This window comes from Dromaius novaehollandiae, chromosome 1 (assembly GCF_036370855.1).
Source record: "Dromaius novaehollandiae isolate bDroNov1 chromosome 1, bDroNov1.hap1, whole genome shotgun sequence".
Classification (NCBI taxonomy): domain Eukaryota; kingdom Metazoa; phylum Chordata; class Aves; order Casuariiformes; family Dromaiidae; genus Dromaius; species Dromaius novaehollandiae.
The window spans coordinates 1,724,655-1,795,156 of record NC_088098.1 but is presented as its reverse complement, the minus strand read 5'-3'; the positions used below and the strand labels follow the sequence as shown (position 1 = coordinate 1,795,156).

General features: G+C 48.3%; 2 protein-coding genes and 1 long non-coding RNA gene across 6 annotated transcripts; 2 read left to right on the top strand and 1 right to left on the bottom strand.

The window, feature by feature from the left end:
• Positions 1–39,044: 39,044 nt before the first annotated feature.
• GATA3 (GATA binding protein 3) lies at positions 39,045–67,109 on the bottom strand. 4 transcript variants are annotated; one of them, XM_064501148.1, is made up of 6 exons: positions 66,959–67,109; positions 58,620–59,247; positions 55,356–55,892; positions 52,433–52,578; positions 46,569–46,694; positions 39,045–40,454 (listed from the first exon to the last, which is right to left on the bottom strand). In XM_064501148.1, the coding sequence occupies exons 2-6, from the start codon at positions 58,858–58,860 to the stop codon at positions 40,170–40,172; spliced, it is 1,335 nt and encodes a 444-aa protein (XP_064357218.1). In that variant the 5' UTR covers positions 58,861–59,247; positions 66,959–67,109; the 3' UTR covers positions 39,045–40,169. The 4 variants fall into 4 exon arrangements, with proteins under 4 accessions (XP_064357218.1, XP_064357155.1, XP_064357345.1 ...); XM_064501085.1 differs by lacking the exon at positions 66,959–67,109 and adding an exon at positions 59,849–59,995; XM_064501275.1 differs by lacking the exon at positions 66,959–67,109 and adding an exon at positions 59,849–59,995 and having other exon boundaries at positions 52,433–52,575.
• Positions 59,466–60,486, top strand: LOC135324651 (uncharacterized). The gene is made up of 2 exons (XR_010385952.1): positions 59,466–59,602; positions 59,983–60,486. It is a non-coding gene; the product is annotated as an uncharacterized LOC135324651 (long non-coding RNA).
• On the top strand, positions 63,536–69,256 carry LOC135327226 (uncharacterized). Its single transcript, XM_064505372.1, has 4 exons — positions 63,536–63,578; positions 64,096–64,623; positions 66,577–66,721; positions 67,558–69,256. The coding sequence occupies exons 1-4, from the start codon at positions 63,536–63,538 to the stop codon at positions 68,021–68,023; spliced, it is 1,182 nt and encodes a 393-aa protein (XP_064361442.1). The 3' UTR covers positions 68,024–69,256.
• Positions 69,257–70,502: the final 1,246 nt, after the last annotated feature.

The window sequence follows — 70,502 nt, the reverse complement described above, 5'->3', positions numbered from 1 at the left end:
ATGTTCCCCAAAAGAACTTGGTGGAAGAGTGAATCAGACCCAGAAACATCTTGGTCACATGCTGTGAGCCATCTAAGACTCAGTCTTGAAAAGGCTCCCAGCCCATTGAATGCAAAGGACAAAGGAAATGGGAAAGTGGCCTTTTCCTTATACCCCAAGTGAGATGTTCTGGTCCATCTCTGATGAGCTGTGTGCAATCTCAAGGCAAGCGTGTGTCATGGGACAGGAGGCTGTTTATGCCTGAGGACCATAAGTGCTGAGCTCAACCAAGGGGAGACTTCCCCACAACAGAGGGAGCTTTTTTGCAGAAACAACAAAACAAAAGGGAGTGCTGGGACAGGCTGCCCCCTTGATTGGAGGAGAGGAGGGTGTTGTTTCAAGCAATCCACCTGCATGTTCATATCTGCCTCATTTGCATGTGTTTGTTTAAGCTTTTTAATTAGAAAGGGCCAGATACTGATTGCATACACACGCAGGCACAGCTTGATTGATCCCAACGCTGGCCCATCTTGCTGACCTTACTAATCATCTACCAACACCTCTCATTCAGCGGAGAGACAGAAGACACATATCAGGCACATCAGAGAGTGCAGGGAGGGAGAGCACCCGGAGTGGTTGGTGGAGGAGATAACAACAGCTCTCCTCTGTCTCTGTGCACCTCTGTGGGATGGAATGGGATGGGGCTGGGCATGACCTGGCAAGCCCTGCTGATTTGCTTCATCCCACAGATTACCCAGCAGCCCTGCATCGGTGCAGTCCCACTGGTGATCATATGATATCACCCCAGCATAAATGCACTTAAATTGCTCAAGAGCCCTGTGCAGCCCAGGAACCCCCATGGGGATAAACTATCTTGCTTTCCCATGCAGGGAAATCAGCATCAGGCTCTGTATTGGGTTAGGGAGCGGCAATAGTTGTTCCATAATTAACTCTGAAACCGGGTTCTCATTAGACCTTGCTTTTCATAAACACTCTTCCCTCCACACATGCCTAATTTCCTACTACTCATCAGGGAGGTTAATAGGGACTGAAGTGAGTAGTAAAGCTCTCATGGGCTCCACTAAGGCAGATTTACACCCACATAAGAAAGGGCAGTGAACTGGGTGCATCTCTTTATCTTTTTTTTTTCCTAGATAGATGCACAACACCTCACGAAATGAAGATCAAGTTGGGCTGCTGCTGCCAATGAATGTTAAATACCTGTCACCGTGACACTCTGAAAGGGCAGGATATTATATCACCTTCCTTATTGTGTGAAGTATTTTCTCAGTGTCAGCTCTATTCAAAACCATTGTCACACCTCTTTTAGGTTTTTTTTATTGTCGTTCGCTGTTGTTGTTCCCCAGGAATATGCATAAGTCATCGTTTATTCACAGTGCCCCACTTCTGCAATGCAATAAATGTGGCTAGGTTTCTTGCCTTGTGCAGAGCAGACCCATTTTCGCATGCCCAGATCGGTCCCAGCTCATCTTGCTCCAGCTGTGGGAGTTTTGCCAGAGAGCAGGGACAAGGAAGGGCAGATGCAGCTACAGTGGAGGTGGGAAGATGGGAGAAAAGGCGGTGGGATGCAGGATGTGGCCGCTCTCCGGGGAGATAGCTACAACTCCGGTCTCTCTTAGGCTGAGCTTGGTTTGAGGGCTTGGTAAAAAGTGGAGATGCCTTGATGAATAGAGAGGTATCACCAAGGCCACATTTCCAAGTCTTTCAGTGTCTCAGCTTGTGATCCCAGAAGAGGAAAGGACCCTGCCTCACTGTGGTCCCCTACTATTTACCTTCACTCACTGAGGTGGGAGCACCCAGGGGTTGGGGCTGCCAGACAATCCCATCTTGCATCACCTCAGCCTCTGAGGAGCCTTCCTCCTGCTCCACCTCCGCATGTCTCCTCCTCGCCCCCCCCCCCCTCCAGCTGCCTCCCCTCCCATCAGCCTGCAAACCAACCACAAAAATGTGAGGAGGAAAGTTTCTGTGCCTAGCTGGTGATGAACAACACAGCCGAGCGGTTGTCTGGCTTCAGAGGCTGGAAATTTAATTGGAGGGAGGCTTAGCGATTCCTCCTGCCAAAGGAGTGAAAGGCAAAATTGAACACAGAGAACTCGGAGGAGCTCATGTGCAGGTGCCGGGTGCTGGGGAAAGCACGGGTCCAACTTGCGACATGACAAGGATGAAACACCTTGTGTGCATGTCAACACCTGACATGCAGAGCAGGGCAATCTCCCCACCAAGACAATTTACATCACTGGGGCAGAGAGGAAAGTCGAACAGAGACGAAGTGACATGCCTGAGGCCATGCAGGCAGTGAGCAGGTGGCAGAGCCCAGCAAAGCACCGGGCTCTGCTGCACAGTCATTGCTGTCACCACCAACCTCACCACCACCCTCTAGGTAGCCTGTTGGGGTATCCCCGTGAGTGCTGTTCGCACTGGCCTCTGGGGCTTCTCCATCCAAAGCCCCTGGGCCAGGTTCTCACCCCTACATGCACCTCAGTAGCCCTAAGCAGGCACGTTCCCGTTCGAAACCCAGCTGCTGGGCAGCAGAGAAGTTCACCTCTCTGATCTGGATGAACCAAGGGAGAGGGCTTTCTCCAGGCACTCACTGCCTGAAACTCTTTCAGATTTCTTTCACACATGCGAGGAAATGATTGCAGTGTTTAGCTTTTTTATGGGAATGACTGCCTGGCAAGAAGCAGCAAACTCTGTTCTCTCTTTTTTGGGACTGGACAACTAGGGTGGTTCATTAGTTGTGCTCCACAGGTCAGCCCAGAACCTAGTTTTGAAAGAAGTGATGGACTTGACAACTGGTTCAAACACATACACGAGGATCCCTTCATACGAGGAATCTCCAGCTGGGGGATAGCCCCAACAGCCAGCTCTCTGCCACCTGCTGCCAGCTCCCTCCTGCCTTGGCACAAAAGCTTGCAGTGAAATGCCACAATTTCCAGCCAGCATCGTACCCGAGGGACCATTGCAACTAGTCAGGGCAAGTTAGAGCAGCCTCAACGCTGCTCAATAGCATGTTTGCTGAGTCCCATGTGTCCTCCACAGCTCAGGTGGCAGAGAAGGCAGAAGGGGAGCTTAAAAGCATCCCTGTAGCAGGATGACTCTGGATCATGGCACTACTGTGCTTGTGCATATTTGTATGTGCTTGCATGTATCAATATGAAATAGAGTGAATATATGTGAATGAGTTTAGAGCCAACATTACAGCTTCGGGGGAGTCAATCCAACATTGTTACTCATCTAATTCCAAAGAGCAGTTATTCCTTTTAGTCAAAGTTTTATTTTTATTTCAAATGTGATGTGGTTACAAACTCATTCCCTTGTATAATTTTGCTTTCCAAGTTAATTACAAGATGTTCTAATTAATTATATTTAATGATTAACGTACAAACTCACATGGAATGAACATAGCTTAGAGAACATTTGCTCTCAAAAGATATGTCTAGACTGGTTTAGTTTATCAGGAAAAGGCTGAAAAATTAAAATGAGACAGAGCCAGAAAGGGAGAGAGAGAGAGCAAAAATACACTGTGGAGCTGTGTAAGAAAAAATAACAATAAAAAAGAAACCCAATTATGTCCAAACAAGAGCATATTTTTCTTTGGAGTTCAAACACCACCTTTAACCATCTCCCCACCCAGGATCTGATTACTTTTAATGGGACTCTGCTTGTGATTTAAGTTGTTGTTCATTTGTACCGTAATTAAGTTGAGTTGAGTTGATGTCTATTACATCATGGTTTATATTATGAATTCACACTGCAATTATGTGCGTGTGTACAAGGGTAAGTGAGCAGAATAAGGACCTTCTAGTGAAGATCATGACCGATAATGCTGGCAGACGGAGTTCAGCTGAGCTCCACCACTAACTTCTCTGATGGCCTCAGCAGTGTCACTTCAGCGCCCTGCGCCTGCTGAGCAGCGACGAGGCTCCAGCCCTTGTCTTATGAAGGTGTTTCGCCACTGCAGGCACAACAACACGCGGGGATGAACTGAGCCAGCTTGGAGCAGGCAGCAGCATGGACATCCAAGTGACACATCTGCAGGAGCATGATGCCCCTGAAAAAGCAGCATCCCGAAGCTATGAGGTTGATCCTTCACGCCTGGGGCTAAATCACTGCTGATATCTAGGTAGTAGTTATTGAGCAGTGAAATGTCTAGCCCAGCGGGACCAGGATTTTAAGTCATGTCTCTATTGCCAGAGGAATCAGTTAGGAATAATAGCAAGAAGCATTGTCCAGACATAAGCAACATGCACACACATCCATGCATACACCACTTCTTATAATAGACGCATGTCATATGTGCATGTACAATGTACACCAAATTTATACATGTAAAAAATTCAGATTTTATATAGGCAGAAACTGGAGTGGGTCAAACCAAAATATTTTTCAAAGTCAAAAACCAAAATTTGATATTTTTTTTGCCTTTCCATAGTTATTTTCTCAAATTCAGGAAATTATCAATGGGCTGAGAAGCTGCCCCAGATGTCACTGCCAAAAGACTGCAACAGGCACTTTCAGGAAGCACATTCAGAGCCCCGAGTCTGGAGCATGTGGATGCTCTGCTGGGTTTAGTATTTGCGGTGTCATATTGCTTGGAGAGCTGGCTGGAGACGAGGACACCACTCTGCTAGGTGCTGTACAAACACAGACGCTATTGTTCCATCCAGACAGCTAAATGTTCATGGCAAAGGACACAGATATGCTAGCTTCCATGTTGTGTTATGAGTACAGGCCAGAATCATCTCCTGAGATTTACTTGCACCAGCACAAATGCTGAAGTCTAATTTCTACCAGATACTGCACTGGAGCACACTGGAGGGAGAAAATTTTTTTTTCTCAAAGTTACAACAGAGACATCGAAAATTTTTGACGAGAACCTGAAGAAAAACATCAGAAGGAAAACATCAGAACAACTTGTTCCTATTGAAAACTTCTGCTCTTTCTATTAAACAACCTTCATTTTTCCCTTCTCAAGACTTTTACACCATTGGAAGATCTGGGAAGTGACCCCAAGGGCATTATGAGGGGTCAAGCAAAAAAAAGCAGCAGAAAAGGTCAATGGGGAATCTGAACCCTTCTGGGTATTTGAGAAATGAAGCAGCCGTGTAGGAAGGAACAAGTTAACATTTGTATAAAGCGAGCATCTCTTTTTAACCCCATTTATCCTTCAGTGCTAGGATCCCAGCTTTAAGCTCCTGAGTCCCTATTTAGCATCAAGGGCTACATTCCTGAACACATTTAACTTCACCTATTCCGGTAAACAAAACGTGCACGGGGCTGTTCTCTGGCCCAGAGGCCAACTGGCATGGGACAACTCGCGGCAGCGCTGAGGAGTTGCTTTGCTTTCCAAAACCAGGGGGCTGCATCTGAACCGCCTGTGGCGATGCTCCTTGGCGTGGGCTGGCCCTGGCTCATGCCCAGGCATTGTCTGGGAGATCACTAGCTGCAACAGGTCAAAACCATCACCAGGGACCATGCGAGGGGTTGGATGGGGCGGAAGAGCCTCTGCCAGTACCTGGGCTGGAGCCCTGGCCTTGTTTGGTTTATCAACACAGCTATAGCTTTAGGTGCTGAAGTCTGACTATTTAGGGGCCTAATTCCCGTGGATTTCCCTGTGCAATGCATTAGGCACCTAAGACAGGTCTGGTTAGCAGTTTGCACATGGCTCAGGGACCTGCCTAAACTAACCAATAGACAACACCTAGGAGAAAAGAGAAAAAGGGACAGTTTTGAATCCTGCCTTCCTCTAGGATGTATGTACCATATTCTGGGCTGCAAGAGGATATCTCCCTTCCCGGAGGATTCATGGCCCTGACCCCTCTCCTGGAGTAAAGCAAAGATTTTTTTTTCAGAAACCTGAGGAAGGGGCATGCCCTCTCCTCGTCCTCACTTCTTGTATCCCTCTTCTGAAGGACTTCACAGCAGATGTGTAAGTACGGGGTAAGATCACTCCTCCATCTGAAAGCATTTCAAGCAACTTTTCAGGAAAGTGCATGAAAAAGGATGGGAGAAGTAAGATCTAGGCTACTGAGGGAAAAGGAGGACAAAAAGTGTTGAGTGACGCTAGCCAGAAAGGGTTGTTGTTGACTCACAAGTTTTTATTATTAAGGAACTGGAAGCAGGAGGGAGAAGAATAAAAATAAATAAAGATTGGAAGACAATCTAAAATACTACAGTAAGACAAAACTTTGTTTTACTGCTAATCCCACTGAAGTCTCTCGCCTGGTGTTGTCTCAGCAGAACATACTCTGTGAGCAACTTGGGAAGTAATTTGAGTGTCTCTGAAGTGCTTTGTCTTTCATTGGCTCATCCAGTATTAAATCATCTGGCAATGAAGAAAAGTGTTTAAAGTTAACTTCCACACAGAACAAATTCCTCTGGATAACTCTTGTCATTCAGCCCAGTTTACCCAAAGTCTGGTAGCATTGATTAGACTGGGGTTGGGTTTGAATTTTTTGATGTGTTTTCATTTTTTCTGTAAATAAAAAAAAGAAAAATGGTAATTAAGAGTGTCACTAACTTCTTCAGACTTAGCCACTTGGTGGAAAATTTAGAAGGCAGATGCTTGAGCTGGGGAAGAGGAAGCTGGCAGAGGGCTTCTGATACGCTTCTCTGGCGTCCGTGGAGAATGAAATTGTGACTTCAGCTCTCCTGGGGCGCTGGAGACTAAGAGCCTTCTGTAGGTGACCCTGCAGACCCAGGGAAGCAAGGTGCCTCCCTTCTCCCTGCCATGTGCTAGCCGAGGGCTTGGCAATTAGGCCAGACCAAAAGCAGCCTGGTGTCCCAGCTTGGAGTGGTCTGATAGGTCCCCTGTGTCTCTGACTCCATGTAGAGGGCTTTTGTGTCCATGCTAGTCTTTTCTGCTCTACTTTCCAAAAGCCAGGGAGGCACCAAGCCTTTCCCAAGAGCCCTGCTCCCGTGTGCTTCTCTGCACACACCCACCAGCGCTTAGCAAAGCCAGGAGCTCCTTGTCTGCAGCTTGACGTGTCCTCCCAAGGGGCCAGCCCAGCGCCTCTACGCAACCACCTTGTCCTATCTGGCCCTGTAGGTTGATTGCCAACTACCACTTGCTCTCAGCTCCTTGCATCCCCTTCAACCACCCAGGTCACCTCTGCTCCTTTCCCTTGTTTGCAGCCTGACTCCCTGTTCTCACTGGCTGCGCTGACAGTCCTGCTCATCTCTTCCTACCCGCAGGCTTGGGAAGCTGAAACACCCCCGTCAGGTAACACACCTAGTTAACTGTGTAATGCTGCACCTATGGGGCAATTCCATCCCAGCACCTGCAGGGAACCTGATTACACCCTAAAACATGATATTTCAATTCCATTATCTGATCGGGCATTAGCAACGAGCACCACTAATGAGTATATTAGTCAGTTCCTTTATTAAACTAGCGGCAGCATTTGATGCAATGACCTCCTGATGTAGCTCTTTGATGCCATGTGATTTGATTTTTATTTCTTCTTTTTTTTTTATTGAGAAAGATACAGCAAGGCAAATGGAAAAAATGGTGAGGAACGGAAATATGGGCAGTGCAGGCAAATACATGTTCAGCAGGGAGAATGAGGTTTTTGGAGCTGCAGAGAAGGCAAGCGGCAAGATCTAGCTAGCTAGCTCATATTTGAATATACCCATTCATTATTCCTGCTATTATTATTATGAATTTGTTGTTGTTATTATTCTATTACACAGCCAGACCTGTGGACTGGTTTTGCCATCTGTAACCTGGCGATCTTTCACACTTAGCAAATCGGCTGTGTTACCACAGAGCTCGTTGTGCAAGAGGCTGTGCAAGCTGAACAGAAAGGGGATGCCAGCCCCAGGGCATTTCCAGCGTAAGTGTCACATGAATAACAACAGATAGATGCAGACGGATGGAGGAGTAGGAAGAAACGGGGACAGACCTGTGGCTGATTCAGTGGAGAAGGTTTAGAGCACAGCCTTGCGCTTAGCCAGCCACCAATTCCATCGGGAGAGCGGTGCCCGTAAGTACCTATGTCCTGGCAAAACTCCAGGCTGGGGAACAACGTAGTCCATCCTACTGAAATTCTCATTGTAGAGAGCTTGTTGCACTTCTTCCAGGATACTCTGGTGTTGCGGTCACAGCCCCAGCTGACTCCTGGAGCCCATTCCAAGGATGATGTTTTTAAAAAGTTCATCTCAGGTCCAGTTTCCCGATAGTTAATAAAGATAGTGTTCAGGGCTCCTTCAGGTAATTACTGCAGGCATCGAGCTAGCCCATACTGATGCATTAGGTGCTTTGCACGCATGCAGGTGTCTTGCACAGGGTTACACAAGAAGCTTTGCACTAGCCATAGACCATCTGTGGCAGCACTCTGGCATGCTGACGTGTGAAAGAGCATCATACAATCCACCTGGCTTTGGGCCTGCTCGTTCAGGCTGGACATGAGACACTGAGCACGTGGGAGATGCTAACAGAATTACTTTTTCAGTCATTTTGCTCTAGCAGGCTAAGCAGCAGCAAAGCAGGCTGGGAACATGAGAAGAAAAAAAAAAAGCTCTACTGGGATGGTGGACATGGGAAGACCCAACCTGCCTACTCACTATATGACCTTGTACCCAGCCTTTTAAAACACTATTGCCACTGTGCCAAGTATGTAGTCTAAAACTAATACTTAATAGTCACATTTCGGGGTCTGGTGAACATACTGATGGACAAATCTGTGAGACACTGATGGAGAGAAAGTCGAGGCACCACCAAAGTGACAGCTTTCCAATGCCTGTTGTGAGAGCTGGCCAAGCCGAACAGATCACGGTCTCTTACGGAGAAAGTAAAATCTTCTGGCTCTGTTTACAGGCTGAGGAAGGAGGCAATTTGTCCCTCAGAGCCCAGAGCCCCTACCGCGGTCAGGAGCTGAAATCTGCCTAAAACTACTGCCTAACCCTCAGAAAACCTCCATAAGGAGCCTGCGACTCCCTGTGATGATCGGGGCTGGTGAGCAGACACTTCACCACCCGCTTTCACGTCACCCTGGAACTGTGCATTTTTGAGGGACCTCTACAGAAAAGCAAACAGGACCTGGGTCCTTCCCTCCCCCAATTTGTTTGAGACAGGTACTGACCTATGTAGCTTAACAAAACTGGCCCTTTTTATTCTGTTAGAAGTCCCTCTTCTGCAAAACACCTACTTGAGCCGAGTGCTCACACATCCCCGACAAGCCTCGAAAGGCCAAGGAAAGCTGAACCCCGGCACATCCGGACCTGTAACAGGCCTGGTTCCCTCTGTCTGCCCAGTTAACATCCTACTGCTGCCTGTTTAATTATAATCCTTTCATTTTATCTAACCCCAGTTGTAACAGTTAGTGAGTCACCAGGCTCCATAACAAGACAATCAGGACACATTTCATATTACACTGCAGTTTTCATTCCAGGGCGTGGGCTGAAGGCGTTGTTTATTTATTTTAATTTGGTTCGGTTTGGGGTTTTCTCACATGTGATGGAGTGCAGAGATTTAAGCAGGGGATAGAAGGTGGAAGGGGTAAAAAACAAAAACAACCTGAATCCATCTGGATCAATTAAATCTTGTTGAAAAGTTTTCAACCCCAGGGTTGCCTGAGGTAGGTCTAATAGTCACACTCTTTGGCATTTAATGAAAATGCTAATGATTTCTCCTTTGGAATATATTTTCACTTCTAGTTTGAACAAGATGCATCTCTCTTCCAATCAATTCCACAAGCTCTTTTTTTTTTCCTCTCCCCGTTTTTGTGCGTGCCCCTTCAGGGCAAATTAAGAAATGATTGCCTCTATCCAAAAAGTAGCTGAAATGCACAGTCTTATGCTTCACGTCACAAGGGTGGGGAAGAAAAATCTTTGCATGAGAGCAACAATTCCATCTGTGTCTGACTTGCATAGGAAAAAATGGTGTCAAACTGTTCTCTCCCTGGTTCACCAGAGAAAGCTGCAGGCACAGGTCTCTGCTGATGAAAATTGCTGTCAAGTAGATGGAGCTGGCTTCAGATTTACAGCAGCTAAAGATCTAACTTACAGTGTACAATGTTCTTGTTAGTAGGTTATAATAAGCAGAATAAGAGTGGAAAAGATAAAGAGAAAAATGAACACAGGATGAGACTCATCTCCTCAGGTTTAACCTTCTGAAGGGCAGGCACTGAGATCAGTGTTTCAGTCCAGCTGTATGCAGTGGAGGGAGATAGACAGACTGACCCCGTCCTGAGTTAGGTGCTGAACTTCTTGACAGCTGAAGTAAGATGGTTGAAACAAATGCGCCCAGCAGGAGAATTTCCACAAGCCAAACCAAGTTAGAATTTGCAAAGGAAATTCAAACAAATCACAAAAGTTTCCAGTAAAGGATGCTAATACTGAACACAGGCTTAGAGGGATAAAGGCTAATAGGAAAGAGGATGGGAGTAGAAAGTACCTCCCTGAAATTGCTATCAACTCACAGGGAAAACAAACAATCTGCCTACAGACGTCTGAGAAAAAAAGGCACAGAGAATCATTAGCTTTGCCTATACTATGTTATATGTGCCTATATAGGTATATTAAACAAGACAAGGCATGAGATTAACTACTGTTAGCTTAGTCCCTAGCACAGTTTTGTCCTGTGCCACCTGGCAGTCTCACCGGTATGCTGAGGCATGGTCCAGGAGACGGCACATGCCAGGTATCTTTCCCAGTGCAAAACACGAATGAAACCACTATTTTGAAGAAGGGAGTGGGGGAAGGGTGTCAGGGGTAGAGTTTAGGTGTGTCAAAGCCATGGCCTGCCCTGCCGTGCCACTTCTCTTTGGGGTCAGAGAATGAGTCATGACCATTGTACGGCCATGAAAATGACCATTTTACCCACTTGTCTAAATATAGCCAAAGTCTGATGGTGAGCAATTTTAGGACTTCTAGCAAGTCACAGGTGATATATCATAACTGGAGAACAACAAAAGAAGGCCCTGTGCTTTAGAAGCAGTGGGGGAGAAGAAGCTGATCCAGACAGCGCAGGCTGGCATCAGCAATAAGCCGGCATTTGGAACACATTCAGCAGTCAGGAATAATTAAAGACATGGATGTAAATGAAAATTTCAATAAAATACAGTAAGTTTTCTGACAGAGATAGATCATTCTGAACTGACCTGATAGTTTCTTTGATAAGATCACTGATTTTCTAATGAAAGGAAATGTAGTAGATCTAATCTATCTGGACTTCAGAAAAGCATTTGTTACGGTGCCTCATGGGAAATTACTAAGCTGTAGAGTATGGAGATTAAGAGAAACATTTGAGGATGGGAAAAGGGGTGACTAAAGAGGAAATGATAACAGATGGTGCTGAGAGAGAAAGTATTGGGCTGGAAGGAAGTTATGACTGCAGTTCTTCAAGAATCAGTTTGGGGACTGATTTTATTTAATATTTCTCCAAAAGTCCTTGTCACAGAAAGTAGGAGAGTGTTATTAAAATTTGCTCATAACACAAACTCAGGAGATATTGTTGCCAGTGGACAGGAGCATCAAGTTATCATATAAGATGAATTGCACGTCCTTGGGAACTGGAGGTTCAGTACTGAAGAGGTGACTCGTCTCACTTAACTTCAGCTAAGTTGGACAAGTAGTCCGAGGTAGCTGGCTGAATTCCTTCTATAGTCAAGGAAACACATAAATAGATAAATCAGCTTCTGGAGGTGTCTATTTTAAATGCTTATCTTACAGTATGATGCCTGTTTTCTCTCTGGTGTCTATAGAGGAACCATAGACCCTAGGGTGGACACCAAGCCTGCAGACATTCAAGGCTCGATGGAATGCAGTAGTAAGACTTTTTGGAACTCCTCCACTGAAAAATGTCAGAAAGTAATTCGGTAAGCTGTCAGAAAAGAACACACGACATGACTGTCACAAATGTCACTGAGAAGGTATTTCCAATAAGGATAGGGATATTTTTACTTTGATCTGCACAAAGCACATGGACGACATCCTCCAAAGCACTAGAACAATTCCACAGTAAAGAATAATCCTAGTCACCTGCATTTAAGAGAGGTGAACCCAGAGTAGAAAGCAGGACTACCAGGATGGGTCAGGAAATAGCGAACCCGTGCCATGAGAAGAGACTAAATGGCTTGGCTTGTTTAGCTGAATAATGCAGAGACTGAGAGGGAACAAGGCTGATTTATAGAAATACATTGGGAGAGTAAATAGGAAGAAAAAAAGAATATTTAAACTGTAAGACAGTATTGACACAACAAATACCATAAACTAAAACTAAATAAAGGCAAGCTGAAAAATGAAGAAAGAAAGGATGAAGGACCTGAGCAGTTAGTATAACAGGAGCAAAAATATGCAAGAAATTTCCTTCGCCGTTAACCTTGTTCAGCTCAAGAAAGAGACTGGAAGAAGAAAGACAGAGGACTTGGAGACTCAAGACATTCCTCCCAGTTTTGTGTGTCTATAAGGGGGAGAAAACAAGTAAACTTTTCCAAGAGGGAAGAACCTGTCAGGTATGCTATACCAAAAACTGCATGGTTGTTCTTTTAGCAGCTGGTACTTCCTCTTTCTCCCCAGTCTGCTGGTGTTTCGCTTGTAATAGTTCACTAACTGAATAGCACGTTGACAGATTTGCATGCCACAGTTCTCCCTCTTCTGATTTTTTTTGTTGCATTTGTGTACATCTATGCCTGAAAAAAAAAAAGCCAACAACTAGCAGTAGAAACAAAACAAACACACACACACAGCACTTCCAAACTGTTTTTGAGAAAAAACAATAGGAGGAAGGGATAACTAGCACTCTCAGGGCTCTCAGATGATCAGGTCAGCGAAGCAGACACAGGAAAGGGGATTTCGAGAAACAAATAATACCTGTGCCTGAAACGGGAGCTTTGCTGTAAAGAGAAAAGAAACATATGCTCTTCAGCTGGAGTGGATTTCTTGCGTTGCTCAAAAGTGAGTGGCTCATCCTCAGTGTAAAAGACTGGTGTTGTATTAACTGCTGTGTATCAGTTTCCTTTCCAAGTCCCCTGCCTGAGCCGGCAGGTTATACCATTTCTGACAGACAGCACAAACAGGAGACTAGGGTAACTCAAGTCTCTGACGCCACCGAGCAGACGTCCATCTGTTCCTCCTGGGGGCTCATATACCCTGTCGGGGCAGGATGTGGCTGAGCAGCACTGGTCAGCAGCTGGGGCAGGTGGGGACAGTGGACCGATGAATGCAAGTCCCGAAGTTTTCACCTTGCTGTGAACTGATCTTGGCCAGAAGTGAACCGTGAAGTCACAGCATCCTGCTCACCTTGCCCAGAGAGAGCAGCTAGTCCTCTGGGAAGGCCCGGACCTGAGCAGTCCCAGAGAGAACCCTGATTATCAACACGCAGGCAAAACGGGGATCCCCTAGATGTAGTTTAACAGATTTTGGGTCCATCATCATTCTCCGTGCTCTCGTGTGGTCTTGTTTATGCCTAAGCAGCAATCTGAAACAGGCACAGCCAGGTTCTGCATCACGACGGCTACAGAGCTGGCTCTTTCATTATGTATCCATTCCTAACTGAAAAGAGGCATTTGCCCCAGGGAAAGAAGGAGGTGAGCTAGTGTCTGAGCCCTTCTCTGTACCACCCTCTACCTCACACAGCTTCCGAGCCAACATACACAAAGTTTTCTTTGCTTTCAACCTACCTACATGAACGTAGTCCCACTCCTAACCATTCCTTCCCTGCGGTTGTTTGCCCACTTCTCAGAATTATGTTTCAGCTGTGTATGGCCTGGGTCCAGTGAAAAAAAAAAATCTGCCAGAACCAATGCCATTGTTTGCCACAGATCTGGGTTCTCTTAGTACATGAGCATTCACTTCCTAGATAGTCTGAGACTCACAGGTGAAAGTTATGAGATTTCCCTGGAACTAGAGCTGGGAATTATCCCAAAACCCCACATTCAAACAGGATAACGTCAGTGGAATCTGGACCTCCTTTTGATCTTTATGGCATCAGCCCCTCTCTCTCCAAGCTTAAAGCAAGGCAAATTGTGACTTGCCATTTTGGCATCCACAGGAACCCACATGAATATCAGAATAGATATTGAAGACTTCTTTGTTCCTTGAATGTCAACTGTAAGTGTGAGTCATTGTGGCTTCAGTAAGGAGGGAACCTCTCAGACAAGATCTTTCTGAGAGTGAGATAGGAATTGATAGCTTATGCAGAAGATCCAGTTTTAAAGCTATGAAGCCAGATTGTCAAGGACATTTGTCTCCTATTGATTTCTAAGTGCCGTACAAGATCTAGTCATAATTGCCAAATCTGCAATTCGCTTGAGAAGTGAAGAATTAATTTCAAGGGAACCTGAGTGCTTTGTTCCACCTTGTTACAATTCTGAATAAAACAAATATCCATATATTACCTATAGAAGAACTCAAAGCTCAGCTGTACCCCTTATCTCCTGCTGAGTGGTCCCTGTCTTCGTGATGAGATCCATCGACTTCAGTTGCACCTTCCTACAGGTTTGATTCTTAATGTTTCAGTACAGCTCTGTATTTTTTTCTCATTAAGGGAATTCAGTGGGATTTCTTACATGAGGGTGGAGTAACTTAACAATGAATAACTTGGCAAAATTGGGCTTTATGTAATTACTTGAGGATTTGGCCCAACATAGTCGTGCAACATGAGATGTATCTCATGATCTTTCACTTGCGTAACCCTCTTCCTCTTGTTGTTTATTGTCATCCCTTGCTGGGTTAGTTCCTTGGGGCAGAGACCTTTTATTTAATTAGTCTGGAAAGGGCCTGGCACACCTACAGAGACATATTAATAATGAGAAACAGTATTAACCTACCCACAAGGAGATGTGAGCTTCCCTGTGAGATATGTGACAGAGTACGACCACAGTGATCATTCATGCTGGGAATCAATAGGTCTCACCTGGGTTTGTGCTGGGTGGGAAACTTATCATCATATGTCCCTAGGGGTTTTTTCCTCTCATGTTCAGAGAAATATCATTATGATAGATCACCCGCTGATTAGATTTACCTCAAATAATAAGTTAATAAGTGTTTCTTCCAGCCTCTGGAACTCCCTTTCCAAGACATTGGAAGAAGGCAAAAATAGCAACTGGACAGCAGATCTCATGGAGCTTGTCAACAATAGATTTTTATCTCTTGGTTGACTGACTTCCAACAGAATAGTGCTAAGGCTGCAGCAGGACCTCTCCTATTATTAATCATAGAGAAGAAAAAGAAAAAGAAAAAGAAAAAGAAAAAGAAAAAGAAAAAGAAAAAGAAAAAGAAAAAGAAAAAGAAAAAGAAAAAGGAAAAAGAAAAAGAAAAAGGAAAAAGAAAAAGAAAAGGAACAGGAAAAAGAAAGAGAGAAAGAGAGAAAGAGTCAGTTATTTAGTTAAACCCGTGTAACTTATTAGATGCCACAGAGAATATTCAAGTAAGCAATGAATTCTGTGGTGTCTGATATGGCATAAATTGCTTAAAGCTTTTCCTACAGGTAAGGCATTCACAACATCATTCCTGTGTGGATTCTCTAATGTCTAACAAGGGCGGACCTCATACTGCTGCCTTTCTTTCAACAAAACCTCCAGCTCCAGTCAGTTGTCTGTTTTCCTACAACTCACCAAACCTGCATACCTTTAAATCTCTAACCTTGCTGTCAAATTTGATTGAATTCGGTTAACAGCTTCCAAAGTTACCAGGCAGACGGACACACAGACACGCACATACATCCCTGCACAGAGCATGATCTCATAAGCCAGATTTCCACAGGAAAGGAAGCCTTGTTAGGCTAACGAGAGAGATGTGGCTAACTCCCCCTTGCTTGCACTCCAGGTGTGAAACACCAACGTGCATCCACACTGCAGATCAGAACAACTTTGCAAAGAGCCCAGTAAGAGTCAGCCCAGCACCGCTCATTTAGCCTGTGTGTCACGCGCTGCCAAAAGCAGCACGCTTTCCTTTGCCACTGCTTAAGGAAGAGCTTAGCTTGAATTAAGAAGAGTCATTGACTTTTCCTTTTGTCCCTTCAAATAAAGCCAGCGCAGTAAAATAGAACCAGAAGAGTACTCTACATACCTGGCTCTTTCCTAGATACACTGCACAACCTGAATTTCAGAGGCTACATTAGCTGCTTCTCTACTGTCACTGGGGAGAAATATCGGTCCCTCCAAAAGGCCATTCAGATGTTACCTGGGCTGAACACAGGCTTCTCAGTCAGTTGCCCAGAGTAAGGACAGTTGAATACAGCACAGAATGGATGTAACTTTTTTTCTTTCATTTTTTACCTGATAAGTGCCAAAGACATCAAACCACCTTCCTCAGTTTGCTTAATTCTTTTGATAGCTCTCAGGCTGTGGATGTCAGCTTTTGTCAGAGACAAAAGACAATCTGAATGGCAATAAACATATGCCTGGAATAAAACTGAAGTCTATAAAAAAAAAAACACAAAAAGAGAAAAAAAATAACAATGCCCGCTAAAATATTCCATACGCTCTTATGGTGGGTTGCCCTTGGCACATGCAGAAAGATTGTAACTAGGCACAATCTGATAAGGCAGAATGTGAACTACTAGCTACTAGGCAACCACCGAAAAAGAAAAAGAAAAGGACAGAATCAGCATGTACACAACAAAGAAAAAGGTAGAAGAGGGAGGTGAAGCTGATTTTGTGTGCATAAAATATTGTTATTCATGGAGGAGCAGATGTTAATAAAACTTCTCAAGGGTTTCGAAGTGAGCCTGTGAATGACGCTGCAGTTTGGAGGCCACACAAAGATGCCTGTTGTAGTCCAGCTGGTTTTCTTTCCCTTTTTGTTGCAGAGTGGAGAAACACATGCTAACCGCATAATCATAAGACACCCGTGGCACCTCCTTCTCCCTGTCTTTGTAGGTCTCATCCCATTGTTGAGCCTTGTCATTAACACAGGCCTTGATCCTAAAATATGAAGTATGCATCGGATCACTGGTTCCCACTTGGAGAGCTTTCGACATGAAGAGCAGTTTTATACTGAGACAAAAGGAAGGATAGGAGGAAGGGTGTTGTATCGCAAAGATTTAGGCCAAGGTCTGCGAAGCTAGTTTTGTTCCCAGCTTACGGATTCCCATTAAAATCTGTGGAAGTTTGCACATAATTGGAAGCTACACCTTGGTGGATCTAGGCCCGAGATTGTACAGGACAATTACTGTTTCCTGGCACAAGAGCTCTGATCACTGATTAGGAATTCTACGCACTACTGCAATGAATATTAATGTTAATAATAATATAGTAGATCTTAGCTTGCAGCTCTTGTTCAAGCAGACTTCCTATTGAAATTAGCCAGGCCTCCACACATCCTGAGAAAGTGCATCTTCTTACAAAATGGAAATGTGATCCTGCAGTCCTACCCCGTGGTAGCAGTCAGACGCAGGAACAGCGCCAAACAGCTCAGCAAGATGAGCCTCTACAAGGGCCATTTTACATAAAGGAGGAGTAATCATGGAAACACAGTTCTCTGGATTTGGACCAAGCCCCTGAGTCACAGAGCAGGACCCCCCTGTTCTAGTCTCTGTAGAAACACAGAGCAACGTGGGAACGTGGCCTCATGTGAAGTGATGAAGGGCAGAATCCCCTATTCTGGGTTTTTAAGGCAAGCTCTTTCACACCAACCTGCTCTTTGACTTTGAGCAAGTCACTTTTCTTGCTTAAGTTTGTTTTTTTAAATTAATCCTAAAAATGGGTTTCGACATATTTTTCCTCACGGGGTTGTTGGGAGGCTGACTTAATAAACACTTGCCAAGTGTTAGGAGATTCTCAGATGAATCTCACTTCCCCTGGATATGTACCATGCTCATTGTGGCCGTGTCTGAACGCTTACGCATGTATAATTAAGAAGGACCATGATAACAGAAAGTGCAAAGCACTGCTGCTTTCTCACTGCATAATCATGTCTTGGAGGTGGGTGGCCCGAAAGGAAAGCATTGCATCAGGTGCGACATGGTTTGCTGCTAGGGTATGTTCTGAGAACAGTCGTTTTTTGTGTTTCACTGAATTGGAGCTAGGTATAACCTTTAGATTTTTCACTATATGCTAATTAAACCTTCCCTGGGCATTCAGCTATTCCCTCCGGCCCCTGCTTGCTTTCTGTGCACAAACCCTCTACAAGCCTACACAAGCACCCATCAGCTTTCATTATAATTTACCTGAAAAATCCACACACTCCGGCTTTCATGTTAAAAAAAACAACAAACCTAAGATATAAAAACCATAGTGAAAGCCAGTGGAATAATCTGTTGCCTACAAATCAGGCCTGGGATGGCAGGAATTAGACCTCCCACATTACATTCGCTTGGAGGGCTCTCCCTTCCCCTTAGCCTGCAGTGGAATTCCCATTCCTACCATCGCAATGGAAGCCAGGCCTAGCCCCGTGTCTGCATACCATCCTTTCTGTAGCCGTAGTGTTTACTTCAGGATCAAAAAATGGGGGGAAAAAATGATCATGAACCAACAGCCGTCTCTTTGTTGTGTGTGGTATAGGCAGGGCAGGTGGGAGAATCCCGCCTTGGTCGGAGGCCAGGTTACATGGCCTCTCCAATCCATTGTCACCAAGATCCGGATGATCTCAAGTGAGATAAAATGTTTTGGAAGGGGGGAAAGGCAGGTTGGGTCAGGCAGGCTGACAAGGTGGGATTGGTATGTTCCCTCATATTTTGTCCAGCCTTAAACGCTCCATATGATAGATTTTCTGTTTTGCTATGACAACTGCTTCACCCCCCATAAGCTCTCACAGTGAGGAAGGTTCTTTCTGCTGCGTAGGTTCAGCCTGAACTCAATTTTGCCCCATAACTAGTTGTTACAGTATACAGCCATGACATCGTATTATCTCATTACTGTTGTTTCCACATTTTGTATCGCCAAAGATAACCTGGTACATATGTAGACAGCTCTAGATAGTTATCATATCATGCTTGGCCAAGTGGTATGATTCAAGCTCACACTCCACTCTTAGAGCTGCATGTCTTGCTTGGCCCAGCATCCATTCTTATGGCGTGAGGAAGCACTAAGCTGTTTTTGCCATCTGGGTCCTGTTTCTGCTCCCTACTCAGGTCTCACCCTGCCAGCCGAGGTGGTCTCTACCACAGCTGCTCCCGTCAGCACTCTGTGCACTCGTGCGCCAGCCACCTTGATGAAGGGAGGGAGGAGGAGGAGGAGGAGGAAGATCGTGAGCAGAGCCAGCAGTCCAGGTTCCACTGTCTGCAAAACTGAGGGCTTGAAAATACTGACTCAAGTCAGTGGATGCCAGCTCACCAAAGCCTGTACCGCACCCTCACTTTTTTGGCATACCTCAAGCAAACACTGGGGAGCCTTCAAAATGAGGGCTGTGCAATCATTAGGATCTACAAAATGGCTCACAGGACTCTGCCAAACTGGGTGCCTCAGCAAGAGCTTGTGGAAGGCTGGAGTAGGTAGAAAGGTTTTGGAGAAGGGATACAGTATTTGGTATTCAGGCATTCCACCCTCCAAGATATCCAAGAAGGTATGACAAGGACCAGGCAAATGGATAGACACTCAGTGGCCCTTTCCACAAGCACTGGTTGCCCCTGCATATTCAGCCACCAGGGACACAGTTCTGCAACTGTACCCTGAGGTAGGCCAATGACAGAGCCAGTCAAACCCCCCAAACTCTTACTCCAAATGCTCCAATATACATATATATATATATAAGTATATATAAAACAGTGGTTGAGCCAGAGACACATGAGACCCAGCAGTAGCTTTCATGTTAGGAGCCAACCCTGAAGGAAGGAAGATTGAAGAATGGAGAGAAGGATCACACAAAAGAAGACTCACAATTCAATTTAAGAGGTGGAATGGTACAGATGTAGGGCAATGAAAAAAATAATGTAATCAGCTTCAGACAGTGGGAGCCAAGAGGGAGTCCCCACTCGGTGAGGAACAGGCCATAAAGAGAAGCAAATTCCCATCCAGTTCCATGATGGATTTTCCTAACGGCTTGAAGGAGATTCTGAATAAGATGCTACAAAAGGCGTTACAATGCTACTGACCCCTGTTGTGGTCAGTAGGTAGCTAGGGAGTTACTTCAAAGAACCAGATGGGATGCCAGTAGTGCAATAATGTATTAAAATCAGTAGAGTAGGCTTTTCCCACTGCCTCCAGCACATGCTCACATCATGATGAGGAGGACAACACAATGTCGCATATCCAGGAAAACAAGCAAGTGGAGAGACCACCTCTCCTTGGGAGCTCCTTGCCAGAGGAGACACACAGAACCTGGGCATGCAGAAGTCACTTATAGAAATGCGTGCACTCTTCAATATGATGGGTTGGTGAGAGCAAAGACACCTGTTATCTTTTTTGCATAGCTAATGAATTAGGTAAATATGAAGTGTCTAATGCAAAATCCATAGAACTGTCTATAAGACAAAGTCCTATATCCCTTCCTATAGAAGATCCTAGTGCTAGCTCAGCCTATGCTCACATTCAAAGCCCATATCTCACTGGTTCTCGGATATCCCATATGGTAGATGACCAGAGGACTGCCAGTGCCCAGTGGAAAAGTAGCAGGCACAGCAACGTATCTGAGTTCATGAACCCCTTTGATAGTTGCATATTTTTCCCTTGTGGTTTGCTGGCAGAGGAGATACCTTCGCAGTCATTCTCAGCTACAAAATGGTTGGCAATTCTCTGACAAATTGAGTGCTTCACTCATGAGCCTCCCTTTTCAGTTACTTTCCATAATGGGTAACGACTGTTTGCCTGAGGGGCAGCTTATGATCTCCTAGGCTCGCCACGTAACTAAGAAGTAATTGGTGGTTTAGTGATACTATGAAGTCTTGTGTTTTTCCTTGGGAGACATCAGACAAGAAGAGAGGAATTATTTCTAATGGTGAGTATATTAATCACCAGAAAAGAAGGTTTTAAGAACCACTGACAAATACGAGCCCATGAGGAGTATCACTGAACCTGTCTTCAAACACCTTCAAGTGAGAGAGATGGACTGACTTCTCATCCCTCAAGTTCCTTCTCACACTATTCACTGCATTTGTTACTTTTCTAGGAAAACTTAATATTTATTTCCATTCTGCTCCCTACAGGTCCCAGTACCATATCCATCAGCAGGCATTCAGACACCTTTCAACAACACTTGAAGAATCATGACCAATATATTCACATTCGGTGGCGTCAGCCAGCAGCAAGCCAAAGGCAGGCAGCAGTGGCAATAACCCTCGTAGATAGCCAGCTTAGCAACTTGGGGGGCTCACATAGCCTCCGTTTGGAAAAGTTGCAGTGTTTCTGAATCACCCAGGACCTCATCTACAGGGACCAGTTTCCAGCAGTCTCTTGCCTCTTGCCACCTAGCTGTACTGTTTAAAGACATAATCAAATGGATTCCTGAAAACAAGCCCTGACTGTAAAGTTCCAGGGCAACCCCTAACACACCTGCTAATGCAGCTATCGTCTGGCTGTGCACTATCAAAGGTGTAATAACATGGCCGTATCCTGCTAAAGCTCAAGGGGAAAGCTTGAACAGAAAAGCCTTCATAGTCTTAAGGCAAGGAAAATATTATTGCACTTCCACAAAGCAGCTTCCCTTCCTCCAGAACAACCACCTCAGGTCTTTCATCTCAGCGAGCCCTTGGCATTTATTATTTTAGAGCTTTTTCACATTGACAAATGATTATTTTTTTCTTGCTCTGAGATCACTGCTTATTGTTAGTTAAATAAATCAAATTGGTGGAGAAAATAGCAAATGCTTAGCAAAAGTGTATTTCATCCAGCTGCCTGATCCTGGGGATTCCAGGTATTTATTCTACATGGAAAACCTACTCAGTTGGATTTGTATAAAAATGTGTATGTATATTAACATACATATATATATACATATCTATATGCACACATACACACACATAGATATATATGTCATAACTGTGTGTATGCACATGTGCTGGTAAATATCAAGTCTCCCCGTCTTTGCTGCTGGAGGTGATCATGCTTCTTGAGTACAGACCTGAAGACTCTCTCTTTCATAGATAACAAAGAGGGAAAGTCCCGGAGACTTCCAATGATTTCATTTCCCTCGGGAAACTTAAGTTGGTCTGTCAAAGTGGCAAACGCTTCACTGGGAAAGGAGAGGAAATTAAAGTGTGCTCCTGTCCGCCTCATTCTGTGCCTCACCAGCAAAGGCAGTGAACGCTAATCCTAGGTTTCTGGGAGGTTTGGGGGATCTTGTATGCACCCGTGGATATATCATCACTAGTGCCAGGTGTCTCCCTGCTACCCTTCAAATGCAAGGGCTGCAATTTCATGCAAGAGATGAACATTTGCTTTTTAGGCACCCATTGATCAGCACCAGCTCCAGCAGGAGCCAGTGGGCTCTGTTGGCTTCTCTTTGGGATCTGACCCTTTTGGGGTACTGGCTTCTGCAGAAATCATGCATGCATGCTTTAAGGCATGTTTTTGTTTCTCATCTATCTATTCACTTAGCAAATTAGCACAGTCTAGTCGTATGCAAATTAGAGGTTCGATTTCCTTGTGTACATTGAAACTCTTCCTCTGCCTTTACCAGCCAATGTGCAGCTACTTTTATTTCCCTACAAGGATGGGTTTTCATTGTTCGCTGCAGGCTGCAGAAGTTAATACATGCGAATACAATCCAAGTAAGCTAAGCATGTGTTTTACTATATACAGAGAGTAAAACATAGGGACAACGGAGAGGGAAGGGGAGGAGAAGCAGAGCACCTATAGATGCTGCAAAGCCCATAGCTCACTTTGCTAAGCCAAAAATAGAAACTTGTTTATGATGCCCACAGCAGGCCTGGGAAGGTGAAGAAGAGGAGGAAAACCTTCTGAGGGCAGGAGGGAGATTACAAGTGATTCAGGACTAAGCGAGGAGATGACCCTCCAGCAGACCAGGAGCCGAGCCGGGACTTGAACCCACAGCCCCAAGACCCCTGCTCTGACCAGTGCACAATACGACCTGCTACCAAACAGCTACTTTTTTTACTTCTTTTCAGTCATGCTAAACTGAGTCCCAACCTGATTTACATGTAACTATTACTTTGTCAGGGGATTTTCAATGTGTCCTTTACCAGCATAGTAAAATACCATCATAAACACTATTCTGATGACAGCCCTCAAAATAAGCAGATAGATTAACAGACAGAAAGACAGACTTAGTTTGAAATAAGAAAGATATATACAGAGAGAGAGAGATGGATAGATAGTGGAGCAGGAAGAGCTGGGAATATAAAAGATTATATGGATAGATAGACTGATCTTGGCATAAAGTCCTCACATCAAGGTGTATTTGGCAGGCCTGATTTAATGCCTCATTGGTTCAAAGCGCTCATCTCCCTGCCTGCAAGTGCAATGAAGTTGTTTGTTGTGTGTTATGGAACAAATCTGTGTGTGGGCTCCCTCAGGGTCAGAGGATTGCATGAGGTGAAGGGCCTGATCCTGCCAAGTCCCCAGCACCCTCCCGGTGCTCCGAAGTGCGGGACAAGGGGACAGTGCCCGGCATCGGCACGCGAAAAGCCGAGCGCTCTGCCAACCTCGGGCGGCGCTGGGGAGAGCACCGGGACGCGGAGAGGAAGGAAGGAGGGTGGATTGAGACTTACCCGCATCGTCTCATAACCTGCCTCAAGACGTATTTAAATTATAAATAAGGAGCGAGATTCTTTCTGTCAACACATTTCAATTTAGGACTCCTGGTTTGGCAAACAGTTTCACAAGAAAGCTCCTTACAATACCCAAGATGGTGTGAACACAGTGAACTCATGGCCACTCTTCTGGATCGCAGCACACCCTTTCCAATTTAACCAGAGAAACACTTCTCCTCATTTGTTTAAAGTTTGAGGCTCTCGGGAAGCTGTCTCCCCTTGATTTTCATTTAAAGCAGCTACACCTTGTTTCTGTGCTGCATTAAACCCCCGTATAAATGCTTTTTTGTCAATCCAATGACATAGCCCAACATCATGTTTTAACAAAGACAGCTTTATGCAAAGCTTGGCGCTTGGGAAAAGAAACAATGCAAATAAAAGGCTGTAATTCTCCTATTAAATTATCTTGCTTCATTCTCCCTGACTCCCCCACGGCCAGTCCCTCTCCGCCAGCCGAATTCGGCTCTGATTCAGGATCGGGGTCAAATTCACCCTCTTTTCAATGAGAGCAGAAAGTTTTGCAGCTCCCTTCAGTCTCAGAAAGGACCTGAGTAGTGCTCAGGATCAACCCTAAAATTAGTTAAATTAGGAACACAGATTATATTTTGCCCTGTTGGCATCTTTCAGCCAGGATCACTGTCAGTCATCCACAGTTAAGAGTCAGCCTTCAAATACCCTCTGAGCTGAGGATGTCGAGGTGAGGTGAAGGTTTCAGCTCGCAGGAGAAGCCCCACCTCCAACCCCTATCGCAAACAAGAACCGTTCCGGGCTGTGCAAACGCGGGTTGGAAACCTACCCAGACCAGGCGGCCCTTTGCGGTATTTCAGCACATCCTGCCCCTTGTCCTACCTTGGAGGAGCGAAAACAAAAATACGAACTGGCTTTCCAAAACCTCAACATAGTTTTGGTGCAAGGGTGGGGAAGGCAAAGCTGTGGTTTTGTTTGTGTTGCATATGCACAGAAGCTCAGTAATATTTTTTTCCCACCGGTGCATGATTACCTTTTGTGAAATGTCCCAGGTGAGACATCGCTGGGACTTGGAATCTGTCATTTATCCGTAGAAAAAAACATTGTATCTTAGCCTGACTTAGCACCCTGTCCCTGCAGTGATGGGGTTATTGACCACCGCTTGTGGACAGATAACTACTATCAGCGAGGCAGCATTGCCTCCTTGTTTGAGTAGCAAACACTCCAGAAACCTCTGTTTCTCTCCTTGCTTGGAAAACTGATTATCCTGATATCTTTGGCCAGGTCACATAACATCTTGCATTCATTTTGTCGTAATATCCTGTACCTCGATGCTGAGTGGCGATGCTTAATTAACAAGTGCTCAGACCCGAGGAGAGACGTTAAAGGTGGATGATTTTTTGAGGTGCATCACCAACAACATTTTCAAAGAGGTCACCAGCGGTGATTCACTTGAGTGAATTACTGTATTTTCCAGTGCTGTGGCCAAGCATAATAAGTGCGGAGAAAAAAAAAAAAAAGACAGAGTGAAAGCAAAGCAAAATGGGGTTTGGAGGTTTTTATTTGTTTTTAATGAAACAAACAGAAAGGTCACTTGGGTCAGCCATAAACATTTTCTTCAGTCAAAAAATGAAATGCTTAGCATCATTTGGAAGTCATATAAAACTTTTTTTTCTTTTTTATGTCTTTTTTTTTCTAAATTAGGTCAATCCTTCAAAGAAAATGCCATTTTGAAATGAAAAATGCAAAAACCTTCAGATTAAAAAAAAATCAAATCAAAATGTTTAGTTATTTCCACAAAGGAAACATTTTACCCTGAAAAAACCTACGTGCCCTGACTTTTAAACACTTGCTTTATTTATTTTGGTCACAAATTTCTTCAGCAAATTCAACTGGGATTTGCGAATGGTTTTGGTCCCTAGTGAAGATGTACTATTTATTTTAAAATATCCATTCCCCTCCATACCACACAGCACAAAATGCTGACTGCTTGGTACCAGAAGCTGAATTTAATGAGTGACCATAGGTAAGGCAATGTTCCCAACCATCGCTGGCCAAATTATGTCTGCCCCACTTATCAATACCTGCCAGAAAATAAAAAGGAGAGGTGTTGCTAGCCATATTCTACTATATCACTTATGAGGGGAGAGCATACAACGGCATGCACCAGGGGTCCCTTTTTGCTGACGGTACAGCCAGCATGCATCAAAATGTTTCAAAAAGCTACGTTAAAAAAATAATTTGTAATAGTAAAATAAGCAGATGCAACACCGGGATTGGGGAAAGCTGAATTTTAGGCCACAGTCTTAGCAGGCGACCTCAGGCAAAGCTCATCACCCCTCAGTGCCTCGGTTTCCCCAGCTGAATAGGTACCCTAACAATACTGACCTTGCTCGTATAGATTTTCCTATAGAAAGTGCTGTTGCTCCAAACGTGCTGCAGGAGCTAGGGATTATTTTTGCTCTAGCTTTTGGAGCACTTTTGGCTGCATTTGCCCAGCATGCGTCACGTTGGATGCCGGGTATTTTGCCCCTAGGGCAAGGGGCACAACCCACGTGTTTATGCATGTGCCGAAGCGCAGTTGCCCTGACCACCTTATCGGGCTATCTAGTTATCAGCCCCTCGATCTGCCTGTATATTTTATATCATCCTTCTCTATTTATTTATATTGCCGTGATATCTGAGATCCTGCCTACACCCAGCTGCCGGCGTCTGGAGCTCGCACTCGGCGCAGGAGGGGAGCACGGGGGGAGCTGGGTACGCGGCGGAGCTTGGCAGAAGGCAGGATTTGGAGCACCCTCTTGCCTCCACCAAGTGCAAAACCCCTGCGTGATATTTGGGGGGGGGGGGGGGAGGAGGGGGTGGTATTTCTACGCAAGGTGAGCGTGCGGGGCTTTGCAAAAGTGTCTCGGTCTGCTTCCAAACAAGCTCAAATTCACCCAACTGGTGTCAGCAACGATTTTTTTTTTAACTTTTTTTTTTTTTTAACCCCTCACATTTGTTTTTCAAACATTCTTTCCCCAGTCATGTGTTTTGCTCGTCTCTGGGTGTTAAATGCAGGGAGGCAACTTCTAATTGTGGTTTTCCTGAGGGTGCTGAAACATTCAAAATGCGCTCAGGCTCGAGGTCAGTGTCCTGGAAGTGTCAGCTTTCGCCCTCGGAGGGAGCGATGTGTGCGCGGCACCTCGTGAATCACTCTCCCAAGGCCGTCTACCTGGGATTCTCAAATTCTGCCCGAAGGAGGGGAGAAACACGGCTCAAACGCTATTTATCACCCCTGTCTTTCAACAGCGCTCGCAGAGTCATCCAATATCTCCCATCCATGCTGGAAAGGGAGGTCACGGGGAGGTAACTGAGCGTTTCGGCAGAGCTGGCCTCGGACGCTCCTCATGCCGACGGCTGCAGAGCCTTAAGGCTCCCCAGGCCTCTTTTGGGGGCAAAGTGAGATTTTTCCTGGAGAGGACAGACAGGGCAAGGAGGAAAAGGAGGGAAGGCAGAAGAGGAATTTGCCTGGTCTTTATGGGGAAATCAAAGCATGTTATTTTGTGATGCTAATGCAAAATGGGCATACGAGTAGCTATTTCTCTCTACCCTATAGGTTGTTCCCCTTCAAATCAAGCCGAAGAGGCCGTTTTGTGCCAGTCTCTCTAGAAATGGAGGTAAAAGGCGATGGGGAACGCGTTTTTTGGGGGGGTACTCTGCTCTAGCCACAGCAAATGTTCAGTTCCCACTGTATCTCACGCAGATGGCCTTACAAATGTCAGGGAGTTGTGCTTCATATCAAGTAGGTGGAGCTATTATTAGCAGTAGATCAAACCCTGCTCTGTTATTAGAGTGGGATTTACACTTAGGCAGCCCTACGTTCCTGGATTAGAGCGCAGCAGCTGAAGGGCTTGTCAAAATGCACGGCTGGTCTAGTCCTCCTTCACAGCCTTGCCACCACTCAATGCCTTGGAAAAAGATAATATATCACCATGCCTTAGCAGCCTTCCAAAAATCAGTCCTAACAAACTAAAACAAGGCCTAACCTACAAACCGGTTGACATGCCTGCACTTTAGGATGAGCTTTTCAGGACCAGTTTGGGTTGACTCCCTGTATCGCACAGAGTCTGGTGCCTATCCCTGATGTCCCCCCGTAGAGTCAAGCAACTCTCTTGGAGACATAACGCTGCAACGGTGTCCCTTTGTACTTTTGCGGGGAAAGGCCCAAGTAAGGCTACTTACCCCCAAAACTAGGGGCCATGTGGGGAATTTCTCACAGAATTGTCTCTGCCAACCACAGCGTTCCTGGTGGTCAGAAAACATCTGCCATGGTCAAAAATAGCCCAGCAGGTACAGGAAAATGCACATATACAAAAATGCATTCACACACTGCAATCTAAACCGAGGATGTAAGGATGCGAGGAAGAGGCAGAAGAGAGACCTCCCAAGATGTTATTTCATTAGCCCAGGCAAACTCAGAGCTTGTCTAACTACTTGTTCATGCTCTTCTGGCAAGATGGCCTCAGACATCTTCATGCCAAAAATCCAGTGAGAAGTGATGCAATTATTATTTGACAACTTAATTGATAACTATGTAGCTGAAACCCTTCAGATTTATATGACCAGCCAAGAAGTCCAGCTCTTTGCTCTGTGTGTGTGCGCGCTGTTTTTACACCATATCATTATTATTTTTTATCATTCTGCCTGGACAGAAGTGTGCAGCTTCATTCATGGGTACTGGTCAATATGTCACTCATAGATAAAATAAAGCTTTCCTTACACTGGACATCTCTATAGGGTGTCTAGAGAAAGCACAAAAATGTCATGATCCCTGTTAATGATGGGATTTCTAAAGTCAGTCCATGTTGGCCTTGATTATTGATCACGAACAGAGCAGATTAAGCCAAAGTATGATCTGGAAACATTTATACCTCAGCAGAAAGGTTTTTCTTTGGTTTCTTTTTCAGTTCAGAAACAAAGCCAAAAATTAAGGAGGGGAAAACATAGTTCTGATCCAACTGAAACAGAATTTTAAGTTTTGTGATGAAATAAAAAAATTAATTACAGGCCAGGGCAAAACCTTTTTGTTCAGTTTGACCTGCTAATTTTTAGGTTAATGAGCCTTTTGAAATGGGGGGAGGGGGCTCCCCCCCTTTTTTTTCCCCTTTTTTTTTAAGGTAAGTCAGTTTCTTATGAAGAGTGCCATGTCAAAATAAAAAATCAAAACATTTTGCTTTGGAAACATCAAAACAAATATGTCTCCAAAAGAAAAACATTTTGAGAATGTTGAAATGATATGTTTGGGGATTAATTTTCCCACAGCTTTTTTCAGTCAGCTTCAAGCCCAGTTTCTGAAATGTGTCTCTATCTCTTTGAAATGCTATTTTCTATTATAGCTAACTACTAAAAAAAAAAAAAGGCTTTAGGCAGGCTATGGACTTGTTTCTTCCACCAGAAACTGAGTTCCCATGAGCTGAAATCAATGCTGTACCATAATCTAACACCATCTTTCATAACCAGAATTATTTTTCATGCTATTAATCTCTAACTTCTTAAGATCAACAACTGAAACCACCCACTGATTCTGCTATAACCACGCTTGCTTGTGTGCTGTCATGCTTACAGATTTAGAAGAGCTATCAGGACTTTATCCTCAGAAAACAGTCTTTCCCAAACAGAACATCACCTACTTGCTGCCATGGCAAAGCACTATAATATTAACTAGGTGTATGGTAGAGGGAGTTTTAGCATTTTTGAGGTCACTAATTGGAAATGGACAGGGTCAGTGCTGTTATAGCAACTCGTGTGTTCAGTCCTTTTAGCTTCGAAGCTTTTAATGTCATATTCTGAAATGTATTGTTATTCTTGCATATAATGAAGGACATACAGTACTTTGTATCTCAAATGTTCCCATAATGTCTGATGACGTTAATCAGCCCCATTTTTCAGATGTATAAAAAAGACGAGTGCCTAACAATTTACAGAATTAGGCATCACATTCTAAACCTCTTCCAACATCTCAGATAAAGTCTCAAAAGTTAATATGGGCAAGAAAAAAAATAGTTAATTAAGGGCCACTTCATAAAATTGTGTCTACACGACCAAAATTTTATGACTGGTCAGATGCACGCATCAAAATAGGACTTAGGAGTCCTGACTTCAGTTGTGTGCTTTAAAAGTGAAATAATACCCCCTTAAGATGTGTGAAGCATTAAATTCTATGTAACTGAGAATCAAAGTATTTATGTGTTTGTTTATTTACTTATACAATGGCATTTCAAGCTCCTTTAGCATCATTGCTGCATCTGGGTTCCCTCCAATTACATGCTCAGATGGTAGATAAGATAAATAATAAAATAATTTGTGTCTATAATTATTGCTATTGCTGCCACAAGGCCTTCTGATACCAAATTTAACACAAAAAAATGATTCATGTAAGTTAGCTGATCATATAAGAGCTAAAACAGAATCATCACACCATCAGGTACAACATTACCAGTGTCAATAAAAATGAAGAGACTGAGATCTGAAAAGATTTGGATCTTGGGAACTTTCCTGGGATTGCATTTCAGGAGAGGATTTTTAGGAGAAAAGCAATGCAAGACTCCTTCCTAGTGTACCTACTATACTTAAGCCAGAAGTTAAGAAGAATTCCTGGTGTCAAGGAGTGCCAGAGCACTTCCAAACTAACCAGAAAATTGTTTGTGCAAAGGCTGAAGGCCAACAAAGTCATCCTTGCCTTGCACAAAGGCAAATTCTTGTGAATTTTGGACTGATGGCAGGGGTAGGACTTGTCTCTCCAGATATTCATAACGTGGATGTCTCCAGTGGAGCTGCTTGTCCAGGCTCTCTTCATAGCCAGTGAAAAGAAATGGGGCCTTCCAGCATTACTTTATCTTAAAGTGACCATCTAAAATAAGCAGAAGATTCCAACCTTAGAAGTGCCTATTTCTTTCTGCCGACTATTGAGAGTCCAGACAGCTGCCTTACATGCAAACCTCTCCCCTATCAGGTCTAAAGTTTTCCAGGAAGATCCTCATCCCTGATGATACATGATAGTGGATTAGATATACCTGAAGAGGGCAGTTCCCCAGCAGGATGTTTAGCTAATTCAGAAAGATAAGCCCAAGCATGAGGAGCTAGAGGAACATGCAAAATCAGTCAGGTAACATGGCGAACACAGTCAGAAACCTTTTGGAAGACACCTCAAGTGGAAAACTGGCGGAGTTATTTTCCCTAGCCACAGTGAGTCACTGGTCATCCTTCATTGACACTGGTGTAGGTCATAGAGATCAGAGGACTCTAAATACACATCACTTTTTTCAGAAACAGGAATATCTTTCCTGGAAATTAACTACAAAGAGAATTTGAACTCAAATGTTATTTCCTATTTCATGCAGTTTCACTGGTGGGTATAATACAGGACAGAACTTTGTTCTTTGGATTAATTCCAACTTTAGTTTCACAGCTCTAACGCCAGCAAAAGCAAATACATTGAAGCAATTGAGGGCAGAGATGGGCTTTTCCCGACCACCTTAAAATGCCAAGGGCTCGGTCCAAGTGCTCATCTCAGTCCGGTATAAATAAGGTGCAACTCCACCTCCCTTAGGTATAAGAGAGATGTAAATACACCAGAATACTGGTATAAAAAATAGTGTTGGAGAAAGATCAGGCCACTTGTCTTCCACCTCTTTTTTCATTACTCAAGGGCACGTGCTGTGTACAATTTGAAGGAAGACTACCACCAACATAACCCCCCTCGCTGAATATCAACTGAGCGTGGACAAGATTACATCCCAGGCTTGAATATCCTCATGGGAGTTTCTTTTTGAAAAGCTTCATACTCTAGGACAGGCAATGGCATTTATTGATCACCTCTGACAGGTTGTCTCTTCCTTTGAGGACCAAGAGTAGCTGACAGCCCAGGAAATCCAACATCCCTCGCTTCAGGCTGATCCAAAACCAACGAACTAAGTGGGAGTCTTTCCTTCAGTGTCAGCAGCTTTGGAGACAGACCTCAGGAGAGAGGAGAAGGACTTCTCAGAAACAGCATCTTCGAGAGGATCGGCACTGGTTCCATGGAATTGATTCAGATTTATGAAAAGATCCCCTGCTGCACTCACAAATTACCTCTGATTTGCTGAATGCAAAAAGCAGAGTCAGCAAATCAGTGCTTGGGCAAAGCTAGAAGCAATGGAGAAAAATCTTAAGAATGAGGTACGTAAGACAGGAGAATGAACACAGAAACTTTAGTGTTGGGGCATTTGAAATTAGATCATGCATTTTTATACACGGGAGAAGTATGGCTTTGATCTTGCAGGAGGGATGCAGAATAAGCTGTTTTGCAGGTCACTCTGATTATTATACTGAGTTATAGTTGTGTGTGCAGTCCCACCTGAAATATGTTTGCGAATAGAGCTCATGCAGGCCTTTGAGCCTGTGAGAGGCACTGCTGCTCCTGATCCGTTACTGCAGCTAGCGTGGACGCACGTGACAGAAGGTGTGACAAAGGTACATCCCCGATTTAATGCAGTGTGCCCGTGTTCCTCAGCCATCCTCAGATCCTAAGCTGAAAAAAGGTCAAAGATGACATTTAGAAGATATAACAGATCTATCTAAAAACATCTAGAAATCTTTGTGATTATCCTGAAACAGCAGGAATCTGCTCATCTGGATCAGTTTTGCCCCAGACACTTATCAAAATCAATAATCTTCTGTAGGTGTGACAGAGATGTTGTCCATCCCATGCCACCAGAGTCTTATCAGTTACAGTCTTCTCATTGCCTTAAAGGAAAAATGATTCATCTTCTTAATCGAGCAGGAAATTCATGGTGGAGAAGAGAAAAGATCTGGGTATCCAATGGCCTGAAAGGAGTACTGAGTCAAAGGCACCTACTAGATAATTCCTGGAAGTGAGCAGAGAATGAGACATGGAAACTGATTTTAGCAACATTGGGGTGAGGACCTGATCCTCAAAGTTTGGAGGAAGATCTGAGTTGAGGGGTGTTACTCACTCTACACACACACTAAAGATGCATGATATCAAGTCAGAGAGGTGGATCATAAGTAGAATCAGAGGGAATGGAAAGAAAAACTCTGTGAGAGCATAGGATTTCCTTCTCCCTCCAAACATCATAAATCTCATCAGAGCTGCCAACGCACCCTACCCTGCTCCGATCTACTTAAGTAAAGCAAGCACTTACGTGCTTGAGCAGCCTAAGGTCTCCAGCAGTACAGGAGGCATGGAGACATACCACTTGAAGGCTTAGAAAGCCTGTTGCATCCTACCTTCCTCCCAACCCAGTCCTTCCTGAAAAAAACTCAGAGACCAGTTACTTCCCCTGGAACATGTTGCAAGCAGTTTGAGCAGATTTTGTCTTTACCATGGGTGAGTTAAATCTGAAACACATTGCTAAAGCCAAAGAAGCATTGCCTGTTGACTCTGAGGGCTAGAGTAGAGAGAAGGGGCATTTTGAGACAACAGCTCAGAGCAAAGACACCGAATTTGATGCACAGGGTTTGCATGATAAAACTTCAAGTCAATTTGCCAATGAAACAATAAGAAGTGGTGTCCTTACTAGACCTTGCACCTGTCTTTTACATCTCCTGATGCAAAAGGACACCTTTGCAGTGCAAAGATAACAGCCATTTCTGCGTGGCATCAGTGAAAGACCCATGAACATATATCAGGACCAGATATACGTCACTAAATCTCATGGGCTTTCACCATCTGCTCCCATAACCCTTTTGAAAAAGGTCTACTAAATATGGACAAGGTTGACAGGCCCATATAAACACAACTTTTTTTTTTTAATTAAACTAAAACTTTATAGAAAAGTCAACCTGTAGAAATTAATAGACAATGATACTCCTATTATGTACATACATGCAGTATACAGAGTATGAAAATTCTTATAGAAAGGTTATCAGTGCCTGATAAACTTCCTAGGGTTTTCATAAAGGAAAACATCCTGACTACTATTAATGGAAAAGCCCTGGGTGACTGTTCAGAAATCCATCATAGGTTCAATCCCTCCTACCTCATTTTTGGTTTTCCCATGAGTCCTGTTCAGCTCTTCCTTGATGATCCTCCCCTCTCCAGGCTCAGCATAATTCTGTGTTCCCCTCCACTTCCTGTCCCAAACTGGTACTAAAAAAAAAACAAGAAAGAAAAAGGCTATAATAAAGCAGCTACAATCAAAGATCACAGTTCAGGACCCAGGCCTATTCATTACTGTTTCCTCAGAGTCCCTAAATATAGTTGAGAATTTATCACAGAATCTATAAATCTGCTCCAGCAGGAAGTAAATTCATCAGCGATCATTTCTGCGTGCATGCAGAAAAAGCGATGACTTTCTGCCACTGGTTTGCAGTTTTGCAAGCGAGACAACTTCACCTCTTGCAAAGAGGGCTCCTCTGGCCTTCGTGGCAGTGGTCAGTCTCAGCATACTGAGGAAAGACAGTAGTAATCTTGAGAAGCAACCAGCAGTGGCTGGAAACCCCCTGCATTTACAGTAGTTAATATTGCTTTCTCCGGGCTTCTTAATTATTCATAATGATCTCAGCTGAGAAAGGAAGCTTCTATATGACTGGTGAACATTAGGGGGGAGTGTAATTAAAAGCAGAATTGGAGCTGAAGGGTTGTATCCTGACCTAGAATAAAGCAACCTGGATCCGCGGGCAGCACTTGCTCCCTTAAGTCAGTGGGACCAACCCGATTTACACCACTGGCTGATTTGTGGCTTAGTGGAAAAAAAGTTATCCAGTCCAGTAGTGTAAGAAGATTAGTATGGTTCTAATACAGAAAAAGTTAAGCAAATGATTGCACTATAATATTTCAATGTAGTATTAATTGGGAACTATAACAGTTCATGGGCTAAGCCTAAATAGGCATGCAGAAGTTCGGCTAATTATCCACGTTAGCATGAACACCACCCTATGAGGCTCACAAACAAGCTTTCCCTCAGCATTTCAGTCACTTCCACCTTCCCAGAGGACAGGTTTTCATAAATTATTTCAGTGCTTCTGGAGCTGACAATAACCCAGAGTGGAAATGTAAAAGGACAGGTTAAATAACCAGGTGTTTTGTACCTTGAGAGAAAAAATGAGTTGAGCTTCAGGTCAAAGCCTTAATTTAAACTTATAACAAGAGAAATATACTTCTAAGATAGAGCAATCCAACATCTACCTGGGAGTCTGCATAGCTTCAGGCAATTGTGTGAAACAGGTATAAATTTGCTATGTATTTGTGTTGTGCCTAGGTTTCTGAATAGGGGTAGTTTAGATAGTCGCATAGGTACACACAAAACATCGCACAGCAAATAAAGACAGGCAGGTGAGAGCAGCCGTGTTGTGCCCTTCAGTTCTCCAAGTCTAAACGTCCTAATACATATGCACGACACTCACCACATTTCCTTTTCTGTCAAAGCATGGAATCCATACCACATATAACCACCCATCTGTACCTACGCACAAATATATTTACAGAAAAATGCGACCACAAAAATACACTCAAAAACCAGTGTGAAGATTAAAAAGCCAACCACTGAAATGTTAGGAAACACCAGACTTCATTGTTCAGCCTCCCTCCACCTCCATTTTTCCTTCTACACAGAAGTTATGACACTTACATCCAACTTTTTCCTTTGCCTCATTCAGTGCATAGGGAGGACATTGCCTTTCATGAGCAGAGGACCTGTATTCTGCTCACCCCTCATGTCTTTCTTGCTGCAGAACTGTTGAACCTGGTGGGTTTTGCATGGTGCTCATCAATCTGTATCTGAGCACTTCACAAGTGATGGATTTATGTTCACGACACTTCTTTAAGGAGAGAAGGAGTTACTATTTTCCAGATTTGGGGGTGTAAGGAGGTGCAAGAGAGGAGGCATGAAACAACTAAAGAAGCCCTGGGTTTGGAGCTCAGGTTGAGACAAGCACTGTATTTTTAAAGAATTTGGTATTTTACAGCATTAATCCAGACACAGGATCCCTGGCTTCAGACACTGCTGGCAGCACTTAACATTTCTCGAAGTGGGCCTCAGGATGTGAAACCAGACATCCCCAGAAATGAAGATCACACAACTGGTGGCTGTGCCTGTGTGACAAGACTGAGTTAAGTGAGTTTCCCAGCATCGTACAGGACCTGTGTGGCAGAGACAGGGATAAACATGCAGTTTTTTAAGGCATTATTTACCTGCCTTTTCCATAAGAACTTCCTCCAGTCTCTATCCATTTTCCAAACTCTGCAAAACACAAGACAGGTTTCCTCTAGGCCCTTCATCACCCACCCTGATTCTTCCACAGACAACAAGTCCTGAGTGAAGCAGAAGAACTGGTGGTCAAAAAGGAGTACATAAATGTGGCGTTTAGGGCAGTGTCTATACTAGCAAGGGGTGCAGTACGAGAGGAGTGGAACTGGAGATGAAAACAACTGGTGCTGAGGACCCAAAGACCTTATTCTGGGAGCTGCTGCAGACTAGTTTTATTTTGGCCCCATGGACTGAACTCCCATTAGCAGTAGTAGCACAACGGGTGAGGCACATCATCTAGTCTGGGGTCATCCTCTAAGCTAAGACTACCGGGAAATCGCTTCAAAAGCACATAGCTCCTAATCTGAACCCAAATGCTAGTGTAGGTGTGCCCTAAGGCACCTCATAATTTAAATGCATAGGCAAAAAATAAAGGTTTTGCAGATAGTGTTAATAGTGGCATTTCTTGTCTCTTGAACCTTGGAGCGTTAGGCTTTGTAATCTTAAAAATGGCCATTCGATATTGTGTGTGTGTGTCTGTGTGCACACGTGTGCTGACTCAGCACCGGTGCAGCCAACGAGTTAACTAAAGCAGATAAATCAAAGATGATAACACTGAAATTAATGTTTAGGAGATCTTGATTGAAGTCTTGTTGAAATCAGTGGGAATCTTTCCACTGATAACCATGGATTTTTGCTCAGGCCATGAATATCGTGTAGTTACCACTGTCACATCAGTTCACCAGTTATTATTACTCATGCAAAATTCACAGAAGGTGTTTCCTTGCACAAAGACTACATTTGACCCCTCGGAAAGGACCTCTGTGGTGTTTCTACGCAATATAGATTATTACAGGGAAGGAAGGAAACAAACAAAAGAAACCCTCTAAGACATTAAAATTTGGGAATATTTATTCTAGAGCTCCTCATCCCTAGGGGGAAAATAAGCAGCTGAGAAACTGGTAGGCCACTTGCATTGATTTGGCATCTCATGCTGCACCTTGGGCATGCACATGGTGTGCACAACGTGAGATGGCCCGTTGGCACTGTTCTTGGTATCAGTACGCCTCAAGATGAGACGGGACCACAAAAGCCTGCTCACAACGGGAGTTCCACCTCACCATTTATTTCTGATATAAGAGCTGTCTGAACAGACGGTGTGTATTTTCTAGAGTGTATACAGACAGAGTGTCTGCGTTTGTGTTTCAAAACCTTCTAAGGATGCTAATTCTCTGAGCTGGGCCCCATCCTGCTTCATCTCACTCAGTGCCACTAAGACCTGTGAAACAGTTTTGGGGGAAAAACTGCAAGGAGAAAGTGTTTCCAGGTCTTAGGAAAGCGTTAGAGCAAGAAACTAAAATCAATAGAAAGATTCAAATATAGTAATATATGAGTGCAAGATCCTGCTCTCCGAATCCTCATTTAATTTATACCATGGTCAGGGAACTGGGATCAATATCTTAGTCCAACTACAATCTGTTGATGAGCCAAAGGAGGGAAAGGTTGCAGCACCGTGAATTAAAAAATAATAATCTCTCAAGCTTAATATCAGCAAAGATGATTATTTCCTTTGATTTGTCAGACTAATTGAAAATAGCTTTATAGTTCACAGATGATTAATTAGGATCCAATAAGGTCTCCATTTGCATCTTGGTAATTCTTCACTCTGTTTTATTTTGACATTTAGCCTTTATGTTTAAAATATTCATTGAGAAAGCAGAAAGGTAATTAACATAAGATTTTAAATGTATGCCATTGGTCTATTTTTACACATTTTGTCAACAGAGCAAAAAGGGAAGAATATACAACATTACAAAGTGATTACTGCATGTTCTGCTTGCATCCTGTTAAATCCTCCTCTGTGGTAGACATATTTTGACTAGGTTCATTTTGAAACAGGAGAGAAAAAGCCCAAACAAAGATCAGCCCCCTTCCTCCCTCCACCCTATTCCCAAATCAAATTGTCATTTGACCCTGTGTGTATTCGTCTTAAAAGTTTCCAGGAAGTGGTCTTGTAAGCCTTCCTTACACAAAACATCCTTACTCAAGCGAGCTGTCCTACAGACAAGATAAGACCACGTCACTGCTACCCTCTAAAGCTATCTCTGAAGATAAAGTGGGTCCAAAATAGCACCTGATAAATATGGTGATATTTTACATTTACTTGGCACTGAAAGTCAGTAGTACACATATTTTGGGGTGGAAGAACTCAGCCCTTTTATCCCCTACCAAAAAAAAACAAATGCATTTGCAGGTCACATCTGTTGAGGTTTTTAGGTTTTGAGGTTGTTTTTTCTGCTTGGTTTTTTTTTTTTTTACTATTTTCTCACAACATTGCCAACTCCTGTCTTACCACATCATGCTTAAATCTCTCCGGCTGCTGAGAAGCTTAAGCCTTCATTTCAAAGATAAATATCCATCTCTTATGATGCTATAAAGAAGCTGGAACCACAAATACCAAAGACTAGGGATGATTCCTAAGGATTAACTCACCATAAAGCAAATTACAATAACCAAACTTTGCTTTATTAATAATAATATTAGTATAAATTGTGCTATTTCAAAGAAATATCTTGGGGGGGAGTAGAGGTTGGCCAATGGCCTTTGAGCTTTTGACGTCCTCCTCTGTCTAACAGCAAATCTAGTCTGTTGTAACAGGTTCTGCTCACTCCTCTGAGCACAGGGATGGAGTTTGGTCCAGCTCGACCTCACGCCAAGATCTCAACTTCAGACCACCAAATGATATCACTTAGTACCAAGCGCTTTCCTGGGAGCATGTCCGCATTGCTCTCTTCTTCAGGGACTGGGGGCCTTTCTTTGTACAGCCCAAAAAAGTAGCATGGACGGTTACCTTTGTCCACATCCCAGCCCCATGTTGGCAGCGAGACGGGTCTGTCACCGTGGTGGCCATGGTGGATGGAGTCTACATGGGAACTGTCCCAAGCAGGAGCCCAACAGCATGCAGGGCTGAGCTATGATTCGAGGGACAGGTAGCACACACCGAGCAGTGGGGTAATATGGACATGCTGTCCATTTATTTGTCTTTTTTTTTATTTGGTCTGCATTTTTTGATTTGCGGTGGTTGAAACCACCACAAACACTGCGTTGGCTGTCAGCACGACGGAAAAATGTCACACATTTCCCATACCCATGGAAGCTATGTAGTAAATGCCATCAAAGCAAATGAAAAAAAAATAAAGTTAATAAAGAAAGAAACAGATTCCCCTTCTCACCCCCAAGCACAAAACACTTTTAAGTCAACAGAATTTAATCTAGTTTATTCTCCAAAAAAAAAAAGGAGGAAAAATATGAAAACAAAACAAAAAAAGCAGGTCTTATCACTAGCAGTAAATAAATTTGTACAACCATTCAGTCTGTATAATAGGATGAAATAAATCTACATCTTTCTTATTTTGGTGCGTTGAATTATACATACAAACAACAATTACAGGAACTTGTTCACAATGCGTATAGACCTGGAGAATGGCTATCTGAAAACCCCTTGTTGGCAATGTCCGCATGTTAACACTGATTGCCTGACACCATTGGTACTTCCTATGCAAAAGGCCCATGGCCCGAAATGAATGATCTCCCTACAGGTTTTATTTATTTAGTTATTTATTTAGTTAGTTAGTTAGTTAATGCATCATCAAAACCGTTCTAGCCAGCCCCCTCCCCCTCCCCGGAAACGAAAAAGAAACCAAAAAAAATCAAAAAATAAAATAAAAGGAGAAGACATGACTGGCAGTTGGTCCATTTGTTCGTAAGACCGTGTTTCCTCTTGGTCTGCATTGTTTGTTTTTCTGTTTTTTAAATTGTCCTCCCGTCCTCTTTTTTTTTTCTTTTCCTTTAAAAAAAAATCTCTTGGAGTCCTTCATGCCTTTTTTCTTTACAGCTCCCCAGATGCAATAAAGTCTTCCTCAAATGTACAGTATTTCTTACAATATAAGTTATATGCAATGTTCAGCGTTTTTTATTTTATTTTATTTTTTTTCACAGCACTAGAGATCCTGTCCAATAGGGAATGCAAGTTCTGAATGGCTTATTCACAAATGGTATCCAGATTCAGTGGGTAAGAATACATAGACGCCATAGTGAGTTCCTTTAAAAAGTGGCAAACATCACTTTTTTAAAACTTTTTTTTTACTTTTTTCTTTTTTTTTCTTTTTTTTCCTTTTTTGTGCTTTTTGTTGTTTTTTTCTGAGTTTTTTTATTTTTTTCGCTTTTACGCCTTCAAATAACATTTTTAATTTTTTTTATTCTTTTTTCCCCCTCCCATTTGATTCGGGACATCAGACCCATAACCGCACTCCTGCAAAAATGCAAGTATATAAAGTAAATCTCATTTTGAGACCGTAAGCATTCAGCAGGGGAGTCTCTCGCTAACCCATGGCAGTGACCATACTGGAAGGATGGTGAGGTCCGAAGGAGAGGCTGGATGGAGGGTGCATCGGTGTCGGCGTAGTCAGCATGTGGCTGGAGTGACTGAAAGGTGAAATGTGGCTGATAGAGGACATGTGTCTGGAGAGGGCGGCGGGGTTAAAGGAGCTGCTCTTGGGAAAGTCTTCAAGGTTGTCGTGGACCTTTTTGCACTTTTTGGATTTGCTAGACATTTTTCGGTTTCTGGTCTGAATTCCTTCTTTCTTCATAGTCAGGGGTCTGTTAATCTAAACAAAAATCAATTATTTTTTTTGTGCTTCCATCCCTTCTCCCCAAACCACCATGGGATTCAGGTACCCCATGTCTCAGCAGCCCTTGTGATGTGCCAGCACAAGGCTAACCAGTCAACAACCCCCACCCTCCCCACGTGCTACAGATGCACAAATCCTCCTCCCCCAAAAAATCCAGGTTGGGGCTGAATCTGCTCTGGGAAGTTTCAGGAAATTCCAAGTTGGGCTGAAACTTCTGAGGATGAGACAAAAGCAAACTTCTGGCAGAGTCTCACTGGCGCAAAACACGACCGAATAACTTGCAGTGGCTAAAAAATTCCAGCTATTTGGGCATTAGGTAACTGCAGTGTGTTCAGGAATGAGACCAATTATTATCACCTTGAAATATTCCCCACAGACACCGGCTCACCCTGGGGCTTTCTGACTGATCTAAAACCATTAGCAACAACAGCTGTTGGGATTTCAGTGCTACGAGGGGCCCCAAACCTCCACAGCAGCATTAGGCAGCTGGACAAACCCTTCAGAAAAGCAACTGATGTTCATACTATTTGTCCTCTTTGGAAAGATTTTGCTCTGACCATGCCCTCACGCTTTCAGGTTTATTTCTGGCCTAGAACGGTATCTGTGCTGCCTGGCAGAGGGCACATTTTCTACTTGTGTGTGGACATATCTATAGGAAACCAAGGCATTATATTCTTCTGCGTGGCTGTATGCAGTAGAAACAGCGGTCCATACACTCATCAGGATTAGGGAACGATAGCGAAAGGTCTCTCTAACCACTGTGAAGAATTCGTTTTGCTGCATGGAGAGCCAGGATCACAACACACATTAGCATAGGCACCATGAAAGCCTCAAAGACCACCCTCGGGATGGGACTTATGCACCTAACAATCACAAACGCCCTTAAAAATCTGGACTTGGAAGCCTGCATGGGGATTAGTCAGGCATAGGTCTGTGCTGGCTCCTCTGTAGGACTTCACCCATAGCAGAAGGCAGTCCTCAAAACAGCTGAGGAAAAAATACCCAGGTTTGAACATTGCTTTTCATGATAAATGTGAGGACACAGCTGCGCTGATGGATATTCTGCAAAGTGCAGAAGAGGAGGGAAAAATAGATGGGTTTTCCACTGGGAACTACTGTCTCAGCCCCAGCGAAGGACAATACAGAGATGTTCCTGCGAGGATCTTGAGCAGATCTTCATTTTTTAGGTTTCGAGTGAACAGAAGGGACAAAGCACTCTCTTTTTTAAGATCACAGCAAAGTTTAGCTTCTCACTTATAACCCAGTGCTTGGTGCTTCCCACCACAGCAGAGGGATCATTCACTGCTTTCTCTCCCCAGGGAGGCTGGGATACAATAGCTCACTGTTACACACAGGGACAGAGCCACGGCAAGAGGAGGAAACAGATTCGGCTGCTCCAGTTCAGGCAACCCAGATATCATCATCTCAGTCAGCAGTACTGACCCTGGGCTCTCCATGCCAGCAGTGACAAGAAACTTCATCTCATCCTAAAAAGGGGCAAATGAGAGGCTGACTCTAACTGCATGCAAAGAGGGAGCAGCCCGGCTTGCAGACCACGAGAGGTGGGAAGGAGGATGCCCGCCCATGTGCAGACCAACAGGAACCCTGGGGCAGCAGCAGGGAAAAACCTCAAATGTCATGGGCCTTAAATACAATATCACCCTTCTCCCCGGCTTCCTGTGCTAACGGAGAGAACTGGGCACACACACAAGGAAGCCCCTTAAGTGCTAAGCCGCTGACAACACTGGCCGAGGCTGCTAATGGGAAAGCTCTGCCTGGCCCGTTTTAAGCGAGCCAGCAGTGACGTGTCCCTCAGGTTCAACATTCACGAGGCAGCCCCAAGTGACTGTCACAGGGCAGCAGTATTTATGCCATCGGCACAAACCACCCCCCAGCCCCCGGCCAGCAGCTTTGCGATCAAGACTACCGGATGCTGCCCGGGTCCCCAGAGCAACATCTCCCAAGTGCTGCACGATCACAGAGGAGCCATTGCTCCCAGCCAGAGTTTCATGTGAACCTGAAGGATGGGAATATCAGTTTTGCTCAGGATGGCAGAAAAGCAAAGGCCAGCCCTGCAGTTGGGGTCAGAGATGCCATCTGAGCTGTTACGTCATTCTGGTATATGTGCTCTCACACTCCTGGTACAGCTCCTGGTCGCAAGAACCAAATAGATAGGAACTAAGGCAAATAGCAATAGCAAAGACCAGCACAATCATAGCAGCAAGCCGGAAAAAATTTTGCCTTCCATTGACTTTAAAGAACAGTCCCGGCAAAATTGATGTGCTCCCCAAAACATTGAAGTGATGAACCTATCTCTGCTTCTGGGGTACATAAACAAGAGAGCCAGAGGGAAGCCCTTTTCCATGAAAATTCATTGCAATAAAAATGACAAACACATGCTACATTAAAATTAAACCAGCCCAACACACGTATATGAAATTCATTAATTTCATATGGAGCCAATTAATTATGGGCAGTCTGGCTAGGAATTATGCTCTTTGTTTTATCATAGGCAAGAAAAAACAACTGTTCTGATCTTGGGACACATAGCCCTGCCTTTGGTTATTATGATATAAAGGCCATTTCTGAGGGCTTTTACTAAAGCAATAGCAGCTCTCACATTTCTATGGGTATAGGCCAATCCGCTGCGCACCTCCAGCAAGGTACAGGCCCTTCCACGCATCCACCCATCTCTGAAATGAGTGAAGGCTTATCCCATTTCTAAGAAGTACTAAAATGACAAGGACAAGAGCCTCATACTCAACAGATCAAGTCCACGGGATAGTTTTATACATTATAGGTCTGATCTTGCTCTGATTGAAGACAATGCGATTCTGCCATTGACCTCAATAAGGTCCTGTCACTGAAGCAGATTTATCCTTTAGACATAGTCATTATAATGTTGGGTTAATCTTCCAGAGTGGCTGTATCTTAGAAAGCACTCTGGGATGCCACAGGATGAAAGGCACCGTATCAATGTGAAATATTAGTTATTATTAATACTGGTATTAATGTAGCTTGCTCTTGCTGAAGTCAGTGAGAAAAATGCCAGCAGCTTCACTAAAAGCCGAAATGCACCCCAAGACTATTATGATTATCACTTACATCCTACTGACAAGTGGGTTTGCTTCAGCTGTGGAAATCAATATGAAAACAAACCCCAAGAAAGAAATAGCGTTGGTATTATTCCCTTTTCATTGATAAGTAGGACTCAGCCCTGCTATCATTCCTTAAAAACCAGGCAAGCTTCATCTTCAGATCAACCCATTAAAATACTCTAACAATGTGAAGGTCCAAATAGCATCCATTAAACCCAAAGTAAAAACAAAATGGGGGAGATAAAAAGGCAGCCAGGAATTTCCTGTATCTGATCTACTGCATCCTACAACACCACACAAAACAGAGTGAAGGCATCTTCCAAGTAGCCAAAGGCCTTCAGCTGGCACTGACGCAAACCCTTTGCGGATTGGGCTGCTTGGAAGAGACATGCTTGATGAGCCTTAGCAATGTATGTTTTTCTGACATACCTCTTGACTCTGAATCGGTGCAGATTTGGATACACAAAAGGAGCAAGATCTCAGCCTATATAAACAGATATTGCACTGAAATAGGACAGTACCAGTTTGCACCAGTCAAGGAAACTTGTCCACGTGCAATCACCAGACTTCCTCCCTACCCTGAGCTGAGTAAAGGGTTGTGTTTGTGCCGTCCACAACATGGTTAACACAGCTGGGTAGTTCCTGCCTCCCAGCCTGGTAGTCAAAGAGGGAAGGCACCTTGGTAAAGCTACCACTGCTGCCTTACTACCAGTCACAAAAAAATGCACTTATATTTTGCTTCTGAAATATAACCTGGCCTTCACAGTCACAGACTGAAGTAATTTGGGTGGCAGAAAAATGCTGTAATCCTTTGCCATCATGGATCTTTAGAGCCAAGGGTGGTATTTTCAAGGGCTAATGCAGTGACATTGCCCATTTCTCGCCAGAGTGATAACTAAGCATCATCTACTGGGAAAAATAAAAAAAAAAAAGATCTACCTGTTCATAGCCAGAATCTAATATCCTTACTCAGTCATATTGCTGTGCACATATCTCAGTCCTCTAGGGGTTTCATTTAAGTAGGTCCCATCAATGGAGTTGCTCATGAGGCAAGATGCTACTTGACTTTGGTAAGTAGCTGTGCTGAGCTTTTCAGCAGCTGACTGTGTTTTTAATGAATATGAAAATGGTTCCAATCTGCTCAAGGCCCAATCCATGTCACAAATTTTACAGCTGGATCTGAGCTTCCCTAAACAGTGGATCCGGGGTTGATTCAGGTCAACCAGGTTCACGACATTATTGCAAAAAAAAGAAAAAGGGAGGAGAGATTAATGATGGGTGCTTTCACAGGCTCATTTCTGGAGAAGAACTCAAAAATTCAGACACCAGTCTAGACACCTTAGGGGGGATTCCTAAAGTCAAAGGTCTACAGTATAGTTATTTACATCTCAGTTTATCACCCTGCCTCCGTTCGCAGGCATGGAGAGCAGTAGACTCTTCAAAAGTGCAAATCATCTCCTCCAAACACAGACGTCTCCACCAGGTCCAACAAACGGCACCTGAGAAAAGCCTATTTCCTTCCATGGATGGTGCTAGGGGGCAAGGGGAGCAGCTTCGATACAGGTGTCCGTACCGTAAGTGTCCCAGGTCCCATGATTTGACCCCTACGTCTGGTGACTGCAAGGCCAAAATGAAACACAGCATAAGCACATCTTCTCGCTATAAAGCTGGCTGACTTTGCTCCTTCCTTGCCATGGAAATAGCAAAAGGAGAATATTTTCTTAAGATATTTTGAGAGCTTTCACTCCCGGTGCCTGGTCCATCTCCTGTGTTTTCAGTGATCAGACTGAGAATTTGATGGCAGCTTTTCTTGCTACATAGGACCCAAAATGTGCTGAGACACCTGCCCACTAATGGGTAAACAAATTTTCCTTTTTTTCCAGGAGAGATGGCTGCCGTGAAACAGGTGAAAAATTAGTCTGCTTGCATTTTCTTTCCTACTTGATCCAAACTCATTTGCTCATCCCAAGAAACCACAGTGCCTGAAATAACAAATGGAAGGAACTGAGACATCACAAGGGTTGGCTGCCCCATGAAACCCGATCCGTCTTTGATGTGTTTGCGTGGGTGGACATGAGGGCAAAACATAGCCTGAGATTTCTAAGTCAAACACAAAGCAAATGACCACTAGAAAAAAAAGAAGTGGTATCAAAGCAAAGGAATTGAAAGTCTTTTCCTTCTTACATAATAATTATTCTAATGCCACATACGGAATGAGAGTAGCAGGAGTAGCCTTAAGACTCCTTTATTACCAGTATTATTCAGTAGAACACTTTTGAGATCCCTTTAGCTTTTTCCCTAGGGCACATATCCCTGGTTCCTGCAAGCTGGCTTTGCATGGAGATATTAGATTAAATCTGCCAACCATTTCATTTCATTTCTCCTTCCCTTCCATGACAGATGCTTTAAAATTCACATCACAGGTTGAGCAGACTCTACAAGCCGCTAACTAAATCAAGTCCTCTCTGGTTTAGGAACAGCTTGCGTCAACGAGGGCAAACAGGAGACCTAAATAAATCATCTTTGGGGACTGGTGGAGGGATGGGACAAAGACAGCCACAAACCCAAGAAAGATCTAAATAGTTGCTGGCACATTTTGCTTTTTTCCAGAGTTCTTATTTGCTGGAGGAACCAAGCTGTGCATAGGAGGGATATCAGTTTGCAAGGCGGCATGTTGTCTTTTCCAATGCACTGAGTCCAATCAGCGGTGGATAATATCTCCCTGTGTTGATCCACCCCTCCTTTCTGGGCTCAGGCATGGGAGAGCTCTAACATAACCCTTGGCCGCTCCTGTTTTATAACTTCCCCAATCGGATCGGCTACGCTTGCCCGAGAGAACGGTTCCTGATGCCAGCACGTCGCTCAGACCCTCAAGCTCCCCAAAGGGAGGTCTGGGCACCGTCGAGGACCGCAATTCCTGACGTCAGGGAGCGTTTGGACCATCGGCCCCTGGAGCAGAGGCCCCGCTGTGGAGCATTAGCGTCACACTTACATTGTGCAGCTTGTAGTAGAGCCCGCAGGCGTTACAGACGGGATCGCCGTTGGCATTTCTCCTCCACAGGGTGGTGGTGGTGGTCTGACAGTTCGCGCAGGATGTGCCCGCCCTTCTAGCTGCAGACTGCGGGAAGGAGCAGGGAGACACGGGGTGGAGGGGGAGAAAGAGAGGGAGAGAAAAGTGCCAGCGTTAAAAAGATGCAATCAGCAAAATTGCTGAGAAAGAAAACAGCAACTGTGTAAGACTGACACACATCAGCAGAGGCCTCCAGAAACTGGCTTGTGAGAACAAATAGCAATTCTGAAAAAAATCCCTGAGGTACTTTAATCCCAAATTATATACGAACTGAATCAGGTGCCAAAGGGCATCCTAAAAAGTAAGTGCTAAACCTCTGATAGAACTCATCAAAATTAGCAGCGCTGGCACAACCCATTCCAGAGGGAAAAATATTATTTAATTGCCAACATGTCTTTCCATCTTAATTCCCTCTGACCCCCCCAGGGGTCTAATTCTGCAGCGAGGGCCTGAACCAACAATTGCCGGAGTCAACGGCATGACTCACGCCGGCTTCAACGGGCGCGGGATGAGACCCGCGCGGCGTTTGGTGGGCAGCTGCACCTTGGGTCTGACCGCAAGCGAGGCCCAGTCCCGTAAGCAGCTCGGCTTGAAAGCACAGGGGGTTCCAGATCGGAAATAGCGTTGTGGCAAAGAGTGCGAATCCCGACTTTCTAATTACACCCTCTGACAGCCTAAACCTTCATGTTTATTTAAGGACGGGTAATGAGCCCGAAATAAGAACTTACCATTTCACAGAAGGGGAAGAACAGAAAAAGTATATGTGTCAAGGTGTACAAAGGACCTTTTTTGTTAGCTGCGATAACAATTTAGCGAGGCCAAGTTTAGCAAAGTCATTTCTCTTTTACATGCATGAATTTGTGTTTATCATTTAAAAACTGTAATTGTGGCAAACAAATTGTCCTTCTGCCGCTGAAGGAGGAAAAGGAGATTGCAGGCTTTTAGATGAATGTGTATGCATGTTTGCACGTGTGCGAGTGCCTACAGCTCTTAAAAAAGACCTTTAGATCCCAGTCCTATCTCTTCTTCATCAACATGATATAGTCCCAGAGCTCTGATTTCATCCTGATGCATTGCTTTCAATGGGACTGCTCATGTGCTTAAAGTTAAAACATGTGCTTAAGCGATTTGCCAGATCATAGCAATGCTTGGCACCTTGCAGAACTGAGCCTTTAATGCTCTCTTTTGTGCTATTACTGTTTCAAATTTACCCCTCACCCTGCACAGCCGCACATTGTAGCGCATCCAACATTAAAAAAAACACTGCATCTTTGGATCCCGTACAACAAACCCAAAATGCAAACATGGACACTGGCACAGCTCTAGCTTTAATACCAACTCTTGTTAGGTCATGTTGCAATTTTAATCATAATTGAATGCAGCGTAGGTGGAGAGAGGACGGGTTGGTTTTGTTTTAGATAGAGGAGGATTTTTTTTCTTTTTTTAATTAGACAAAAAGGACTGTCTAAAAAATAAATAATATGATGCCCACAAGCATTAAGAAACATCGCAGCAAGCCTGATCTAATAGCAAGGGGCTCTCAACAGCTGATTGCATGGACACTGGAGGAAGAGGCAGCAGAGAGCCCTCAGCTGTGACCATGGGCCACCGGCTTTGTGTCAACGGTGCGGCACTGGCCCGGCCAAGGAGGGGCCAGACCTCAAAACCAGCGGGACGAATCCCACCAACTTGGGGGGACTCTGGAGAGCCTCAAAATCAAAGGGAGCTTTGCCTGACCATGAGACGGCATAAACCAAGCTGAAACGAGCTGATCTCAAGCTCAAGGAGGACCTCGGTTGACTTCTGCTGACCACATGCGGGAGTTACGCCACCTGCCCACCCAGTACGGTTCAAGGCAGAGGGGAGGCAAGGGCTGCACCGGGTGGGGGGGGGGGGAGTTCTCTTTGAGAAAGAGATGAAAAAGGGCCTCAACATGGCTCATGGGTGCCAGCGACCTCAGCAAAATCGATCAGTGGGACAACCCACGTGCTCCAGCGAAGCATGGACCTAAGCGTCTGCAGAGCCATGATCTCAGCCCGGCCCCAGGCTGGTGGAGGGGGGGTCTGCAGTTGTCTGCGTCCCTGGCTGCCACAGACCACGGCGGGTGGCTCAGGAGAGAAGCAGAGCCCGGATCGAGTCTCTCGGTGGCAGATTTGCCCTTATCAGACCCAGAATCAAGCCTAAGGAAATTTCTGAAAACCAGTGATATTTGACTCAGCCCACACAGGGGAAACATCCCCTTTGAAGATATTTAGGGTTTGTGCAACGTGCTCACCATAACTTCTCACACGGCAAACGTATCTGAAAGACACGCCTAGTCACCATCTTGCTACTTTCTCGGGATTTTAAAGAAATTCTCACCTACTAACACTTCCCAAAAGAATAAACTGCAACGTCAACGGACTGCTTTTCCATCTGCCGTATTTTGCCTACGAAACCTTGGAGTTGTTAGCAGAGTGTTTTAAACCCTGGGCTCTTCTGGTCACAGACCGTACCTCTCATGATGTACCAGTTGCTACTGCAGACACTGGTAGTGGGCAGGAAACAATGAATAATAACGTTATTGTAAAAAAAAAATCCTATTCACTGCCACTAGTCACCAGCCCAATCCTGACCACACAAGTAAGGAGATCACTTATCAGGTGCTTAATGCCATCTGTAGGAGCAGACCCCATGACCTAGTTGCACATGAGGGAGAAGGCAACCTTCAGCACGTGCCCAAAACATCGACATGGATCAAAAGGCGGAATTGAGAAAAATGTGGAAGGAGGAACCGAGTGCTGATAAAGATGCTTAGCGGGGGGATGTCTGCAGAGTCCAGATTTACACGGGCTGTCCAAAAAGCTACAAGTGACAGCTTCCTAAAATTAGCCTGAGCGTACATAAATCTGCATATGGCCTTCTGAGAAGCTGGCTATAATCCTCCTAAAAATAGCACGGCTGGACATGGAAATGGAGACTTTTGGATCCACATAGGCAAGAAAAGGGAGAAAATTTTTAAAAAAGGAAGGTTTTATCCCAGTCTCCATAATGACAGCGACAAAGCGGCCGCTTGCAGCTGCAGGAACGAGGATGGGATGTGGGACCTTGCAAGTGGGGCACATCGGCTCGGTCCCCCCGACCCGGGCCGGTCTCCTGCATCCGCAGCATCCCCTGGAAATGGAGGCTCGCTCCATCTCCTGTAAAGGGAGCGTTGGCAAAGGCGCCCAACGAATTTAGGGAGGATCTGGGGATTTATTGTCCTCCTCTCCCCAGCCCATCGCAGGCCTGTCATTAGTTTCATCGCGCCTGGGACGGGAGCCTGCAGAACTAGCCCAAGGTCGCGCAGGAAGCCCGTGGTGGCGAGCGAGGCGCGTGCCCGGGCTGCCCACCCCACGTACGCGTACGTCTGCCGCCTTCCCCGGCCCCTCTCCTCCCCAGCGTCTGGAGAGAGCAAGTCAAGCCACACATGTACACAGATCTCCATATACATATGTATATACACACATGCACAAAGAAATGCAAACACAGTCCCAGCTCTGTTGCCTTCTGGGGGTTTTTTTTTGAGAAGGTTAGCAAAAGAAATGAATATAGACGCAGATAGAGTTAGAAACCTTTTTCCTTTCTTTTTTTTTTCCCCAGACACTACTGAAAAAAAAAAACAGAAAAATGAAAAGTTCCTATTTAGCAGAGGCTGTATGCAAAGGACGGGAACTTTTAATAACTTAGACTTTTAACCAAAAGGCCCAGGATAGGGATGGTTTTGCAAGACAAGATCTGCCTTTGCTTCTTTGCCTCTTTTTTTTTTTTTTTTAAGAATGACCTTTTAAAATGCATTTATTTATTTATTCCCTTTCGCATGTGCCGGGCTCAGGGTGACTCGGGACATTCTTTTGTGGTTCCATCAGGCGCAGTTTGAAAGCTCTCCCCCCGTTCCCAGCCGCTTTCCTATCCTGCCTCCCCCTTTGCTTGTTTGGATATGCTCAAGCTCCTGTGTGTTTGGGTTGGGGAAACGGAGCTGTTGTTTATGAGTTATCTCCAGGGCTCAGATATCCGGCAGCTTTTTCCTAGGAAGTTAACTTTACACATAAAGAGAGAACGAGGAAAAAAAAAAAAAGAAAAAGAAAAGAAAACCATGTGTGTTTAAGACAGTAGGGCCAGGGGGAGGAGGAGAAGAAAGAACTGCCCAAAAATTAAAAATCCCAAGCCTCACTTCCCTCCCTAGAAAGCTTTTCCTTTTTTCTAATAAGGCTATGAAAGACGAGCCCGAGTTAAGCAAGATCAACATTTTCTTATAAGGGAAAAGTGCAGGGTAAGGCGCGGGGACGCTCTGCCTTGCGTTGCGCTTCGTGTGTGGGAGATTTAGGGGGGCGGAGAGACCTTGCACCTCTCCCAAACGCGCACGGCCCAAAAAAGCCACCGCTGCCCCCGGTGCCATAACCCTGCCCGGGCTACGCGCAGCCTCGTGCTGCAAAAGCCTCCTAGGGCGAAGAAACCAGCCCAATTTTGCAGGCCTTTCGCGGGGGGGGAGAGCTAAATACATGTCTGAGAGTTGCCCGACCGAAGCCACCAACGCCTTGACCTTGAGCTGGAGACGAACGCACGGTGCCACCGAAGCATCCCCGCGGGGACCGAGCAGCGAGGGACGGCCCGTTCACCCTGCTAGCTCAGAAACCCCGTGCAGAGCAGACGCCCGCTTTTTCCTCGCGTTTTAAGCAGCACCCGGGAGCCTTTCAGCCTTTTTAATCATAATGAAACTAAACCTGCCTCGATTCTAAACATTCAATAACTTCCCAGGCAGGGAACATATTTTTTCCCCCGCTTGATTTATTTTTCCCCTTGTGGTTTGCCTGATTATTTGCCAAATAGGCTTCAACGTATTTGTTAGCCGTGCCCGCAGCTTCCAGATCTTTTTGTGGCTTCCAGGGAAATCCATAAAGCAATCGCTGGGGATGCTGTAACGTATTGCCTGTATATGTTACAGTCGCAAGGTCTGGAGCTATTATTTCAGATAGTTATATGTGCACTTTGCTGTCCCCCAGCTTGGGTGGTCCGAGGCACGCGCTCAACACGACACGCTCGCCGGTCCTCGCACCGGGATTACTCACGGATATTGCCATCCGCTACCTTCTGGCCGTGTCCACACCGATTGGGAGCGGGTGGCAAGCTCCTACCGTGCAGGAACACCAGATTTTGACACCCCGCATTGCTCCGGCACAAATGACCCCACCACGTTCAAACGCCAACGGGATCCTCAGGCCAGGTCTTTGCAGGACCAAGGCCTGATTGATGCCCAAAAGGTTGATGTGGCAGCAGCCAGCCCTCTCCCCAAAACGCCTTTCCAAACCACCGCCGTCCAAGGCGGATGGCAACTTTGGGAGCAGAGGGAAGACGTATGGGAAGCCTTTGAGAAATCCTGCTCTCCCGAAATCTCCTTGGTCACTTGGAGGGAATAACTTTGCCCTTCTCCCCAAGGGCTACGTGCCTCGAGCCACGACTCTACCTCCCGACAGACCTGCGCTGAGGCCTCTGCCCCATAGCGACCTGTAAGAAAGCTCCGTTCTGTTTCGCAAGAAGCCCTAATAAGGGCCGGACCTTTATTTTTTGCTGGTTTTGCAGTTTTTCAAGATTACTGAGACCCACAGCAGCTGCAAGCGTCCCTGCGGGCAGCACCCCCCTGCCTCTCTGCCATGGCAGGATGAGATTTCTGGGTGGGATGAGCCTCCCTTCTCCATCCTGGGCTGAGGGCAAGGAGCGAAAGTTGAGGAAGAAGGAAAAGGAAAAAAAGAGAAAAAGAAGTCACTCACCAGCCTTCTCTTGGGTTTGATCAGGGGCCGGTTCTGCCCATTCATTTTGTGATAGAGTCCACAGGCGTTACACAAATAGTGCCCGGTGCCGTCTCTTCTCCACAGAGGGGTTGAGGTAGCCCCGCAGTTTACACACTCCCTGCCTTCTGGAAACAAGAGAGCGCATAGTTCACTTAGGGAAAGCAGAGGTGAAAAGGGCTGGAAAGGCTTTTCCAGCTGCTCCCCCAGCCTGGAAAAAGCTCCCTCCTCCCAAACCATCCAACAGACCCATCCACGCCAGACCCAGCCGCTTGAAGCTCCATCCTGCTCCCCGTTCATGTCCAAGGCCGCAGCTGAGCCACGTCCCGGGCCTAGGTAGAGGAGAGTCAGCCCAGGCAGGGCCTGATCCTGTCTCTCTCCCCAGCACCACCCTCGGTCTCTCCCAGCAGGCAGCATCTGGCCTGTGGCCCAGCAGGGACAGTGACGATGACAACCCTCATGAAAAGCCCATGCCAGCTTGAGGGATGCCCTGGAGACGCTGAGGCTTTGGATCTGCTCTCACCTCTCCCAAAAGGGCCTTACTCAGGAGGGGGAAGAAGATGAGGGGCTAGCAGTGCTCCTGAAGGCACTTCTGCAATGTCAAGAGCTTCCTTGTCCCCTCTGGAGCCCGGCTCCTGTTCCCATCTCACTGCGCGGGCCAGGTGAGCCTCGGCAGGCTCCCAGGCAAGCCAAGGTGCTGCTTTCTACCCCCAAATCAGACCCAACCAGCCTGAAAAGGACCCCAGGGACAGATGGATACCAAGGAATAAGTCCCTGGTCCTCTTTGTAGGCCCCAAAGCCACTCTTCAAGCATCGTCCTGTGACCCCATCCGCGGAGGTGGATGAGCCGGGGGGGCTTTTCTTTGGACTCGGGGCAAACCACATGAAGGCCCCCAAAGATAATCAGGGACCAATGACCACAACACCATCCCCGCCGCAGTCAATACTCCTCCAATATCCACTATTGATTCAGCTCTGCATTAAACCTTCCCCAGCGAGCCCTAGGGGCTGCAGACACCAACCAAACCGGCCCCGCTCTCCTCGCCACCGCGCGTGCAGCCTGGCCGTCCATCCCCGGGTACTTGGGGGTCCCAAAGAGCCTGGGGGCAGCCTGAGCCCTGCTTCAGCTCCTTCCTCTCCTCCTATACAGCAGCCTGCTGTCCTCCCCCAGCCAGGACTGGCCACCCATCCAACCCCCACAAAACCCAGCAGCTCCCAGGCTCCGAGAAGGGAAGCGCCCGACAGGATGCGCTTTGCCCCGTCATGTCACGATTATCACGATAGGTGCTCTGCTCAGGGGGAAACCTGCCCCTTCTCAGCCTTCTCCCCAAGTGCTGTGAAGGGTTTGAGGGGTTTTTTTATTGCTCTTCAAGATACATCCAGCCTCTCTGAGAGCAGCGGAAAGCCGAGGCTGGCCGGAGCACAGCTCACAGCCCCGAGCTGCCTCCCCGCTCCCCTCGGCTGCATTTCGGTCCGGCAGCGCACTCGAACGAGAGGCATCCGCGCTCTAACCACAAACGGCAACCGTTTCTCCAGAGCCTTTGCGCTAAACCCCTCTCTCCTCCGCCCCTCCGCAAAAAAACGCTTTTTGCAGCCGTTTCTCCCTCTTTGGTCCTGGAAAAACACCCCCGCTCCCTCCTTTTCTTCCATCCCTTCGGCGAACCCCATCCCCCCCGCACACACTTTGTCTGCGCGCTTCCCAGCTTGCTAAAATCGACTCGAGAAAAAAAAAATAGGTGTTGCTCCTGGGGTTGGTTTATCGCAAACCGCAGATGTCTTTCTAGAAGGTAAAGTAACAGAAAGTGGCGAAAGGAAAACAAGCGAGAGGGGAAGGGGGGGGGGGAGTGAGACGGTTTGAAAATCGGGCGCAGCCGGGGGGCACCGCGCAGCGGGGGCTGCGCTGCCGCGGCCGCGCTCCGCACCCGCGGCCCCGCTGCGCACCCGCGGAGCGGGGAGCCGCTGCCGCCGGTTATCCCGCGGCCGGTTCGTTCCCCTGCGCTGAAACCGGGCGCTCGGGGGCTGTTGGAGTGTCTGTCCCTCTCTTTTGTTCCCCTCCATCTCCCTCTCTCTCTCTCTCTCCCCTGCTTTCATGTACAAAACATACAGGTCTGGGTTTTTTTGTCACTCTAACCGCATCCGGACTCTATTAAAGTTCCTGGCGCTGGATAAACAATGCAACTGTCGCGTGCAGCAGTCTGAAAATAATTGGATTAGCTCAAACATATCAGCTAAATAGAGACAGTCCCTGCGCAGACAGACAGAGTAAATGTCACCCTGGAAAAACCCTGAAAACTGATCTCATTCATGCCAGGCAACCCTGCAGCAGCCTCCACGGAAAAAAAAAAAAAAAGAGAGAGAGAGAAAAAGAAAGAGGGAGAGAGTTTTGACTAATCGCCCTTTCCTCTGCACACACGGATATGCACACACGTATATGCACACACGTATATGCACACACATATATGCACACACGGATATGCACACACGGATATGCACACACACGCGTGTGCACAACACACACACACAGCCTCACACACTCGCACTCGCTGCAGACACAAGCCCCAGGCGCGCACCGCGCAACCCCGGGCAGCCGGAGCTGCTGCGCCGCACGGCCGCGACCCCCGCGGCAGCACCGCCCGCTCCGGCCTCCCGGCTGCAGCGCGGAGGGGCTTCGCGCGGGGCGGCCCGTGGACGGGACACCGTTCCCCCCCGTTTCCCCACCCCGGACCGGGGGAAAAGCCTCCCGCAGCCGCCCGGGGCTGCGGCGCTGCCTTGGTCGCACGTGTGTCTGGCGCATCCCCCCGCGGAGAGGGGCGCAGGATGCGCCGCTGCCCCGCCGCCCCCCGCCTCGCCTTCCCGCCTGCCCTGCCCTCCCCGGCAACGGGCACGAGGCAGCCCGAAACCCTACCTGTGCTTGAGCGTGCTTTCGGCCGCGACTTGCACCCGAAGCCCGTGGGAGATCCTCCCAGGAGGCTGCTGGGGGGGAAAAGTCCGGAGCCGTATTCTGGGACGTACGGGGGGTAGGTGGTGATGGGGTGGTGAGCGGAGGAGGTGGCTCCTCCTAAAGAGGCCATGCTGCTCCGCGAGTGGGACGACTCCAGCTTCATGGTGTCGGCCAGGGACACCTGGTATTTGATGCACTCCTTCTCGTCCTGCCGGGTGGAGCCGGTGGAGCCGGGCGTGGAGATGGACGGGTCCGGGGACACGTCTTTGGGAGGGGTCGGTGGGAAGGTGAAAAGGTGCGGGCTGGAGTGGCCGGCGGATAAAGTGGAGGAGGAAGCGGGCGGGTAGACGGAGAGGGGTCCCGGCGAGCCGTGGTGGATGGAGGTCTTGGAGAAGGGGCTGAGGTTCCAGGGGGACGCGCCGTGGTGGCTGCCCAGCGCCTTGCTCCCGTCCAGCCAGGGCAGCGAGCCGTGCAGCAGCGGCGGGCGGCACACCTGGCTCCCTGCTCCGAGAAAGCAGAAGCAAAAAAAAGAAAAAAGAAAGGAAAAAAAAAAGAGAGAAAAAGCGGGTTACACTCCCTGGGCCGTGCTTTGCAACCCCTGCGAGCCCGGCTTGCGGCTGAGGGGGGTTGAACCCCTTCTCCCCCCCCCCCCCCTTTCCAAAGGGCACAGCTGGAGGAGCAACCAGAATTGCACCTCATCGCCCTGCTTTTAAAAATAAAAATATAAATATAAAAGCTTGACTGTCCCGAAGCGGCCGCCCCGACCCGCTGAGAGCGGGCAGGGCTGGTGGCCGGGCTGGGGCTCGGGGAACCCCGGGCTGGCAGCCCCGGAGGGGGGATTTGGCCGGCCCCGCTTCGGTTTTTTTTCCCTTACGGGCGGATTTTTAAGCGAAAATCCTGCGTGAAATTGCCCCAGTGCGGAAATTATTTTTTTAGCTTGAAAATAATTTCCCAGTCCGCACCCGAAAGCAGCCGTGGGCTACAGACCCTGGGAATATTCCGGCCAAACGAAGGGGACCAGGAGATACCCAGAAACGGGGCAACAACCTTTCTCGCAGACCTACTTTGCAAACCGCCACGGTTGGTCTTTTTTTCCTTCCATGAGGCTGCACTTTTAGGCAGCTTTCTCTGAGTAATACAGCACATTCACGGGGTACCAACTGCCCCAAAAGAAACTCTCCATCCCTTCCTATCCCCAGGGATGCTTCGCTTGAGTTTTGAAAGACAGAGCTGGGCTTTGCAAGCAGACACAAGATTTACGCAGACAAACCTTTTTGCCTATGGTTATAAGTGCTCTTAAGGAATCATACCTATTATTTTAAAATAATCGCTGCCCTTACCAAAAAAACAAAACCAAAAAAAAGCCTGCCCAAATCCACAGCAAATTTAACAAATTGCTATACGCTGAAAAACACAGTTACTCAACTGGAGAGCAAGTTTGCGCCTACTACTAAAGCCCTGGCAGCATATTGACATCCAGAGATCCTTCACGCTTGTAGGCATCCTGATATGCGTATTTAGAGATAGATCTGCAGAGGCAGAGGTGCAAGCACAGATCTATAGAGGTGCAGATAGCTGGAGAGATGGTGCAGTACCTACATGCATGGCCGTATGCGAGCTCGGGTGCGTATATAAAATCCCCAAGCACCTATGCTAGTTTTCACCATTGTAGACACTCGTGAACAATACTGAAAGTAACTGCTCTAAAGGAAGGGAAGGTGGGTTATACGAATAGAAAGGGTCAAGATTCATTATCTTATCCAGGAAGTAGCATAGTAAATAATATTCAGGCTAGATCAGAGAGACCGCATTTCCACTTTCTGCTGATATATTGAAAAAAAGGAAAAAGAAAGAAAGAAAAGAAAACAAAAGGGAGAAAGGACAAAGGCTGCTGATCCTTCGGAATAATTGTTTTAAAGGGACTGGCAAGGCAGCTCCTGAGCAGAGCCCGGTGCCGGGACTCTCGCTCAACAAGTAGCTGCGGTCTGAGCAGCCCCCGCCGCCCGGCTCGGCGGCAGCGGCCGCTCGCTCGTCCCGGGGAGCCTCCTTCATTTTGGGGTGATTTCCCTGTCAAACCTCCGGCTTTTTCCAATCACCACTACAGCCGTCACTTAGGAAATCAGGAGCTGCTGATTCGTTCCTCTCTCTTTTTTTTTCTTTTCCCTGTTTTTATCGATACGGGCAAACTCCAGCGATAGCTACTGAACCGCCCTGATTCTCGGTGCAAGACGGCACCGGAGCCCCAGCCCTGGCCGGCTCGGGCCTCCGCAGCCCCAGCTCTTCTGCCTCCTCTCTAAAAACCAGCCAGCATCAGCTGTGACCCGGGAACAAAATCCACACTCTGGATCGCTACATTCCTGAGGGACCCATAGGAAAACCCAACAGGTCTGATACCTAGTCACACTACGGGCTTTTTTCTCTCTTTTATTTATTTTTTTTAATACACGCCATAGTGCGGCCCTGAGTGCAAAACTTTCACACCGAGCCCAACGCGCTGAGCGCTAATTGAATATCCCAAGCGTGAGGACAGGGTCGTCCTCCCTCCCCTGCTCTGCACCTTGTGTCCGAGACCACCTAACCGCGCAGGAACGAAACACAATACGAGCACCCTAACTTTAACCTATTAAAAAAAAAAGAAACTAAGAGAAACAGAGAAAGAGAAAGAAAGATGAAAGGAAGAGAGACAGAGAGACAGAGAAAGAGAATGAAAGAAAAAAAGGAGAGAGAGATAGAAAGACAGAATGAAAGAAAAGGAGAGAAAGGAGCGATAATGAAAGAAAAAAAGGAGAGAGAGAGAAAGAGAAAGAATGAAAGAAAAAAGGAGAGAAAGAGAGAGAATGAAAGAAGAGAGACAGAAAGACAGACAAGACAAGAAAAAGAAAAGAAAAGGAAGGGAAAGGAAAGAAAAGAAAAGGAAAGGAAAGAAAAGAGAAAAGAAAGAGGAAGGAAGGAAGACGGGAAGGAAGGAAGAAAGAGAAAAAGAAAGAAAGGAAGGGAGGAAGGAAGGAAGGAAGAAAAAGAGCGAGCCGGCCTGGATTTTGATTTATTTCCAAGAAGCCAACCCCAAAATTCGCCCGTGACGTAGTTCCCCGCCGTCAGGGGTCTCCCCCGGCGGCTGCGGGGGGCTGCGGGGCTGCGGGGCTGGGGGTCCCGCCGGGCCGGGCCGGGCCGCGGACCCCGCGGAGGCTGCGCGGCGGCGGAGGCTGCGCGGCGGCGGCGCGCACTCACCGTGGTGGGCCGCGGGGTATCGCTGCACGGTGGCGCGCACGGAGTTGCCGTAGTAGGGGGGCACGGGGTTGCCTTGGCCGTCGATGTTAAAAAGTACATCCACCTCCTCGGCGAGCGGGTACTGCGCGGGGTCCATGTAGGTATGGCCGAGCGGCGGGTGGTGCGAGTCCGGGTGCTGCCCGTTGAGCACGGCCGGGTGGTGGTGGCTCACCCACCGCGGCTGCTCCGCCGAGACCTCCATCTTCCGAGCTCGCTGCCCTTCGTCCTCCTCCTCCTCCTCCTCCTCCTCCTCGGCGGGGCGCGCAGGGCTTGCGAGCGGAGGGGGGCACGGCGCGGAGCCGGTGCAGGGGGTGCGGGGGGGGGGGGTGACAACAACAACAACAAAAACGGGGGAAAAAAAAAGCCCGGCGAGCTCGAGGGTTGTTTCTGTTTTGGTTTGGTTGCAGTTGGAAGGGGCTGAGAAACGATCGATTCCAAAAAAAAGGAGAAAATGAAAAAAAAAGCAAAATAATTAAAAAAGGAAAAAATAGGAGGGAAAACAAACAAACTCAGGGGGAAAAAATCTCTACGAAGCGAGATCCCCTCGGTATCTTCCGCTCTTCTGCAGCTGTTTCTCTTCTTTGATCACCTGTAACGAGAAAGAGGAAAGGGAAGGAGCCGAGAGAGAGAGAGAGACGGAGAGAAACGTGGTTGAGGAGCGCTGAACTTTAGCACCTGACTTTTTAGGCAGGAGCAGACCCATCCCACGGCTCGGCAGCGATCCCGGGAGCGCCGCTCCGCCGGGACCCACCTCTCCCGGCGCCTCTTTCTCTTTCGCTCTCTCCCCTCCCGGCTCGCAGCGAGGGAGGGAAACCGAGCGGCTCTAAGCGCGCTCCGGCCGCCGTCTCTCTTTTATTTTCCCTTTTTTTTTTCCCTCCTTCGGTCGTTGTTTATTTGTTTATTTTGCTCAATTTGCACCTGAGAAGCTCCAGCGGCTTAAGCCGGTGAGAACTTGTGCCGCTCGCTGCTTGGGAGCCCAGAGCCACTTGGGTTGCTCATTAATTATTATGCAACCGGGAAAGGGGGAAGAAGGGTGGGAAAAAAAATAAAAAAGAGAGGAGGGGGGAATAAAGCAATAAAGAAGAGGGTGGGGGTGAAGGGAAGGAGCGAGCTTTTGCAAGGAAAAGGCGGGGGGGGGGGGGGAGAGAGACAGAAAGAAAGACAAGTTGCTAAAGAAATTCAGCACAAACCTTGGTGGAGAAGCAGTATGTGACCCAGGAGGGATGAAGCTGAAAGTGCTTGATCAGATCAGATTGTGCTCGCTCGCTCTCCCTATTTCTTTTTTTCTTTTTTTTTCTTTTTTTTTTTTTTTTTTTTTTTACAGGGAAGGCATTCTTTCTGAAAGGAGCAGGATGGCGCCAGCCGGCTCAGTGCTTACAGACAGCTGTGGCGAGACGCAACTTAAGGAGGTTCCAGTGTCATAAGCACGGCGGAGGCGGAGCCTGGCCGCGGCCGAGGAGGGGACCGGCGCGGCGCCTCCGCGCTGCCCCCGCGGGCCGCGCCGCGACCCCCTCCAAACCCAACTACTTTTTTTTTTTTCACCCCTAACTCTGCCTCCCTTCCCTTCCTTTTTTTTTTTTTTTTTTAAGGGGGAAAAAAGTTTTCCCGCTGGCCGCGAAGCTCCGCGAGGGGCCTCGCTGGCTGCGCGGGGCCGCGTTTGCCCGCCGAGGCGGCGCAGCAGCAGGGGCCGCGGCAGAGCGGCGGGGAGGGAGCCGGGCCGCGGCCGGGGCGGCGCCGAGCAGGTGCAGGAGGCTTCGGCGAGAAGCGCGGCCGCGTCCCGCCGTGCGAGGCCGGTGGCCTTAGAGTCGCATAAAGGTGTTTTTTGGGGTGTTTTGAGCTTTTTTGGAGATGGGCGCAGAGCAACGTTTGGAAATTGCAGATTTGGGGGGGTTGGGAGTTTTTTGGTCCCCCCCCCCCCCCCAGTGCTGGGCCAGTAGAGGGGCAGCTCGCAGCCGGGGGGGGGGGGGGGCGGCCCGGATGCGCCCACGCGCGGGCGCGGACGCGCGCGGAGCGAAGCGCGGGCGCCCTGCAGCGCCTCCCGGCGCGCAGCAGGAGCCGCCGCGGCGCTCGCAGCCAATGGGCGCGCGGCGGAACCGGGGCGCTCGGCAGCGCCGCGCTCATTGGCCGCCGCCGCCGCCCGCCCGCGGCCGCTGCCTTGAGCCAGGGCATCCCCTAGCGGCCCCGGCGCCCGCCCGCACCGCGCCGCCGCCCGGCCCCGCCGCCCGCCCGCCCGCCCGCCCGAGCCGCACCGCGCCGCGCCGCCCGGCAACAGGTCGGCGGTGGGCGAGGAGCTGGGCGGCGGGCTCCAGGGGCTTGAGGGCGGCCTGGAGGGAGGGAGGTGAAAGAAAGAGAGAGACAGAGAGAGGAGAGAGAGAGAGAGAGAGAGAGAGAAAAGAGAGAGAAAGAGATAGAGAGAAAAGAGAGAGGAAGAGAGGAAAGAAAGAGGTGAAAGAAAGAGAGAGAGAGAAGAGAGAGAGAGAGAGAAAGAGCGGAAAGAAAGACGCAAAAGAGAGAGAGAAAGATAAAGAGATAGAAGAGAGAAAGAAAGAGAGAAAGAGGAGAGAAAGAGGTAAAAGAAAGAGAGATAGAAGAGAGAAAGAAAGAAAAGGATAGAAACAAAAGGAAAGGAAGGAAAGAAGGAAAAAGAAGGAAGGAAAGAAGGCAGGAAGGAAAGAAGGAAAAGGAAGGAAGAAAAGAAAGAAGGAAGGAAAGAAAGAGAGAGAGGTAAAAGAGAGAAAACAGAAGAGAAAGAGAGGGAGATAAAGAAAGAGTATCCTAGGTGAAAGGAAGAGAGAAGAGAAGAGAAGAGAAGAGAAGAGAAGAGAAGAGAAGAGAAGAGAAGAGAAGAGAAGAGAAGAGAAGAGAAGAGAAGAGAAGAGAAGAGAAGAGAAGAGAAGAGAAGAGCAGTCACTTACAGGGCTGCTCTGAGCGGCTTTGCCCCGGGGGCTCTCGCTACCGCGGGGTCCTGGGGGGGGGGGCAGGGAGCAGCTGCCCCCGCTCGCCTTGGCCGCAGCGCGCATCGCCCCGCAGAGCAAATCCCCCTCCGCGCAGCCCCGCTCGCCCACCGGCGCAGAAACCGCGTCTCCGCTCCAGCCCCGGTGCGCGTAGACTTGCGCCGATTTCAGGCACCGGTTTTTTTCACTTCTATCGCCCGCAGAGCCGGTGCCGTCCGTGCGCCTCTGGCTTCGGGGGCACGAAAACACCACCTTGGTCCCTTTCAGCCTGCCGTTAAGGCATTAAAACCATAGCGATGTAGATATAGGTATTAAAATATATATACACATAGGTAAAAAGCCAAAATTTAAGGGGGATTTAAAGTGTGGGGGGGGGGATCTCGTCTGCAAAGCGTTTGCAGGCAAGAGCCCACCCCGGTGCCCCCGGCTCTGATGCGTCTCACGGAGAGGCCGCGGCGGCTCCCGGGATTTGCCCCTTATCCCTGCTCCCTGCGTTTCTGACCGCGGGGCGGGGGGGAAAGGGGTGCCCAGTGCTGAGCTGGGCTCTTTGGGCAGCTGAGCTGAGATCCTCCCCCCCCCCGTTACAACCGAGGGACCTACAGCCCTGGGATCAGAGGGGGGGAATTTCCCTATAGAAGACGCAAAATCGCAGAGTGATGGAGAAAATGCGCCGCTCCCCCTGTGCGGGGGGATAAGGGAGCTATTCTGCAGCCCATCTCCTTAAAGCCTTCGGAGAAATGTTTAATGCGAAATAAAAAGCATAAAATCCATCCATCGGTACCCCAAGTCTCCTCGGGGAAAGGGGCAGGAGTGGGACCGCGTGCGGACGGGGCCCCCACGGAGAGGAGCAGCGGCCCCCCGGGAAAATGCAGTTTTCCCAGCTCATCCCTGTGTTTTAGCCCCTGGATGAAGCGATTAGCCCCAAGATCGCCACCGGCCGCCGCGGGGGGGCTCGGCTGCGCGGGGGTTAATCCTGCCCGGAGCCGGGGGAGGGGGGGGGGCGGGATGCGGGGCTCCGGCATCCCCCCAGCTAGGGGGTGGCAGCCGTGGGAGGGGGGAGAAAACGGGGCTAGCCCTGGCCCTGAAAAGTCAGGAGGAAACGCATTGGACAAAAGTCCCTGAAAGTCCCAGAAGGCGGAGGAAAATAATAATAATAATAATAAAACAAATAGGGGCGATGGGGCGATTAGCCAGGCTTTTCGCCTCTCCCCCCCCCCCCCCCCCCCCCCCCCCCGCCGATAAAAAATAGGCATTCAAATGGTACAAAAGCCTCTCCTTTCCCTCCACTCGCCCTGGCCGAAATAGATGGAAAGGGAAGTTTTGGGGCTCCCGGCTGCCGCTGCGGGCCGGCGACCCGGCCGCCTCCTTCCCCCGGTACCGCCGGGCTCCCGGCGCCCGGTCCGCATTTGGCCGCCTCTGCTCGGGGCAGGGAGGGCCAGAAAAAGCCCCCTCCTCCCCCCAGCCCTCCCCCCCCCTCCAGCCCCCTTTTCGACTCCAATTGCCTGAAAGCGGATTAAGTTACGTTCGCCGGGCTGGGATTTTTAGCAGGGTACCAGAATAGCACAGGTAAAGCTGTACAAACAGCCGGGAGCTGCGGATCGGGGGGTTACGGAGAGGACACGGCCCAGGGCAGAGCGCCGACGACTTTTTTTTTTATTCCCTGTGTAAAACAACTTGCGCCCGGGTCGGAGAGCGGGGATGGGGCATCACAAGCTGCCGGCCCGCAGCGGAGCCCCCCCGGGGGCAAAACCCCTGCAGCCCCCGGTGCTCCGACCCCCCCCTCGGCTCCGCTCCCCCCGCGCTGCGCGGGGGCGGCTCGGCCGCGGCTCCGCGCTGCCGCCGTGAGCGCGGCTTAAACAAAGCCGGCGAGAGGAAGGGGTTTTTCTCTCTTTCTCTCTTTTTCTCCTAATGAATCAGCCAGAAATGACGATCTGCTCCCCCGGCGCCGCCCCCTCTCGCTTTATCAGTAAAAACGAACCACAAGCCAGCAAAATAATAATAATAACAACAACAAAGAGAGAAAGTCCGAGGGAAAAGAAAAAAAGAGAGATACTAGATTAGCGTCTGTGCATCTTCCCATCCGAGCGAGCCTTCCCCTCGGCTTTGAAACTAGACACATGGATTTTTCCTTTTTTTTTTTTTGCCTTTTTTTCCTTCCCTTCTCCCCTAATAACGCGTTTCTCGCCTTTCCCCAGGATCGGGGGGAATCGCAAACACACGCACAAAGCAGCACCGAGCCGGGCGGATTCAGGGAGAGGAAAAACCCAACGTCTGGTTACACCGGGTCCGGGTTTCCCCCCTTCGTGCGACCCTCCCCAGACACACGCTCCTCTGCAGCCCGAAAGATGCTGTTTGGTGGCGGGGGAGAAGGGGGAAGGGGGGGGGAGCCCTGCTCTGCCGAAAAAAAGAAATTCGAAGGATTAAAATCGGGAGGAAAGACGCTGGGGCTTTTCTTTCCCCCTCCTCCTCCCCCTTCTTTGAAGCCGAGCGGAGGGCTACTGCCCCGGGACACTGCCGGGGAAACCAAAAAGGAGAAAAAAAAAAAGCTGAGAAAGATCAAAAACCGGCTCCGCAAGTCCCAGAGGCGACTTCTCCCCCCCCCCCCCCCCTCCCCCGGGCCGCATTCCCCAAACTGCACGGCACAGGCGCGGAGAGGAGCCGGGCAAAGGGCTTGGGGGGGCGGGGGGTCCCGTCACCCCATAGCCGAGTGGGGGGGTCCCGTCACCCCATAGCCGAGTTGGGGGGGGGGTCCTGTCACCCACCCCTGAGCCGGCTGGGGGGGGTGTCACCCCCCCGAGCCCGGCGCCCCGTCCTGCTGCGGGAGGGGAGGCCGAGCCCACCTCTCTTCCTTCCTTCCCCCTTCCCTCCTTCCCCCTTCCTTCCTTCTCCTTCCCTCCTTTCCCCTTCCCTCCTTCCCCTTCCCTCCTTTCCCCTTCCCTCCTTCCCGCTTCCCTCCTTCCCCCCCCCCCCCCCCCCAGCCGCCGAGCCCTGGTCAGTTTCAGCTCCGCCTGGTAAGTTTCCTCCTCTCCTTTATTTCCCCATTCCCTCTCTCAGGGATGGCCGGAGGGGGGGGGGGATTTTTGCTCTCTTTTTATTATTATTATTTCTTTTGATTTTCCCCCCCTCGCCAAGCTTCGCGCAGAGGCTCCGGCCCGGGGCTCCGCGAGCGGCCGCGGGTGCGCAGCGCTCCCAGCCCCGCAGCGCACGGCCTCGGCAGCAGCTCGGAAAAGTCCCCCCCCCCCCCCCCCCAAAAAAAAAAAGAATAAAAATTGAGAAAAAAAAAAGACAAAAAATCCGCTCGAACGGCCCCACATCCACCGAGAAAATACCCGAGACAGTGTTAAAGGGAGAAGAAAAAGGCAGTCGCTTTATTTCCCTGCCGCTTAGGCTTCCAGCAAATTATATCCCTAAAATAATCACCTCCGCGGTCTCACTGCGGGCTCCGAGGGGGTGATTTATAAGCGACTGCTGCCTAAAAACACGCGGATCCCTGCGCGGGGCCGCTGTCAGCGCGCGGTGTGTCGCAGGCTGCTCCGGGAGGAGGCTCAGCCCTAAGCGAGCGGTCGCAAGGACGGATTTCGGGTTTAGCGCCGAGGACGACTTTGAGAGGGAGATTTAAGGTGAATTTAAGCAAGGGCAAGGCATCTGTCCGGGAGAGACGCGGTTTAAGCCCGACCGACACCTCGCACCTCCAGGAAAAAAAGAAAGCGGGGTGTAATGCCGCGGTTGGGTTTAGCCATTTTTTTAAGAATTACCCTCGTAATTACCCGCGTTAACGTCGGAGCCGGTTTGAGACCCACGGCGGAGCCGGCGGCAGAAGCGGCGCAATTAACGCCGCAGCTTCTCTGCGAGGCGCCGGGGCGCATCCTGACCTCCCGGCGCGAAAACCAGCAGTCTTTCCACCCGCCCCCCCCCCAAAATAAACGTCCCGGCACGCGTGTGGGCCCCCCCGGCACGTCGGGGCGAGGACACGTCTGCGCGGCCGCTGCCCCCGTCCCGGCAAGCGCAGCCCCGCGGCCGCGGAGCCCCAGCTCCCAAATTCAGGTGGCACCGGGGCGGGGGGGGGGCACCCGGCACCAGCCGCCCCGGCTTCCACGGCCTCTCCCGGCTGCGAGGAAGGGCTGTGTCACCCCCAAACCCGCGGGAGATGCTCCCCCCCTCCGCGGGCGCGCACCCCGCGGCCCCCGCCAGCGCCGGCCACCTCGCTCCGCACCTGCGGCCCATAAATAATGGAGCAAACGAGCAGGGCCCGCGGTTATTAACTACCCGGTTAGGCGAAAATCCGTCACCCAGCGCCCGCTGCCTGTCTAGGGACACGTGCAGGTAAGAGGAGCTGCTACATATGTATTTATACACATATATATATATATATTTTTTTCTCTCCCCTCTGTTTTGAAGATACTCATTTTTGGATAGTCCGGACCATTTCCTAGCACCTAGCGACTAGCTGAAGCACCCTCCCGCCAGCCTGGAGGGGGGCAAATCTCCTGCAAGGGGCACAGGGGAAAGGGAGCTGAATTCAGAGGCGCTGGGAGACGGGGAAACCCGATCCCCACCTCGGGAGCCGCTTCCCAGCGCCCGGCGCCGCCGACGGCTCAGCCCCGCGGGCGCGCTGGGGACGCCGGGCTCCGCGGCCGCGGAAGGGCGAGCTCCCTCCTCCCCTGGGCGAGTGTTAACGGCGGGGTTTTTTTCCGCCGGGAAGGTGGGATTTGGGTTGGGAAGGCAGGAAAAGAGGAAGGTCTGGGGATTTTTTTTTTTTTTTGGCTCTAATTAGATTCTAAAAACACGTTCATGTTATATATTACAATGCATAACTGTAAAATAAAATTATATATTATGCATTTTATATTATATTTTGTATTATATATTATGCATTATGTATTATATATTATATTATGCCTTATATGTTATATATTATACATTATATATTATATATTATACATTATATCTATTCTACGGCACAGATGGACCTAGTATAACCAAATCCACGTCGGTGAGCTGTAAACCTGGGAATGATGTACCAATACATCCAGCCGCCCTACAGACGCGGAGGCACAGCGTACCCGCACGGACGTGGCTCTGCAGACAGACGGACAGACGGACGTGCGGGTCGGTGCACACGGACGCGCAGCTCTGTAGGAAGCCGCGCTCGCTGTCACGCGTGGAAAGGCCCCGACGCCCGCACATCCCTTTCCACCCCCCGAGCTGCTCCCAAATCCCGGCTCCCCGTGTCCCGTCCCCAAGGTCACCGGGACCAGGCAGCTCCGCCGGGCGCCGGCACCCTCCTCGTTTTCCGCGCGTGGGGAGGGAGAAGGGGAAGAGGCGAGGGAAGAGGGACCCACTGACCTGCGCGGGCGCGGTTTATTGCGCGCTGCTCTGCTGCGGCCCTAGGGGCAGGAGCGACGGGCGGGCTGCGGTGCCGCTGCTGGCATGTCGCAGGCTGCCACGGCGGAGGGAAACCTGGGGGAGCCGCATCCTCCAAACGCCCACCCTGGAGCCTGACCTCCTCCTCCTCCTCCTCCTCCTCCTCCTCCTCCTCCTCCTCCCGCGGGCTGTGCCGGGGAGCAGAGCTCTTCCGGGTTGGGAGAGGGCAGAGGCAGAGGCAGACGACGGGCCGCTTCGCTCCCCACCCAGCGCCGCAGCCCGGGGGGGCGCGGGGGGAGCGGCCAGGTGCGGGGCAGCGCGTCCCGCAGCGCCCGCCACCGCCGCCGGCCCAAAACGCCCGCAAGGAGACAGGCAGAAAGGAAACAGCCCCCAAACCCCCAAATTAAGCGTATGATCATACGCATTACACCGGGGCTCGCCCCATCCAAAGCTTTCGAGGAAAAGCGGTGACATTAGCTGCATGGGGCTGTTCCTTCCCTCCGTGCTCCCCCCGTCCTCGGGAGAGACTTTTTTTGGCCCTATTTTCTTTCTATTATTTTTTTTCTTGTGTATTTTTGTAGGTCCAAGGTGTCGAGGGAAGAAAAAAAGAAAGAACCGAACAAAAACCCCAGCCCAGACGCACCCCCTGGCTCCCCGAGAGCGGGGAGCTCTTCCTCCCTGCCCAGCACCTTCCTCCTCGTCGCTCAGAGGGTCCCACGCAGAAAGGCGCAGGGCAGGGGGCTCAGGCACCCGGGGGCTGCTGCGGGGAGACCCTCCCGTCCCCACGGCACACGCCGCGTGTGGGGACAGCAGAGGAACCGCGGCCTCCCCGCTTCTGCAAGAGCCCCCCCCACGCACACACGCGTGGAAACGGGGGTCGGTGCCTGCTCTGGGGGTGAACCCCGGGCCGACCCCTCCCAAAAGCAGACGGGACGGGCAGGAGGGAGCTGCCAGCCCCCCGCCCGCTGCCCCCGGTGCCGGGGACCTCCGAGGACCGGGGGGGTCGGGGGCGGAGGACGTGGGGCCGGATTTTGCGCGTGGGGGTGAGTAACCCCCGCTGCTCCGTTGCTCGTCCCCAAAACCTTGCAGCGGGCAAAGGGGAGTGGAAGGGAGGGGAGATTTTCCACCTTTGCATCTCACTCGTGGCTATCAGGAGCTTTACACCGAGGGAGGCTGCAGCCCCAGCCTCCCCCCTCCGCCTGCAACGCGGTGGCAAAGATCGGGTGCGAGTCGCCCGCGGGTTTTCCCAAACCCACTCGGGCCGGGCGAGCCGCCGCGAGGCCCCGGGGATGGGCCCGGCCGCGGCCGGAGCGCTCCGGGCGGCAGCGCTCAGCTCGGCAGCGGCAAACGGGTCCTTCGCAGCGGGGTTGGCCTCTCTCCTCCTTCCCCTGCTTGGCCCCCAGCCCCACGGCTCAAAAATCGTGTATATTTAAAAAAGAAATACCCTCCTTCCCTCCCTGCAAAGCCCTCCGGGAGCCTTCCGGGGGGCGAAAGCGCCTTTCCCTGCCGGCGGATCTGCTCGCAAGGAAAATTCCCCGCGATTTGGCGATTTGATGGGTTTTTATTTTTATTTATTTTTTTTCCCACGATTTATGCCCTATCGCTGGAAGGGTCGGTGTTAATTCTCCAAAGCCCCCCCCGGGGGGGGGGGGGTCCCAGCAGAGCGAGGCGAGCCCGGGGGCATCGCCCGGGACAAGGCGCCCGCAGCAGCCCCGTCGCTTTGGGTCGAGTTTACCCCAAATCCAGCAATCACCGCAGGCACGGAAAACTCCCGCGGGTACAAGCCAGAAACGGTTTGCTCCCAGGGGACACAACGAAGAGCCCCTGGTGGGCACCAGCCCCCTGCAGCCCCCAGTCCCCCCCCCCCGGGACCCCCCCCCCGGGGCAGCATCCGAGCCCGGCCCGGGCTGCGCGGCTGGCGGCGGGGAGCCCGCACACGCCGGCGGCGCCGCTTTCCGATGGAAACGCGGCTTAATAACCGGGGCTGAAAATTGATCACTTAAAAAAAAAAAAGAAAGAAAGAAAGAAAGAAAGAAAAAAATACACTCCTAGTGCTGGAGGGATTTTTTTTTTCCTTTTCTGCTGACGTTGGGAGTTCGCTATCTGCGCTTCTAGAGTGACTCTCGCTGAGGTGAAAGGTAACGCGATCGCCTCCCAATTCTATCTTTAGAAAACACATTCAATTAAGGTAATAACTTAAAGCTCATTAGAGCGGCGAAGGGAGCCTTCCCGCAGCGAAACACCAATGGAAAGAGACCGTCGGTGCTGCCCCCCCCCCCCCCCCCCAAAAAAAAAAAAATCCTCGGGCACCCCAGAAGCGCGGCAGCCGGGCTGATCCCGAAGCTCCGCTTTGCTTTTTAATGGTTTCTAAAATTAGGATTTAAAAGTGGGGGGGGTGCAGGGGGGAGGATGCTGCCGTGGGTCTCTCCGAGCGCATCCGTGGGAGCGAGGTGGGCAAACGAAAAATCAAGGCTGCTCCTGCGAAACGCGTGGAAATCCCGGGAAATCGGAGTCGCTCCGCTGTTGTGTCCCGGCGGGGGCTGCCGGGGGCGGGGGGGGCAGATTTGGGCAGAGGCGCAGGCGCCTCCCCGTACACACACACAGCGTGAAGCTCATTTCCCGAGACGACGGCGATTTAAAGGTTAAACATAACTAATGAGGCTTTAAATGGCACGCGGGCTTTATCGGGAATATCGCAGCCCTCGGTGCCTGCGCTTCGGGTCCGAAAAGGCGGCATTTGGATACCAAGGCGGGGTGAAAAAATCACTTAAATAAATTAATAAATCCACCCCGGGCGGGTATTCATCGCGTTTTCCGACTACCTCGGGACTGGGGGTGCGTGTGACTAATCGCCCCCCCCGGCACGCATTTCTAGCCCTATATAGCGAAATAAATACCTCCGCGCACACCATCGGTTTCGGCTCCGCCTGAACCGAGCCTTGCGGTCGGACCCTCCATAAATATAATCCATACGTTATTGGTACTGATAACCGCTCCACCCGCCGCGGAAAGGAGGTTAGATGTGTTTTATTCGCTATAATTAAACCGCCTGGGCTGCTGCGGAGAGAAAACCCACCCTGCTCGGCCCCCGCCCTGGAGAGAAGTTGCTAATGATCAATAATATCCCCCCGCTAAGCTTTAAAAAATATCGCCTCTGATAGGGAATTTTTTAATATAATCATTGCGATCTTCATTTCCGAAGGGGAAAGAAAAACCACCCTTCGTCTTGATCTCCCCAAATCAGCCGTTTTGGCATTGATCCTGTGCTTTGTGTGGGCAGAGTATATTCGCCTTAAAACGATTTCCATTAAACGTAGCCTCGTACATTGGCATGATCGACCTAATGACTTTGTGTAAACGGTGGGGAGGGAGAGCGGGGCCGGGGGAAACCTCGGAAATTAAAATAATTCCCCCCCCCCCCGCCCTCCTCTTCCGTTTACCCAGAGCAGCGGCTCCGAGACGAAGTCGAACCCAGACCTCAACAAATAGCCCCAAATGCAAATTCATATCAATTATAAACAAGGTG

Excerpts from the sequence above, each read along its gene's own strand:
- GATA3 (XM_064501148.1), bottom strand. The coding sequence starts at position 58,860 with ATGGAGGTCTCGGCGGAGCAGCCGCGGTGGGTGAGCCACCACCACCCG. Across the intron at positions 52,579-55,355 it reads GAAAGCACGCTCAAGCACAG|AAGGCAGGGAGTGTGTAAAC; the intron begins GTAGGGTTTCGG and ends TCTTGTTTCCAG. Across the intron at positions 46,695-52,432 it reads TCAAACCCAAGAGAAGGCTG|TCTGCAGCTAGAAGGGCGGG; the intron begins GTGAGTGACTTC and ends TCCTTCCCGCAG.
- LOC135327226 (XM_064505372.1), top strand. The coding sequence starts at position 63,536 with ATGACGATCTGCTCCCCCGGCGCCGCCCCCTCTCGCTTTATCA. Across the intron at positions 63,579-64,095 it reads CGCCCCCTCTCGCTTTATCA|CCGAGCGGAGGGCTACTGCC; the intron begins GTAAAAACGAAC and ends CCTTCTTTGAAG. Across the intron at positions 64,624-66,576 it reads GTCAGTTTCAGCTCCGCCTG|ATGGACCTAGTATAACCAAA; the intron begins GTAAGTTTCCTC and ends TCTACGGCACAG.